The following is a 72,089-nucleotide window of genomic DNA, read 5'->3' on the forward strand; positions in this document are numbered from 1 at the left end:
TTGTACTGTGCAATACTCACCTGTTATGAGCTGTGATTGACAGGAATTCTGATAATAACCTTGTGACAAGAACTTTATTCTTTACTCTTGTTATTTGATTTGTTGTGATTAAATTTTGTAAGATTTATCATTCAATCGACGAACTTACTAAGCTTTATGAAAGCTTACTTGTGTTATTTGCCTTATTTCTTGTAGATACGTTTTGTGGATCTGGAGATCGGATCAGCTCATAGAATCACACTATCCGGGGATCATTTGATAGCTTTTGAATACATCTTTGCTTATATGGCATGTAATAGGAGAAATTGATTATGTTTGTAATGGTTCATAAGTACTTATTGGTGTTGTTGTTAATGTGCAGCATATGATGTGGTATAAATAACTAAGCGAGGTGCATACTTGATTTTATGGTATAGCATTTTGAGATAGAAAATAAGTTATTTGAATGTGCTTGTAGCTTGTGTACTTAATTAAGGAAATGAATTGTGAAAGTACTTGAAATGTGGTGTCATGGCTAACACATTGGTTAGACCTTAGGATGTCTGTTTTGGAATGTTTTGGGTGTCATTGAAATGCATTTTGAAGTCTTATAATATTGTGTTGAGAATTGATTTAGGTATCAAAGCATTTGGATGTGAATTAAGACTGTTTGGGTCATTTTTGGGTATACACGGCCTGCCACACCGCTGTGTGTCACAAACGGATAACCCACACGGGCGTGTGCCCTGAACTTGTTAGATGCAGTTTTCACACGGGCTGGCAGACGACCTACGACACAGCCATGTGACCCAACATCGAATTGAACACAGTCTAGCACACGGCCTGCGACATGGCCATGTGAGGGTATTTCGAATGCTACAAGGGCTAGCACACGACCTGCGATACGGTCATGTGGATTTATTTCGAAAGGTACACGGTTTGTCACATGGTTGGCCACACGGCCATGTTCCTACACCACACAGCCTAGGCTATGTCACACGGCTTGGCCACACGATCGTGTGACCCCTATTTTGAAAAGTTTCAATTTTTCCCAAACTTTTTGATTTGTTTCGAATTGGTCCCTGATTGTTTCTAAATTAATTTTAAGGCGTCATAGGCTCGATTTAATGATCGTAAATGTATGTATTACTCCAATTTGAATTATGATAAAATTCTGTTAATTAATTTGACAACTTGATGCTTTTCATTTTCGATTGTTCTGTAAACTACGGTAATACATCGTAACCTTAAATCCAGTGACGAAATCAGGTTATGGGTGTTACAATGAGCTCACCAAATCTGTAAAGTCACTAAAGGTGTGAGCTCTGTTAGGGAAGCCCTTACTCTACAAGTTGCTAACTTGTTGTGAAATGATAAAATTTTGACAAGATGTTTTGGTTGCTGATTAGACTAAAATCAGCCAATAGAGAGGCAAGTTGTACTGTACAAGTTCCAAGACTTTCCAAGTTGTAATTATTTAATATTATTTTAAGCATTGTTGTACATGTAAACTTGGCGTGTAGCAATCAAATTGAAGATCATAACTTGATTACTTCATTTTGATATATCTTTTGCTTGCTGTCTTAATTCATTCTTCATAAAATAACCAAACTTAAATATGCTTTTCTTCTCATTGTTTTTATCAATTTGCTTCAATAAAAGATGTTTTTAAATTGGAATTGAAGATAGTTCAAACCTAAAATGCTAACAAATCAACTCAAAATTTCAACCAAATTTATACATAGATTCTTTCAAAGAAGAAGAAGAATACATAGATAGTTTCAAATTTAGAGTTGCAAGAATGTAAGCAAATGGGAAAAAAACTTAGAAATCATTTTAACAAATGAAAGAAAAAAATTTTCCTTGAAAGTTATCGACCGTGGGGGCAAGTGGAACAAGTAACACCAACCAACCCAACTTGGTCCAATGAACTCATGTCCTCTCAAATCATAAAACTTGCTTAAGTACTTTCTCGGTGAATATGCCGACAATGGACATAGGAAAATTAAGAAACCCAAGATAGTGGCAAAATAGATTGTTTGTTTTTTAAACAATACTAACATTAAAGACAAAAAGATGTTAGTGTTGAAATAATTTAATACACATGAGAAGAAATAAACAAAAGGACACAAATAGAGACACACATGAATTTTTGTTCATTATATATGCTTTTCTTTTGACATTTCAATAATTTATAACACTTTTTATAGTAATGCCACACATTTATGAGTTTTTGAAATAACACTTTTGTTAGAGATAGTTTGGCAACTCCCGTGGAAATTTTTGGGGCTTCAAAGGGTTAAATTATTTATTTGGCTTGCCCTTCAGCAATGTTTTCTTACTAATGTGGAAAGACTGAAGAGGCGTATTAGTATGGATAGTTTTTGTGGGTTTTGTCACTATGTGTTTGAAGATGTGGCTCATGTTTTAAGAGACTATCATACAATTAGAGATATTTGGAAGCTCGTCGTCCCGACTAATAAGTTGCCCCTATTCTTATCAGAAGGTCTACTTGAGTGGCTAGTAACAAACCTACAAAAACATCACCAGATATAGTTTGGAGATGTTGATTGGCAATATTTTTTTGGTTTCACTGTGTGGTGTATATGTTGTAATCTTCTTTTATTTCAGGGTATTCCATGCAGTGCAAATGAAATTATTAAAGTCTTTTATAGTTGAGCTAAACATTATACCCTTTCTAATAAGAAGGCTACAAAAGAGGCTTCACAAATCTCTCCATCACTTTCATCTATGGACAACAATTGGGTCTACTTAAGATCAGATGACGTAGTCAAAGAGGGAATCAGTTTTGCTATGACTGGGGGAGTACTAAGAGATCAAAATGAAGAATGGATCCTAGGTTATAACAAATATCTGGGATTGTAACACCCCTAACCCGTATCCATCATCGGATTAGGGTTACGAGGCAATTCTGGACATATCAGAACATTTCGCAATCACTTCACAATCATAAGTCATACATCATCATCTCATAGTCAAACATCATCATAAATTCTGTTTCTTAGGTCAACGAGACCTTAAACATGCACTAGGAAGAGGTCGGGACTAAACCGAACACATAAAATTTTACCAAAATCTAACATTTTTCGAAGTTGCATAGGTCACACGCCTGTGTGTCTAGGCCGTGGCAAAACAAGGCATACATACTGACTTGATCACACAGCCAGTCACATGCTCGTGTGTCCAGGCCGTGTGGCACAAAATTAGGTTTGGATTAAGCCACATTTCTTCTCCTACTCATGCATATCTAATCCACATCATTTTGTACCATTTCATGCATACCTTATCCAAATCATACACATAATCATATTTTCAACCAACAAACATGCCTCAAAGCCATTCAATACATGCTTTATAAATACATAACTTGAACCATTTGCACATCACCTTAATGGTATTTGAATACCTAATAAAAAAATCGAACATTTTTCTTCATAATTCTAAACATGCGCATAATAAACCAAATAGATCATATCATATGGCTTTTTGTCCATTAGCATATACAGCATTAACAACTTCACAAAATTGTCAAGTATAACCTTGTTTCAACATTATAACCTTATGCACATTTCACCATACCAAATCAATTACATAGCATTTGAATATCTCATATAATCAATCATATTTCATTTCAAATCTGAGCATATATCAAGATATCCATTTGTATACATCTATTTTATTAACTTAAGCATATTTACATTTTAAGACAAAACAAACCATATTATACTACCTAATATCCATCTAAACATAAAACCTTATCAAAAGAGCCAAATTTCATAACCGAATATACAACCACTTTTATAACATATTTTGAAATCAAGTCTTAATCCAACAACTTGACCTTTAAATACCGAACCACAAAACAACCATGTCATAGGAGTATGAATTTATTTTACCTATCATTAGACAAATATAAATATACATCATATATCATAATTTATCTCACAAAATGACCTAAGAAATTCCCATCATTCACAAATTAATTTACAAGGCAATTTATACTTCAAAATATAGGTCATTAATAAGCCACACCAAATAGCCAAATTCACATAGCATAGCATAATCATTACATAGCAATTATAAACACATACCAACATTATTATCTAACCGAATCATTAACCATATTAACATCACTTAATCTTTTAAGCTAAATATCTCTTAATCTTTTAAGCTAAATATGCTATCTCATAACTTAACATCAAAACAATATATCACTTATAGTTATTCAAATGACCATCAAGCATACCCAAAATATAACCATCATTTTACCACATTAACAAGCCACATTATAGCACTTTTTCATGCTTCCAAAATAAGTTAACTAATAAGCCGAATATACATCTTACTACCCTTCCTCATTGCCGAATCATATAACCAACATTAGCATTATGATCAAGCCATTTTCGCATGGCTATACACATACAAATTTTAAACCAAATATATCAAAACTAGCCTATACATGCCACATAACCAAAAACTCAAAGCTTTTATTTATCGAAGCGATAACTGGATAGTGTGATGAGATCTCCTAAGACTTCCAACCCGAGTGAGTCTCCGAGACACTGTAAACATTGAAAAGGAAATAAAGTAAGCTATTAAGCTTAGTAAGCTCGTATCTTAATAAAATTATCATAACATATAATTTCAATTCAATGTCATAAGCATGATATGCTATCTCACAGGCCAAACATAATTTTTTCTCAAATTTATAACATGTTCTCATTTCAACTTACCACCATTCAATAATATAATCACTTACATAACTAAATTTAGCTTCCTCAAGTTTATTCAATTCAATTCTCATATGACATTCATTTCATAACTTCATATAGCCAAATGAGCACATTTTGGAAAATGACATATTTAAACACATATCTTTCTCGTATAAATCGCATGTCATCACTTATATTCATACTCACCTTTCATTCTCAAGATACGTATAACATTTTTAATACCTGAATCAGAATCAATAAGGATACTCGGAGAGCTCGTAAAGCTCGTACAATTCCATATCCCAGATATGGTCTTACGTGTTATCAAATATCGATGCCACTATCCCAGACAGGGTCTTACAGGAAATCATATACGATGCCAATGTCCCAAACATGGTCTTACACGTAATCTCTAATTGATGCTAATGTCCCAGACAAGGTCTTACACGATATCACATCTCGGAATCCTAATGTCATGACATTCATATCCTATACTATTCCTATGGTTCATACGGGGCTTTCGGACGTCACATCACTGTCAATACTTTCTCATATTCATATATTCTGCTTCTCAAACAATTCAATATCATAATAACATATATAACTCAATCATAATACTTTTATTTGCATAACCATTTAGCATTGAATTCAATCACATAAATAATAAACATTTATAATATAGTTTCATAACGTTTATTAACATACGAACTTACCTCGTTCGTTGAAACGACGAATTATGTTGACTAATCCGAACTTTGATTTTCTCCTCGATCTAGATCTAAATTTCACTTTTCTTGATCTAGATATATTAAAAATTAACTTATTTATTCAACCACTCATTCAATTCAACTCACAAACACACATTTAAGTACTTTTACACTTTAGCCCCTAAAGTTTCACATTTATGCACTTTAGTCCTTATTGCATAAAAACACAAATTACAACAATTTCAATTAAATCTAAGCTTGGCCAAATTCTACATACATCAATAGCAGCCCATATTTTCACTTAATCACACATTTAATCACATAATTTCCACTTTTGTCAATTTAATCCCATTTTGATATTTTTATCAAAATTTCCTTAATAAAACTTGTTTAAACAACATGAAACATTAATAATCTATCCTCAATCATCAAAATACACATATAATCATTAATGGAAACATTCATAAACTTAATCAGTTTTGAAATTGAAGGTATGGGCTAGCTAATACTCGATGTAACGGTCTCAAAAACGTAAAAATTATTAAAAATCGAGCAAAAACGGACTTACAAATAGATCATGAAGCTTGGCCGAACCTACACTTCTCCCATGGATTTTCTTTTATTCATTTTTGGTGGAAAGAATTGAAGGAGAAAGATGATAAAATGTTGTTTCTTTTATTTAATTTAACATATAATTGCCTTTTTACTTATTTAACCTTTAATAACATTAATAATTACACCAAATGTCACTCCACTAACATCCACTAACTCACAATTGGATTAATTATCACATAAGAACCTTTACTTTAATGTTCTATAGCTATTTGACATTTTTAGCTAATAGAACACAAGTTTTACGCTTTACATGATTTAGTTCTTTTTATCGAATTAACCACTCAAACGGTAAAATTTCTTTACAAAATTTTCACACGAACATTCTATCATACTGTAAACATTAATAAAATAATAAAATAATTATTTTGACCGCAGATTGTGGTCTCAAAATCATTGTTCCGACTAACCCTAAAATCAGGCTGTTACATGGATTTTTTTTTTTTTGTTATGGAGGCTGAAATGTGGGGCATCTTGGATGGTTTAACAATTCTTTTGGAGCGGAGTTATGATAGCGTGATAATTCAATCTGATAGCATGGAGACAATCTTAGCAATTCAAGTCCAAGCTGGTAATGATTCTGACTCAACCTTGATAAGAAGAATTCACTAAGTTTTGTCTAAGATAGGACATTGGGTCATTCGACATATTCCTAGGGAAGACAATGAAGAAGCCGATGGAGTAACTAAACTAATTCAAGAAAAAAGAGAAGGTCTTCAAGTATTTGAAGTTCCCCTTAGAGATTTAGTTTTACTATTATGTAATCTGTTTAGATTTTCTCTTTTCACCGAAATAAAATAATAATGATAAACCTGATCACACCTTTCTAACATAACTTTTCTAAATCAAATATTTTTCAAAACAAATGTTGATCTAACCCAATATCAAGTTCAAAGCAAGATTTCTTTATATCAAATGAAAAGTTTAGATTAAATTTTATTTAAAGTACTCAAATTTGGATTGAAAATCCCTACTCTCATATTATGGTCAAACTGGTATCAAGTATTTGTGTTTGATAATATAAAGAAGATTTCGTTATTTGATTCCTAGAAAATGCTATACGATAGATTTGAAGAAAACGAGATAGCTTTTTTTTTTGTAAGGGTAAAAGAAAGAGGAACTCAACACAAAAATTTAATTAACACTAATCATTTGTCATTTCATCGGTTCCTAATTGACAAGTAAACCAGATAATATTGTTTTGATATATATATATATATATATATATATATATATTTAAAAGAACAGACATATAATCTGAAGTTATTATGAAGATTTAATCCAAGAACATAGACAGAATCAAAAGAAATCCAAGTTCTAAATGCAAGATCTGCACATTTATCTTAGAAAAAAAAAACTAACTTTGAATTTGAAGCCAAACATAAAAAGTTCAATTTTCTTTACACTATAAAATCTCTTGCACCATAATGAAGTAACCTATGCCCAAAATTTCGCTCATTTAAGAGACTAAACTCATCATTCCCCCCTGCATGACCCATGGTTTTGGACCTTTAAATCTCCCATGGCATGAATCCAACATTACCCATTCCATCATCCTCAACAGGAGCTGGAAGGTTAAGATCAATTATAGTGGCAGTGGGCATCTCTGGTGAGTTTTGCTTGATCACCAATGTTCTATCTTCTGAACCTCCAACAAAATGGGACCTTTTATGACCACCCAAAGCTTGGCCTGACTTGAAAACCCTGAAGCAAAATGGGCACTGATGCCCCTTGTTTTTCTTTGATCCCAATCTTTTCTCAGCATTACCAGAGGAAGAGCCACGATGAGTATTTAGGGTTTTGCCATGTGATGACTTGGTCACTTTGTTATCAGTCGTTGGAACAATGAAACCATCATTCGCTAAGCTATCTTCGTTGTAGTCATTGACCTTTGTATGGTTAGCTCGATGTCCCCCAAGTGCCCGGTGGGAATCAAAGGCCTTGTTGCAAGTCAAACACTCATATTTGCTTGCTTTTGGAGCATTGTTGCAGAGAACTTCATGGTTGTAATAATCATTCTTGGGGTTTGATCTTCTCAAATCATACTTGTTCAAAGCTCTATTTGTTGCTTGGTTATTATCCTTCGGGAATTCAGTGTTCAAACTCTTGAATTTATTCAAACCCTTCCCATATTTTGAATCGAAGTCCTCAAAACCAGATGCATAAGTATCTGGTTCCACTTTCTTGGGCCCATCCCTGAAATACAAAGAACCTGAACTCTCAGAAGAAGGACCAGACTCAGCAGGTTGCAACTTGTTGTCCCTTTGTTTCTTCATCTTCAAGAACTCACCATTGTTAATAGTAATCCTCACATCAATGGAGGATGATTTGGCTTCCAAAATGACAGAGTTGTTATCTGAAGAGTCAGCAATTGAATTCAATCCTTTCTTATAACAGCCTGCAGAATCCCTTGAAAGCATCATCAAGCACATTGCCACCTCTTCCTGTTCTTGCTCAATCTCTGACACAGATGAAGAACCATTTGCCATTGAAACTGAGTTGTTAGAATAAACACCATTTGCTTTGTACCTTATTCTTTTGGATCTCCTCCTTTTACTTGGAGTTGATGATGTCTCAGTGTCTGACTGACTATCCATTATTAGCTTCTGTTTCTCACAAAAAACCCTCTCTTTCTCTGAATGGCAAGCCATGTGGCCACAAAGAGCTTTCAATGAATGGAAACACTTACCACATTCTTTGCAAATCATCTCCTTGAGCAATGAAGCACTGCCTGAATCAGAAAACCTCTTGGTCTTCTTGGGGTTCTCTCTCAGACCATAAGCTGCAGATTGGCCATCAACTTCAGTTGATTCAACTTCTGCAACTCTCTTGACGATTCTTCCATTGGAGAGAAGCTTGTTTATTGAGATCAGTTCAGCTGGTGATGATGGTGCTGCTGCCTCTGATTCACCACGATTATCATTGTTCATATGAGTCCTTATGTGACCACCTAAGGACTTCCCACATGGATACCTCTTGTTGCAAAACTTGCAAACAAACTTCTTCTCTTGCGTTTGTTCCATTTAAGATTCTAAATTTTCAAAAGGAAGATCACTGAAGAAAATAGAAAAAAAAACACCCAGTAAAAGAAACGAGATCAGTAGCTTATTTCTTACCTCCAATATTCAAACAATTTTCATGATGTTTGATATGACCAACAACACATCTTTCAATGGTGAAGAAGCAAAATCCAGATCAAGGAGGCAATGAAAACAGATCACAAAGTTTCTTGCTTTTGAACTTGAGATGTGACAGTTCCTTGGTTCAAGAATAACAAAAAAGAAACCAATCAAAAGTTCTAATGATTTTTGAATTTTTTTTTAAAAAAAATCAAAAGTAAATCAGAAAAGGAAAAAGATTAAACGAGATGGGTCGCTAACGGTGGCGATGAAGAGGCCTATAAGATGAAAATGAAATAAAAAAAGCCATGACTGTTTCTTTTCTCCTTTGTTTTTGTGTTGTGGTTGAAGGAGAATTCCATGCATGAAAGCAAAAAGATTCAAAAAAGTAAAGAAAGATAAAAGCAGCACGTGTAGTGAAGTGAGAAGCATTCGGTGATGGATTGAATGGTTAAGATTTCTGGGGTTTAATTTCATTTTTTGAGGATCTGATCTGAAGATCCCAACGAATGAGGAGTGTTAAAAGTAGCTGCTGCAACATCCAAACTATATATGCCTTTTACTTTGTCTTGCTTACAAGCTCACACAACTTAACTTGCTATTATTATCCAATCTCATTTAACATTGGAGAGCAATCCTTCCATTAAAGGGGTATTTGGCATCTCATGTGAATGTGATTTCGCAATCCTTTTTCATCCAATTTTCACTTCTTTTTATATTATTTTTATACTTCAACTTTTCAATCGTAGTCGTTACCAATATTAAAAAACATGATTTGTGCGCTCTCAACTTTTAATTTTGCATTTTATGTTTTTTTTTAAATAAAAATTATTTTTATATTTTTTTCTCAATTTTTAAAGAAACTAGATGATGTGGCACGCTGGGACCGCACCATATCATCTTTTTTAACATTGTTAATGGCCGAGGTAAAGTGACATTTAGTTGGAAACTTCAAATATTAAATTGATATAAAAATTCTTTAAATATCAAAAAGACCCTTAAATTTTTTCAAAAAAAGAAATTAAGCCCTTGCATTTTTTTACATTCAATTGAGTACTTGAACTTTTAAAAAGCATCAAAAAGGCCCTCAAACTTTTTCACAAAAGCAATTAATCCCCTGATTTTTTTTCCACTCAATTGGGTACTTGAACCACCCATAATTTTTTCAGTTAAAGCCACCACGTGTCACAACCACAACGTGACATGTAGCAAAAATGATAAAAAATAAAAATCAATAAAAATTATAAAGTTGATTAAATTTTAATAAAAAAACATTTAAAATTTATTAAAAATTAGAAAAAAATTATAAGAATTGTAAAATTTTATAAAAATCGTGATTTTTTTATAAAATACTTAGAAATATAGAAAAAATTATAATTTTTATAAAGTCGTAAGAAAATTATAAAAATGTAATGAAATATAAAATTAAAAAAAATTATAAAAATTTATTGTACTAAAAGAAGCATTTTATAATTTTTCTATAACTTTTATTGATTTTATTTTTTATCATTTTGCCACATGTCATGTTGAGGTTGTAACATGTGGTGGCTTTAACTAAAAAATTAGTAGTCGTTAACTTTAACGGTAAACGGTTAAAGTTAATTGTTAAAGGGTCTTTTTGATGCAATTTATAATTTTTTATGATTTTTATAAAATTTTAAAATATTTTATAATTTTTTTACGATTTTAATATTTTTTAAATATTTTTTTATTTTTTATTAAAATTTAATAATTTTTTTTAACTTTTATTATTTTTTTATATATTTTTTTTGTCACATGTTATGCCGTGGTTGTGACACGAGGTGGCTTTAACTGAAAAAAGTTAGGGGCAATTAACTTTAACGATCAACTATTAAAGTTAACGATCAAAGAGTCTTTGTAATGCATTTTACAGTTCAAATACCTAATTGAGTGCCAAAAAAAAGTCAGGAGCTTAATTTTTTTTTTAAATTTATGGCCTTTTTAATTTATTTTAAAAGTTCAAGTACTCAATTGAGTGCAAAAAAAAAAGGCTTAATTGCTTCTTTTTTTTAAAGTTTGAGGGGCTTTTTTATGCATTTTAAAAATTCAAGTACCCAATTAAGTATAAAAAAAAAAGGAACTTAATTACTTTTTTTGAAAAGTTTGAGAGCTTTTAATACCCTTAAGCCTAAAATTTTCATTCAACGCATTAAAAATAGTGCACATTAAGAATATTACCACAAGGTAGAACTAATGCAAAAGTTGATCATGTAACTAGGTAATTTGTGTACTTTATTGTATTTGTGTATTTTGTCATTATACAATCGACTTATTTTATTGTAGTAGAGCTCTTTCCTATAATAATAGTTTGTGCTGGATTTAAAGAAATTAAGAGATCTTGTTTATTTTTGTTTTATTCTTTGGAGTTGACCCAAAATTAGTTGAAGACTTAGGCTAGACGCGTGGCACATTCAAGAGACTCCACGTGGATAACAAAGAGCGACCCATACCCTCTATTCACCTAGTAGTCTTCAGCTAATCGGCCTCTTGGTTTAACCATCTATAAACTAATTGTTGATGTGAGGAGTACTTCCCCCCTTTGTTTAACTACCCACTCACTATAGATTGACAACTTTCTTCTTAGTGTGAACACTCCTTTCAATAAGATAGGACCCACTTAGGCATAATAATTTCGTATTGTATAAATGAATAACAAAATGGAGCCCACTGTGCACATCCTATAAATACCTTCTTAAACGATGAAAAAAATAAGAGGACCTCTCATTCGTACTCCATGATGGCAACCTTTTTTGTAACAACCTACCAATCACACCAGCAAATAAGAGGACCTCTCCTATAAATACCCTCTTAAACGATGAAAAAAATGATTTTTTTGGCACCTTGAACAACCTTTGAGCATTTACACTTTGCAACCTAGCCTCTAAAACCTTCTACATGTCCTCTTGCCTTTTTTGGCTCTCCACCTGTTAAGGTGAACCGGCCTCTTTCAAACCACCACAACCCCTTACTTGTTCTCCTCCTTGTTGTACTTTGTATCAACAATTGGTGTAATGAGCATGGATTGAACCATGACTTTCTCTTAGAACAATGCTCCTCTCAACCCAAAAAACCCAACTAACTCCACCAACCCAGTGAACTCCTTTGCATCGATGAACCCCATCAACCTCATCGCCCTTGAGCTCTATTGAAACCAAAACCATGTTGCCTCAACTCAACGCTTTACTGGTTCCTTCCAACCTTCGTTCCTATTCTCTCGACATTCTCCTACGATGCTATCAATTTCTCAACCTTTGCCACCACTTTCCCAACTCCTCACATCGTCCACATTACCACCTACCTATAACAAAGCCCCTCCTACCTCCTCTCAATTTCAGCCAATGTAACACCCCTAGCTACTGGAAAAAATCTGATTTGAAAATGGTTTTCTTGCACAATAGAAAATTAAAAATTTGAAAACAAACCTAGTTTGTGATATTTATAGCAATAAACCCTAACCGATTGATACTTGTTTTTTCGACTTAACGGATGCTCGTTGTTCTCGGCTTTCAACCAAACGATCTTCTCCGTTATTCTTGTACCATGAACTGCTTCGAGTATGGCTCGAACCAATTAAATCAAAACACAAAAATAGAAAAAGTTTTCTCTTTTTTATTTGGGGTGAAAACAGAAATTCTCTCTTCTTAACAAAAACCAGTAGAATTCTAGAAAAATATATGTAACTGTTGAGAATAAATTCTCTCTATTTTTCGACAAAGTAACAATCTCTCAAAGTTGTGTTTTATGCCCTGCCGGTGCTATCTATTTATAAGAAGAGAAGGTAAAACCCTTGTTGAGTTGTAGTGGTTTATTTCAAATAAAAAAATAACTTTATACTTAGAGTAGGATTGGGGTGGATGGCATACCCTAGTATTCCTACTAGGGTTGTCACCCATTTCATGTTATATGAGGGGTTTTGGGTCTTTCTCACATCGAGTCCAATTACGAGTACTTCTTGGACCTTTTGCCCCAGTACTCTGTAATGTGATCCAACCTGATTCGATTTTTCTATTTCTCAAAATAAAATTTAATATTTTATATTAAACAATTTTCTCATCCCTATTTTACTACCCTTAGTAAAATTTTGATGATTTTACCCCGGTAAATTTTTTGATGATTTTGCCCTGGTAAAATTTCGAGAAAATATGTTTAATATTTCATAACTCAACATGTTCACTATGACCGAATGATTTGTTTTCATTTTTTGGCTTCAAAACAAATTAAAAACATAAACTTATTCTTCTGATCATTTTTAATTAATCCTTATAGAATTGCAAATGGATCATTTCCATTTCTGTTTCTGGAAACCTACATTCATTTCCAAATGATTCAATTTTTCCATTTCGGAAAAAAAACCATAATCATTCTTGAATGTTTTCTATTTTTCTTTTCCTATTCATTATGTTTATTTCTATTCAAACTCGCAATTCATTTCTGGTTTCAACGAGCTAGTGGAAGTATCGATTGGACATATGTAATTAGGGCTCAAGTGATTTATAATTAAGTTTTGGTTTTTCTCCTATTAATTATAAACTCATTTAGTCACGAAGTCATTCCACTATAGTATCGTGATTGAGCTCTCCCTAACGACATACTATTACGGAAGCAACTCCTCAGTGCTTATCCAATGACCTTGTCATAATTGTGTTACCTTCATAGGATATTCTTGATCTCTTTGGGATAATATTCGCTTTCCCAATGTGATCCTATTTTATCTCATGAAAACCATTACATCTTCCTTCATGAAAAGTCAATCACTATCAAATAGCAATCAAGTCATTCATCATAAAGGCGAACGACCCGTGGCCACGTTTACTTTTCAACAACCATGTAATGCCAATAAGAGGATATCATTCACCCATGTCTCAGGATATGAATTCCACTTTTGTGAATGATGCTACATACTATAGAAGTCGTACGCCCAACGTACCAGCTTTTGGTTCCTTATCTATATGAACTCGGGTTTTTACTTACATCAAAGTGTACGAGTCACATATACATAGCCTACCCTCCATTTAGGATTTAGGTATGTCACACTATGAACATCACAAGTGAATAAATCCATAAACGGATTTAAAATCTATTATGCTTGGATCTTGTCCGATGTACTGTCAGTCACATCTATGTATTTATCTTTTGGGAGTCATCTGCTTCAATGTCCAAGATAAAACATCTCCCCAATTGGACTTGATAGAAGACATATTAGTCTTTCAATCGGTTTTTTCATTTCCGATTAGACTAAGGACATGTTTAAGTTTGTCTACTAATAAAAGTCATATTTTCGTATTACGATTCGACCACGTGATATCGCTTATTATTAGTTTAAATATTAGACAACCAATGAGCAACATTTGCTTTCATTTTACTTTGCGTGCAAAAACCATTTGAGGTAATTAGACGAAAAAATTACAAGTGTAATTAGACGAAATACTACACTTAGGGCACCAGATCTAACACTAGCCTGTCCAAGTCGTCGGAATTGAGCTATGGAATGCTATAGTACAAAACAAAATAGTTACCAACTTTTAACGGATAATTCAAGTCGAAAATCATTATCTACCATTATATAAGTCATTCAAAACAAATTTAAACATTTCCCAAACTTAATACGAGCTTACGTGAGCTCTAAAGTCAACTCGAGATAGGAAAAGGATGAAATTGCGAAGTTTGAAAATATAGGGCCGACATCGTGACAATATTTTCTCTACGTCGTGATGTCACCAAAATAATATGTCACATCACGACGTCGAACTACTTGATGTCTGGATGTCACAATCTGTTGGCCGACGTTGCGATGAGGGAAGATCGACGTCGGAATGCTACAATCTGTTTTTGACAAAATTTGACCATTTGATAATTGTTTCAGTTCAGATCATGAACTTGTCATTTTTCCAAATTTGACACTTAATTTTTTTTAAATATTATTTTTGTACTTGAATTTGACAGTTTTTTTCTTAATTTGGCATCTAAATTTTTTATACAATTTGGTACGTAAACTTGTCAAATATTATACAAATTACTCCAATATACTAATAATGTTGTTTTTATGAAGTAGCAAAATAATTAATGTATGACCAACAAGTGGCGGGTAACATAAAATTTCTTCGTTTTCTTTTGTATTTTAAATGTTCAATTAATTTTAGTTTTATTTATTTTAACATAATGAATTTATTTTATTTTGGGTTTTTAAAATTCTTGTTTTCTTATTCGATATCCATTAATTAAGCATAGCTGAAAGCACAATTTTTAAACACCAATTTTCTTTGATATTGACAATGTTTTTGTCAAATTGAAGACTTTGTGAAAATCATGTTATGCTTTAAGCATGCAGGTATTGTTCCTCTTGAATCATCTCAGTCCCAATGAAAAAAAGTGAGTATATTGTTTAGCAAAATAAAGGAAACTCCAAATAAATGTAATCATTCTTATCATTAATTCCATGTCATTTGCCGATTATACATTATCTATTTCTATCCCATCATAAAAGATTAACACTGCTAGTATTATGAAATATAACTTATATAACAAGTTTAGATATCAAATCGGATAAAAAATCTTAAATATCAAATTAGGAAAAAAATTTAAATTTAAGTACAAAATATATATATTAAGTCTTTCTTTTTCAATAGAATGAAAATTTTTAAAAAGAAAATAAGGAAGAATTCAACAAAATATTGCATTAAAATATTAAAATTATTATATGAAGTTAAGTCTCATGTCATTGTGCATGCTTAGTTTCTCAATTATTTTTCTTTTTCAGTCAGCAAAAGCCTCCTCCCTGACATAATTTCTGTCTTAAATCAAAATCTGAAAAAAAAATTCGACATAATTCCTCTGCAAATTGACCTTAACTATCTCAAAAATATCAAGGGAAATCTCCTAATTACATTACGAATGATAATTTTTCTGTTGAACTTTTCATAGGAAATAGTTAATGGACGTCAACAAAGATGAAGAATTTGTTTAAGAAAAAAACGAAAGAAAAAGATTGAACGTGCAGAGAAAAAAGCAGTATTTGATCTTTTGGAGAAGTAAAAGACAAACGAATCAAAAACGTCACTGATACTTGTCCTTGCTAATGGAACCTCTCTTTTTATCTTTTTTTCTCCAACTATGCTCTATGATTGTTGTTCTTGACGTATACCGTTCTTGACTCATCTCTTTCATCATTTTCCCAATCGCATAATCTTTTTTCTTTTTCCTTTTTGTTTCTGCTTTGGGTGTTTTCCAGTTGTTAATCGAACCCCAAAATGACTCCATATTAGCTTTTAACCAATTTCCATATAAGCTTACTCGCCATATTTTTATATATATAAAGTGAAAACTGTGTCTCTCCCTTTGTTTTCTCCGCGCCCTTTACGTTTTTGATCTTGTTTTCAACGTCCGCGCTTCTTTGTCCCTGTTTGTACTACAATAATAACACTCTTTTTTCGATACCCTTTGATTCATAATTTTTTTTTTAAAATTTGCAATGGCTTCAACAACTAGCACGGTTCAGTCTTTGATCACGAATTCTCGGTTTTCTTCTCTATACCTGTCCACAAACAAGGTCTTTTTGCCCAGTTGCCAGTTGCTCAAGTATCGGTTTTCACCATCTTCGAGATCCTCATGTCTGGCGTTTTCATCTTTGGGGGACAAAAAGGAAGCTTGGGTTCCTATGGGAATGTTGTCAGCGAAGCCGTTGACATTTACCGGTTGGAATCAAAACATGAGGCGGCGGTGCCAAGTTGAGTTCCCGGTAGCTTCTGCTGCTGCTGCAGATGCTGATGCTGATGGCCTTGAAACTGAGATTTCTGAAGGGTTAGTCACTTGTTTTTGTTGTTTGGTTTCCAAGAAAATCTTTCGGCTGATGACTTATTTTCTTGTTGGGACATAAAACTGCAGGCATGCAAAGCCTTCAAAGAGCTTTGCCGAGAGATTTCCTGCTCTAGTCACTGGTTTCTTCTTCTTTATGTGGTAAGCTATCCTAGAAAATCCATCCTTGTTCTTTGAAAAGCGGAAATTGTATGTATGTGCGTATGCATCTAAATGTAATTAAAATTCAGAAACCAAAATCTGGGATTTGATTAATTTTGAGTTCATACAAGGATGAATGAATGAACCATAATTTTTGCTTTTGCTCCCCATGAATTATCTGGTATTTCATGGTGGGTTCTTGACTGAAAGAGTTAAGCTCCTTCCCCTGCCTCTTATGTCCCAAAGCAATATGATAAAATGCTTCAACAAATTAAAATTGACACCCTTTTTATCTGGCTAAAATGGTGCTTTTTGTATTGATTTTCATGGTTCTCTCTCAATCTATGTATGCAGGTACTTTTTAAATGTAATCTTCAACATTCTCAACAAGAAGGTCTACAACTATTTCCCATATCCATAGTATGTATAAATGATGCGAGTTTATTGCAGTTTTTTTACGTTATGCTGTTCGGACTCTTCAGTTTTTTTCCTAAGTATCTGTATTATACACATTTTCGGATATGTGTATGGGGATGTGACCATCCAACTACAAGGACAAACTAAGAAAAAATTGAATGAATCCTTGTCAGATACATATCCATATGACACTCAACAGAGCACGAGTAACATAGCGAATTATATATGGCTTTTCAGAATTGTGAAGAGTTATTTCATATTCTCCCTTTCTGCAGTTTTGTTTCAGTTATACATCTGGTAGTTGGAGTGGCTTACTGTCTGGTTTCTTGGTCTGTTGGCCTGCCAAAAAGAGCAGTAAGCTTAGTTTTCTCAGTTCTTTGCTGTTTGATATTAGATTATATGGTGGATTTCCTCTAAAACAAACACAATTTCTTCCTATTTTACCAGCCAATAGATAAGGAGCTCTTGATTCTACTGACTCCAGTGGCTTTCTGCCATGCCCTTGGACATGTCATGTCCAATGTATCATTTGCAGCTGTTGCGGTGTCCTTCACTCACACTATTAAAGGTAAAATCATCTTTGAAAATGGCAAAAACATCAGTTATCAACCTAATTTTTCTTTAGGATTAAACATGTCTTTGCACTCAAAAGAGTTGTACTTATTTGTGGATAAACTCCAACTTGACAAGTCTCAAAGTTTATATTGGTTTAATTCTTGAAATGTTTCTAGTATCCATGTTCAACAATATTGATATAGGTACGATGATATAACCCTTCAAATACATGGAGTAACTTAATTGGTTAAACTCGAGATATACTTGTATCTAACACTCATATTTGAGATCAATTAACACTGTAGATAGACATAACTAGTGACAATTTTTTCTTTGATGCTGTTACAGCTAGTTTTGTTGCTATCTAAGCAGGAGTGTAGCTAAGAGGGGGCAGGAAGGGGCTTGGCCCCCTTACTAAATGGACTAATAGCAACTTTAGTCCCTCCCAGTTACAAAATATTTAATTTAAGCCCTATTTATATAAAATTTTTACTTTTGGCCCCCCAAAACTGAATTTTTGGTTTCGCTCGTATCTAAGTCTTACTCGGTGTGAGTGCCGAGTAAGGATATATGTTCAGTAAGATTATAATCAATCCATGTTTGAATATGTGCTGCTAACATACTGTTGTTTCAAATATTAGAAATTGTTTATAAGTAGCCTAACATCTTCAACTGTAATCTAAATTCATAATCCATACTTCCTAACTGCAATCTCATGTTCTTTTTTTCCCACAGCCTTGGAGCCATTCTTCAATGCTGCTGCTTCTCAGTTTGTTTTGGGCCATCAGATTCCACTTTCTCTTTGGCTTTCATTAGCTCCAGTTGTTATTGGTAAAGATTCTTTTTGTTTTTTTTTTCATGTGAAACAACCCTACCTCTTATTTATCTTTGCTATCTGATGTTATATTCTGCTTCACCTTTAGGAGTATCAATGGCTTCACTCACTGAACTTTCTTTCAATTGGACCGGTTTCATCAGTGCAATGATTTCAAACATTGCATTTACATACAGAAGCATATACTCAAAGAAAGCAATGGTAAGAGAAGGAACTTTCACTTCACCTTTATACATATAAACCCCGGATTCCTCGTTTTTCTTAAAATTACATATTCGTATTCAGGATGCACCTGTATTTGACGTTCGCCCCAGTTAACATAGCTTTGCCTTTATATTTGACAGACAGGGATGGATAGCACAAATGTTTATGCATATATTTCTATAATTGCCCTCTTCTTCTGTCTCCCACCTGCAATATTTGTAAGTAAATCAAAGATGAAAAAGGGTCTTCACCATGTTTTCCGCTTTGATTAAACTAATTTTATCACTAATGATTTTGGTAACATGGAGCTGATTTGAATCCAGATTGAGGGCCCTCAGCTGATGCAATATGGTTTCAGAGATGCTATTGCCAAAGTTGGCTTAATCAAGTTCTTGTCTGATCTATTTTGGATTGGAATGTTTTATCACCTCTACAATCAGGTATGTATTGCATAAAAAAATTGTAGTAGTACGAGAATGAAGGAAATAGCTGAAAATATCGGAATTCAAACCGTAAATTCGTCGAATGGTTGGAAACTAATGTCGGGTTTCGAACCGTAAATTGGTTGAATGTCATCAGGTTCATTCCTTCCTTTAGTCAGAATTTGAACCGTATAACTTAATCACATCTCTTTAAAATGATTAATTGAATCAACTAAATTAAATTCCGAGTTTAATTAGTCAACTTGTATTCCAACAAAAGGAACAAAGGGTTGATATAGTGAAGTAACACAATGAGGTGAAATGCAGCTGGCTACTAATACCTTGGAAAGGGTTGCACCACTTACACATGCAGTTGGGAACGTATTGAAGCGAGTTTTTGTAATTGGCTTCTCTATCGTCGTTTTTGGTAAGTTTTTTCCTCACATATCATATGTTTATGTTACTCCGATATACAGGTTTTCACCACGACTATAATTGTATATTTTGTATCTGTCAAGACACATATATAAAAAAACATACATAAATTTTAAAATTAGACTGACCGAATCATGGAATCAATCAATCTGATTGGTTGGACAACTAATTCATTCACACTTCTATCATATAGTTTAACAATAATAAAAAACGAATCTTTTGGCCTTTCAATTTTACAAAAAAGAAGAAGTTATTTTAGTCTTTTATTAAACTTTTCGTCTTTTCTAGCCATTGAACTTTCATTTTTATCAAATCACTCCAAAATGGATGAAAAAGTTGTTTGTTAATATTTTGATGTCATACACATTTTTAATCATTTTAGTAAATTTTAATTTTAAAAATTATTTTTATAGTTTTTGAGTTTTAAAATTAAAAAATTTGATTAAATCTTGACATATTATCCATGCGGTAATCCACGTGTATGCCACATTAGCAAAATTTAAGAACCTCATTTTTTTCTTCCATATTAGGGTGATTTGATAAAAACAAATTTTAAAATAAAAAAGGAAAAAATTAAATAGAAGGTTAAAATTAATTTTAGATTTTAAACAAAAAATTTAAAATATTTTTTATTATGTTTTGGTTCAATTTCATCTTTGGTTTTTGTAAATGTAAATTTTCTTTTTTTTCTTCTGATTTTTTATTTGTTATGATTTTTCTTAATTATGATTATTTATATTTTGAATTTACAATATGGTTGGTTGAATTAGGCTTTGCTTCTTATTACTTGGGGGTCAAAAGTGCTTTCCAAACTATAACCAAGGTTTTAAGGTTAAATAAACAACTTTTGAAGTAAAATTGCTTTTGAAAAATGTTTTGATTTAGAAAAGCATTTTTAGAGTCAACTCTTATTTGTAATTCAATGTATTTTATGCAACATTTATATATGGTATGCAATTATTTCTCTATTAAATATTATTTCAAATAAATTTATAATGGTTATATTTTAATATTTAAAATATAGTTTATATATTCAAATTAAAATATAAAAATAATTATTAATAATAACTTTAAAATATTGACAATTTATAATTTATATATCGAACTATTAACAATGAGTTATAATATTACACACACAAAAAAGTATTATAATAAATTTGTTTATATTTTTACTAAAATGTAGTAATATTAATAAATAAAAATATTATTTTTAAGATGCAAAAAAAAATTAAAACAATACCAAACACATAAATTATAAATAAAATTTTACAAAAACACATTTCAAAAACAATAAGATGTGATTGAATTATTTACTGATAATTTGATGGAATGCAGGCAATAAAATCTCCACCCAAACTGGGATTGGAACTGCAATAGCAATTGCAGGAGTGGCCATCTATTCCCTCATTAAAGCTAATATGGAAGAACAAAAAAGAGTAAGCTCTTCCCCACCCATTTTTTCTTTTTATTTCTCTGATAAAATGCGGATTTAAATTGATGATAGCCATTAATTTTACCCCTTTTGCTTTTGGACCGCTGATTATTATTTTCAGAAGGCTGCTTTAAGTGCTGCATCGTGAGAAGCTTGGATGGTGGGTTTGGGAAATGGGAAAGAATAAGACCCCAAATTTTCACATGCATTTATCTTAACAATAATCACATTTTATGATACCACCCACATTGCAAATTGTCTGTAATAATTTTATTTTTTATTTTTAATAAAAAGAGAGAACTGATTTTAAATTTGAAAAATAGAGGGACTCAATTTCTAGAAATAAAAGTATAGAGACTAAATTTTAAATTTCTAAAAAGTATAGGGAGATAATAAATTTTAACCATTAAAGTAACCAACCCAAACATGACCTACCACTATTCGCCCAACCATGTAAGGGCTAGTTTAGCAATACTTTTAAAAAGTGTTGTGGAGAACTGCTTTTGAAAAATTTGGTTTAAAATTTAAGTATTTAGCATTACTGTCAAAAAGTACTTTTCAAAAATAAAATATCCATTTTAGACATATTATTAAGTAACAAATATGCATTTAAATAATATTTAAATTAGTTAATATTATTATATTTTAGTAAAAATATAAAAATATTATAATTTGTTGTTAATATTTTAATATATGAAATATAAATTTTAAATATTTTAAACAATAAATATTAATTATTTATAAAATTTAATTAGAATATATAAACTATATTTAAATATAACTATTAAATATTTATAATTAGTATTTTAAAAAATTATTTTAATTGATAATTTTAACACATTTATAATTAAATATTAAGAAAAAATAAAAAATACAATATTATTAAAAAAGTAAAAAAAATAATTAAACACTAAAAATATTTTTAAAAAATTTTTAAAAAATTCAGCTAAAAGTAACTTATTTAGGACCATTCCTAAACCTTTACAAGTAAATGCCAAATCCCTAAAGAGCTCTGGGAATTCTAAGCCACAGAAAACTTGAGGGCCTGAGGCAATGGCCAATGGTAAACAAAGCTTTGCTTCTTTCGTTCTCTCAACTTCTGAAAACTCCTGCAATCCGAGTTACCGAGTTCCCCACCAATGGCGTCCACCTCTACTCTCCAAGCTCCATATTCTCTCTCCCTCAAACCCCAAAACGTGACCCACCTTCTTCATGGCTCGAGAGCCGCCACGACGAGAGCCAGGAGCCGAAGGAGAACGTACAGTGGGGCGGGCGTTTTTGCAGCAACAACGGGTCCAAGCAAACCCCAAAGACCTCCTCCAGGAGTCGATACCAGAATCCACTGGGATAATGAAGATGAAGGCTGGATTGGGGAGTCATCCAATTCCCGGCAAACCAAGGAGAAACTGAATCCTGAAGAAGAACAAAAGAGTCTCCTGGGTGAAAAGTTTGCTGATTTGCTCAATGACTCCTCTGATTCTCATTACCAGTGAGTCTTTTCTTCCCATTTTTCCTCCCACAAGTAGCTAAGATTCCCAGGCTTAGTATAATTGAACATATCAGAAAAATAATATGAATTCAAGAATCCAAACACTCAAGTGTGATTGATGGAATCTAAATCACAAGTTATTCGAATTGAAAATATCTAAAATCTAAATTCGAAATAACATAAGCGAGTAGTTCGAAAAGACCCTAACTCAAGATAACTCGATCCAAATATAATTTTAACTCAAATCTCCCAGAAATTTTAAAAATTGAGTCTGAGTTTAGGAGCAAATCCCCATTGGAATTTAATCCTCTACTTTAAATTACATGAATTTAGTTTCTTTGATTTAAAAATTAAATCTGAATTGATAACATTGGTAATTAGCTTCTCTTAAATATGAAGATGTATCAAATGGACTTCAATTTCCAAATCTAACAAGTAGGGCTAGAGGGATGGGACTAAATTCTTGAAAATAAAAAGTAGAGGGACTAAATATCAAAATCTTGAAAAGTACAGAAACTGGGCATAATTAAACCTAATTATGAGCTAGCAAGTTATATAATGCAGCCATTGATGGAGATCTGGAACTTAAGATTATTCTTTGAATGCTATATGTCTTAAGTCCAATAAAACAATGATCATTAATGAACAGGTTCTTAGGAGTCTCAGCAGAAGCCGATTTGGAGGAGATAAAAGCAGCTTACAGAAGGCTGTCAAAAGAGTATCATCCAGACACAACTTCGCTCCCATTAAAAGCAGCTTCGGAGAAATTCATGAAGTTAAGGGAGGTTTACAACGTTTTGAGCGACGGAGAGAGCCGCAGTTTCTATGACTGGACGCTCGCACAAGAGGCCGCCAGCCGTAAAGCCGAGAAACTGAGGATGAGATTGGATGATCCGTACCAGCAAGACGTGAGGAACTATGTACCGAAACCGGATAAGGTCGACCGCCTGGGCGGGAGGAACATGGAGCTGAACGATCAGGCTTTGTCGGCCCTCACCTTCGATGCTTTCGTCATAATCTTTGCGATTTGTTGCATCGTTTATGTGCTTGTGTTTAAAGAACCATATTACTAGATTGACTGATTCTATACGTATATGTTGGCATATGTAGCTGAGGAGTTCGGAATGGAAGATTCTGAGAATTTGTACATAATGTTCATTGAAATGAATCTATAGTTGTTAAAAGAAGAGTGTTTTCATAACTGAATTCAATCACATTACTTGTCTTTGTCATGAACAATCGATGGATATAAAATTCTCTAATGTGCAGACCAGGAGCAAAGTCAGAACAATTTTTTAAGGGGCCGAATGAAATTTTAATTTTTTATAGTCTATATATTTATAATTTTTAAATGAATAAATTAAATTTTTATAATTTTAAGGTGGTGAAAGAGTAATTTTACTTTTACAAATTTAAATTCTTTTAAAAAATTTAAAGGCCTAAATAACAATTTTACATTTTAGGGGGGCTAGGGCCCTTGTTAGTCCCGCTAGATTCGCCTCTGGTGCGGACCTTCTGTAACACCCCTAACCCGTATCCGTCGTCGGAATAGGGTTTCGGAGTATTACCAAGTAACCGTAATTAAATCATTCATTTTCAAACATTTAAAAAAAATCATAATATAATTCATCTGCATATTTCAAGCATTGCTTCAATTCACCATACCATACTATGGCTTCAAACACAAACACATGTTTACATAAATACTAAACCAACATTACACTTATAACCTCATTTACTATCCATCCACAAAATAGCTATCAACTAAACATCCTAGGTACATGTCGACACAAAAGATAAACATCACCACATTTGAGTTTGGGATCGTTGTTGGATGATAAATCGGTGATCAAAAGTGAAGTGCCTAACCTGCGCACGGAGAAACAAAACCATGCGCTGAGTAAAACTCATTGACATTTTTATAATCCAATCATTTAAGGACAAGAGAATACAAAATGCACAATTGAAATATAAACACGTATTAATGACTAAGATCACAACTATCATATGTCAACCTTTTGAATTCATACATATTAGCACATCATTGCAACATCATTTCGTGCTATACTCAAATTTGCACATGCTAACATTTTTTATTTGATTAACAATGTCCTAATTCACACAATTGCTATATAAATAGCTATTCACATATCAAATCACAATTGTTTATACGTTGGCATTAGCCATTCAATACTCAATTCATGAGTACATAACTCATGTATCTCATTTAGTCACAACATATCTCATTTTTATGTTTCAAATCTCTATCTCATTTTCAATTCGCATGCAATATTATCCAATATCAATTATAGAACCATTTTATTTAATTACCGCTATTAACATGACTCGGACTCAGACGGATACACGAATCCAACCAACACGCCAGTTTGGCACCCAGTGCCTCATCAGATAAATTCGAAATAATAACTATGCCCAACGCTATATACACTGACACCCAGTGTCTAATCAGTTAAACCGAAGCAAATTGGCACCCAGTGCCTCATCGACTCGAAGTCGAGGAAATTCTTGAACTCTTCCTATCCTATGGCATGCCATCTATATCTGACTCAACCCGATACAGTTAATAGGATTTAATTTCACATTTCAAAAACAACCAATATCCAACATAAAATTTTCATATAATCACATATACACATTAATTCAATTCAATCTATAATAATCAATATCCAACTTTCACATTAGCACATATATTCCTTTCAATTCAATAATCAATACATTCATAATTTATATATCAATTCAATCCATTTCAATCAACTATCCAAATGTTAAATACTCACCTAAAGCACTTACCATATGCATTAAATCGAATTACAACAATTAACAACTAGGTTCGGATTATAGAAATACAAACCATGAATTCTAAGCTATTTGATGTTGATTTTATCATTCCCTTTTAGTCGAGGATTCTAATACGACGTTGCTACTGAAATTAAAACAATTAAAATTCATCAATACAACACAATTCAATTTCATATTGAATATTTCAATTTTTACTCAATATTAGCCTAAATTCCAATTTAGTCTCTAAACCGATACTAATTTTTATTCTTTACATTTAATTCTATATTTTCATACAAAATTCACTTTTAAATAAATTTAACTTCCTATTTTCACTTAAACCCTAAATTTTGAATTTTTCACAATTTAGTCTCTATTACTCAAAATTTACAATTTGTTCTACAATTTAATCCTTTTCTATTTCTTGCTTAAAAATATATCAATTTAATCCCTAATACTAAAACTATTCAACATTAACAACATTTAAAATGTTAACAATTGATAAAATTTCAACATGGGTCGGGTAGCCCTAGGTACTGGAATTCCAAAAATATAAAAATTATAAGAAAAGAGACTAAATTAACTAACCAATTGACCTTTAAGCCTTAGAAACCCTAAGGCGGTGCGTTCTCCTTCTTTTCTTCTTTCTTTTCTTTCTTCTTTTTACTATACTAAATATTATTATTATTATTATTATTATTATTATTATTATTATTATTATTATTATAATGTAATATATATATACACATTTAACTTAATAATTAAGATTTCTTAATATTATAACAAAATTTTATAATATATGCCGTCCACTATATATATAGGTATAATTACTACATTGGCCCTTTAATTAATTTTTAATTTATAATTCAACTTTTAACTCAAATGCGATTTAATTCTTATACCTAATTACTTTTAATTCAAGTAAATTCACTTAACCAAAACCTAATTAATTACACAACTAACTTTGTAAATATTTATTAAAAATATTTACGAGTCCAATTTATGGAAATGGAGTCCCAAGAATATAATTTCCGACACCCTTGACTATCAGGTCGTTACACCTTTTCTCCCCATGCTTCACTCGCTCATTCAAACATACATCTGTTCTTGAGTTACTTGTTTATACTTGAAGGCTGAATTGAAATTCGAAAAAGCTTAGATAAAAGTACTAGGACAAAAAAAAAAGAAAAGATTTCAATAAAAAAAATAAACCCATATAGATTTGCTCAAGGATAGGTTATCTATTCAAATTTGAAGGCAGGCTCGAAGTTTGAGAGAGTTTAAATAAAAATATTAAAATAAACAACAGACTTAGGGTGGGTTTGGATGGGCGGTGTGGGGTGGTGCAGTTAGTTTATTTTTTGTCTCACGCTATGTTATCTAATCTCATTGCTGCCATTGTTTTTACACTAAACACAGGTTAGAGGCGAATCTAGGGGGCCGGCAGGGGCCCCGCCCCCCCTTAAATGTAAAATTGCTATTTAAGCCCCTAAATTTTTTTAAAAAATTTTAAATTAGTAAAAGTAAAATTACACTTCGGCCCCCCTAAAAATTTTTTCTAGTTTCACCTTGCCACAGGTAAACGCACCGTCATCCAAACCTACCTTTTAATTAAGAAAAAAAATTAAACCTATTTAAAATATTTGTTGGGTTTGGACTCTAATATTAAAAGCTTGAATTTAGCTCAACTTAAAAGTTTAAATAATCAAGATATCATTTATGTCCTTTTTACGATTCATAAAAACTAATCTTTTCGGGAATTTTTGGTTCCCAATAATGTATCTCCAAGATTCAAACTTGTATTATCCCATTAAAGCATCGACGAAGCTAGAAAATTTTTTCTGGGACGGAATTAAATTGTATATTTTTTTATGATAGTAAAAATACAATTTCACCATTTTAATAATTTATATATTTATAATTTTTAAAGAATTAAATAAAAAATTTATCATTTGGGAGGCCAAAGTGTAATTTTACATCAATTATAAAAGAGGTTAAATGAAAAATTTTCTATTTTAAGAGGGTCGAGGCCCCTACTAGTCCCCTAACTCTGCCTCTACATGATAGTATAATGTGCCTTTACTACAATACCCAACGTGTATATATATGTATATATCAGTTATAATACATTTTTTCCGTTTATATGATATGAAAAGTTAAATATATTATAATATAATGTAAATTATTTGTGTTGAAAAGTTTAAAATATGAAAAATATATGTGACGAAAGGAAGCATCATTAAATCAAACAATACATAATTAAATGTAAAAGAGTCCAATATAAACATGATTTAGCACGCCAGATCATAAGATACTTGTGTCAGCTTGAGTTATAAATTAATGGGCTAAGTCCATGCATGTGGCATTTAGCTGTATACTTGTGCGGTGGGTCTTAATTTGGCCAAACATGTAATTTTGAATACGATAATGAAAACGACACCAAATTAATATAATACATTCAACACATGATGTAATATAAATGTTTTGCGTATGTTTTGATGTCCCTTTCTCAAAGCAACCACAAAACATCAAATTTCATTCCCTTACCAAAGTCTTGTGCTGCCCTTTGGCTCACACCAATCACCTAACCACATCTCCCACTTTGCGTCCATAAAATGAAGGACTTAAATTATGATATTCATTTTAAGTATAATACCAGAAAGTAAAACAAGCAACACCCACGGACACGGTGGAAGCTGCGACAGCGCATCTAGAAAAAGATCTAAAAGAACATAAAGGGTCCTGAACCCAATGATAGGACAAGTTTGGGCTAAACAAAAAAAAGGGCTTTTGCTCAGCTTCCCAGAAAATAAAAACATACATGCAATGAAATAGACTTTTGTCTAGGGTGTTTTTTAAGACATAGTATATTTGCCGTAATAAAGAAACCCAGATTCCCTAGAATTTGAATATCATCTGTCAGCACCACCCACCGTCATCCTTTTGTTTTTTCTTATTGTTTTCTGAAATCTACATCTCTTTTTCTTTCTTTCTTCTGATCTGCTCTCTTTGATTTCAATCAAGTTCAGCCATGGCTCCTTTAGTTTGTCTAGTGCTTTTCTTAGCCATGACTGGCCATTCAAGTAAGTTCCTTGCTCTCTCTCTCTTTTTCTTTTCTTTGGGTTGAATGCAAAGAATAAGAAAAGCCCATTTTTTTTTTCACTAGGAAATCTTTCGATCTTCATTGTAATTTTTTTTATAAAAAAAGGGGTTTTTTTTTTTTTTTTGTATTTTGGTTTGCAGGTGCGACTTATTGTTTATGTAATGATGGAGTGGGGGATCAAGCTCTTCAAACGACCCTGGATTATGCATGTGGAAATGGAGCTGATTGTTCTGCAATTCAACAAAATGGTGCTTGCTATAATCCCAACACTGTTAAAGATCACTGCAATTATGCTGTCAATAGTTATTTTCAAAACAAAGGTCAAGTTACAGGAAGCTGTGATTTTGCTGGCACTGCTTCAGTTAGTGCCAACCCTCCTACAAGTAAAACTCCCTTTCTTTTACCAAAATTTTCTTTCTTTTTTTCCCAAGTTAATTGTTTTTAAAAATAATTTCTTTGTTGTTTTTGTAGATATTCCCTCCACTTGCACCTATCCATCAAGGTATGGTTATTAGATCTCAACATTTTCAACTTCTTGACCATGCAGCATGCACTGAGATCTCAAAATACATGGTTCATTCTTTTTTAAGCACCCATTATGTTCAATATATTAAAAGTTTTTTGTTGCTAAATGTTATGCAGTAGCACAGGCACAACCCCGGCCACCACTCCAACAACTGCCGGGACTCCAACGAGTTTAGGCGGTGGCACAGGTACCGCCTTTAGCCCAACAGGAACAACAACAGGCATCAACGAGCCAAATCATGCTGTTGCTCTCTTCACAAGCATTAACAACATTTTGTTCACGTTTTTCATCACCCTTTGGATTGTAATGCAGGGCTGTCTTTGATGTAAAGGAGAGTTGTATATTAGATTTTGGCATATAAATAAAATATAATTGACATTGTTGGGTTTAGAGATATATGAGCTAGAGTCAAACCCTTCTCTAGGTCCCTTTCTTTTTGTGTGAAAAAATGCTTTGGACTTTGATTCCCTTTTGATTAGATAAACTTGGGTGTCTACTTTTTAGTTTCTTCTGTCCGTATATATGTAGATAGAGAGTGGTGCTGTTTTGGTCGAATTGGTGGATACCGATATATACCATGTCTTAAGCACGGGGTTGAATTACATAAATTCGAATTCCAAGTAGACATGTCCATGGGTCGGGCCGGGCTCGAAAAAATTTTCGGCCCGCCTCTTAGGCCCGGGCCCGGCCCAACCCGAAATATGGGCTTGAAATTTTGTCCAGGCTCGGCCCGGAAAAAATATCATAAGCCCGAGCCCGGCCCGGCCCATTTTTAAAATAAACATTAAAAAATTATTTTAAAAATAAAAAAATAAAAAAATATTTTAAAAGTATTTTAAAATTAAAATTAAAAAATAAAAATAAAAAAATATATTTATTATATTCGGGCCGGGCCGGGCCAAAAAGTGGTGCCGAGGCCGCCCGTTTTTTAAACGGGCCTCGTTTTTTGCCCAAGCCCATATTTGGGCCTATATTTTTACCGAATCCTCCCATATTTCATGGTCGTCGGGTCAGGCCGGCCGCCGACCCATGGACGAGTCTAATTCTAAGTGAATATTAAGCGCGTTTGATAAAAAGCGAAAAAAAAAAAAAGAATTTCGTTGGTTCATGGACTGTAAATGAACCGAGTTTAAACCAGTGGATTTTTTCATGTTCGTCAAGAAATTTAAAATTTTATTTGTTTTCGTTTGTTTATTTAAAATTATGTGTGTTTATATTTGTTTATTTACGATACACGAACAATATTCATAATTAATAAATAAATAAATAAATAATAAATATTATTTTTAGGTATAAAATAGTCAAATATAAATATTAGTAATTATATTATAAATTAAAAAGCATACAAGTCATAATATTTTTATTTATATATATTAATAGAACAATAAACAAGCTTTATGTTACATCAAAAAATTTAAATTAACTTATCAAATTCTCTGTCTTTTGACACACTTTTTCTCTATCTTTTGACACGATTTTTCTTCTAGACTATCTCCTATTTTATTTTCTTTAATTTTTCTATTATGGGTAACCTGCTTGTCTTTTTCCGTAGGAAGAAAATGGAGGATTCAATTGTAGGTCTTTCACTGGATGATGAATAGGAAGAAATCATTCAACTGGAGGTGGAAGAGACTAGTCAAGAGATCTCGTATGTGAATTGTTTAGTAGGAGTATTTCTTACTTCCAGTGTTGTGCATTTTCAAGCAATGCGATCGACTTTGGCAAGTGTTTGACGTCCAATAGGGGGTGTTTCAATCTCAGGTCTGGGAAGGGAGAGATATTTATTTCGTTTTTATTATGAAGTGGATGTGGAGAGAGTTATGAAGAATAGACCATGGAATTTTAATTCTCATTTACTAATTCTAAATCGATTAAAGATGGGAGAGGATCCTTTCACTGTTCAATTACATTGGGTGGATTTTTGGCTACTAATACATGACATACCTCTTGGTTTTATGGCAGATACTATTGCTCATCAGTTGGGAAATTTTATTAGGGAATTTATTGAGTATGACACTACTGCAACTCAACTGGGATATAAACGCATCATGAGAATTAGGGTGAGGGTGGATGTTAGAAAGCCTCTTAAGAGAAAGAAGAGGATTGCGTTGAAAAATGGTGAATCAGTTTATGTTCATTTTGAGTACGAAAAATTGACTCTATTTTTCTTTCTATGTGGCAAATTAGGATATGGTGAAAGTTTTTGCCCGATTAGAGCTATTCAGCCACAGTCAGAATATGTCTTTAATTGGGATATTTCTCTGCGTGCTCAACCAAGGAAGAATCTGTCATGGAAGAGAAATGGTTAGTGGAAGACGATGGGGGAAACCTTCTATTTTTGGCAACACGATGTCAACGGGGGAAAAAAGGAATGTGGGGATTCTGAAATCAAATTCAGTGAATAAATGGGAGAATTGGGGTTCTATCCCAAAAGATTCTATTTCTGTAAAAGATAAAGGAAAGTCTACTTTTGCTCTAGGCCCATTAAAACTTAGGGAAATTGATCAACATCATGATGGATTTGAAGAGGAAATGGTAGCCCATGAGGAAGTGAGTAGTCCAATAACGCATAGTCCAATAACGCATAGTGATGGACTTAAACGACCCCGCGTACAATTTATTGTTTTACGAGTTTTTGGAAATGATGATTCGAATGAAACTTTTGATACTTCATTACAGGTAAAAAATACTAAAAGATCGGTAGGCCTTGCTAAGTAGGCCAACCGGGAGCAATGAAACTCTTGAGTTGGAATGTGTGGGGTTTAGGGAGGCCTCGAATTACTAATAGCCTCAGGCGTAAGTGTGGTTTTCCTAATGGAATAGATGTTGATTCGGATGGAAGAAGTGGGGGTTTATCTTTAGGTTGGAACAGTGATTGTAAGATTACTCTTCGATCTTTTTCACGAAGGCACATCAATGTTATGATTGATGAGGACTTGGAGGGGAAAACTTAGAGATGTACGGGGTTCTACAAAGTGCCAGAGGAGACTATGTGTGAAGCATCTTGGAACTTGTTACGAACATTGAATGACTCCCTACATATTTCTTGGGTTGTTATAGGGGATTTCAATGAAATTGCTTTTTCAACTAAAAAGAAAGGCAGGCTTCCAAGGAGGGAAAGGCAAATGTGTAGATTTTGGGACGTCATGGAAGATTGTTCTCTCACTGATCTTGGTTATAGTGGGCAATGGTTCACTTGGGAAAAAGGTCGTACAATAATTAATAATATTTGGGAACGCCTAAATAGAGGTAATGCGAATTCGACTTGGTGGGATTTATTTCTGAATTTTAAGTTATCTTATTTGTCACATGCATTTTTAAATTATTGTCCTTTGTTGCCTAATTCAAATTTTGGAAATCAACGTCTAAAGCAGTGGCATTTTAGATTTGAAGCAATGTGGCTTTTAGAGGAATCGTGTGAAATAGAGGTTAGTAGGATTTGGGCTAATAGTTTGGGTGATGTTCCAAGTAAAATAAAGGCGGTGGGAGTGGGCCTTGAGAAATGGTTCTAAAAAATTAAAAAGCAGAAGTCTTTAACGAGGAAAGATTTGGAACAACAGTTGTTTAAATTGAATGAAGCTATTCCCACGGATGAAATATTGGGAGAAATTGTGGAGATTAAACTAGCGCTTAACATAGAGGTTGATAGTGAGGAGCTTTATTGGGAGCAGAGAGCCAGAGCGAATTGGCTGAAAAATGAGGATAGAAACACAATTTTTTTTCATCAATCGGCAACGGATTGTTGACGAGGAAATAGGGTGGAGGAGTTGGTGGGTGGTGCGGGTAATATTCATGAGAGCGATGCTGATTTATTAGCGTTGGCCATAGATTATTTTAATAACTTATTACATCGAAAGGTGTTGGAAATCCAAATTCTATTTTGGAAGGTGTCGAGCCATGTATATCTCAATTGATAAACGATGATCTTGAGAGGGAATTTGCTTATGAAGAGGTGTGTTTGGATTTAAAAACTATGAGCCCTTTAAAAGCATCTAGGGAGGACGGTTTAGGGGCGATTTTTATCAAAGGTTTTGGCATATTGTGGGTAAAGAGGTGGCAGATTTTTGCATTGAGACGTTGCATGGGCTTTATAACATGGCTGAAATAAACAGTATAAGAATTATCTTAATCCCCAAGGTTAGTTCTCCTCATTTCATGACTCATTTTAGGCCTATTATTCTTTGTAATATTTTATATAAAATTATTTCAAAGATGCTTGCGAATAGGCTTCAAAAGGTCTTTCATATTTGCATTGATGAAGCACAAAGTGCTTTTATTCCAGGAAGACTTATTACTGATAACATCATAGCAGCATATGAAATTTTGCACTCAATAAAGAGAAAACGGGTAGGGAGAGATGGATCATTTACCTTAAAACTTGACATGAGTAAGGCATATGACGGGGTTGAATGGTTTTTTGTGCAAGTTATGCTTCAAAGGATAGGTTTCTTGGATCAGTGGGTTGAGAAAGTCATGCGTTGTGCGACCTCGGTCTCTTATTCTATGGTTATGAATGGGGAGGTAGGTAATTCGTTTCTCCTGTCAAGGGGTCTTCATCAAGGGGACCATATTAGTCCTTATTTATTTCTTATTTGTGGAGAAGGTTTGTCTGCTCTTCTTCAAATGGCAGCTACAATGGGTGTTCTTAATGGTTTTCGTATAAATAGGCATACTCCTCGGGTTACCCACTTGTTTTTCGCCTATGATAGCTTTATTTTTGGAGATGCAATAATTGATGGGGTTAAAGCGCTTAAAGAAAATTTAGAGGTTTATACCCAGAGTTCGGGTCAAGAAATTAATTTCGACAAGTCTAGGGTCTTCTTCAGCCCAAATGTCAATTAGAATAAAAAAGATGAGGTGTGTCAAATTTTGAGGGTTAATTGTAGCATTAATTCGGAATAATATCTCAATTTTCCAGCAATGGTGGGGTGTAATAAGAAGCGAGCTTTTAAGGAGCTTAAAGAGAGGTTAATCAAGAAGGTATCTAGTTGGAGCTTGAGATAACTTTCTATGGGTAGGAGGGAGGTTCTTATTAGAGCTGTGCTTCTGGCTATTCCTTTGTATGCTATGAATTGTTTCTTACTATCGTCGTCTGTTTGCAAATAACTGGAAGCTGTCATAGTTCGTTTGTGGTGGCAAAAGAAAGCTAGAAGAAAAGATCTTCATTGGTGTTCGTGGAAAGAGTTGTTTGTGCCAAAAAAGGAGGGGGATGGGGTTTCAAGACTTGTCCAAGTTCAATATTGCACTACTAGCGAAGTAGGGCTGATGTCTAATGGAAAACCCAGGTTCGCTAGCAGTGCGTTTACTTAGAGCAAAATATTTTAATGGATCAAATTTCATAGAGGCTTCTCTAGGAGCGAATCCATCGCTTGTATGAAAAAGTATCTGGTGTGCAAAAGGACTTTTAGTCTTTGTTTTGAACTGGAGGATTGGATTTGGAACATCTGTGTCAATATGGCAAGATTATTGGTTGCCAGGGAAAGATCAACGACTTATTTCTACAGGCAGGGTGGCTGGAATGGAATGTGTGTTTGATTTGATTTTGCAGAATCCTAATCGATGGAATAAAGACCTCATTTATTCAACCTTTACAGTGGAAGAAGTTGATCAAATTGTGAGTCTTCCTCTTCCTATTACTAATCAATCTGATAAAGTAGTTTGGTCTAACGAAAACTCAGGCATCTACTCTATGAAAAGCGAATATAAGATGCTATTGGATCCCTCAAATGTGAATTTAAATGAGCAAAAGCTATTCAAGCAAATATGGAGCTTAATGTGTCCTTCAAAAATTCGCATCTTAATATGAAAATTTGCAAAAAAATTATGTACCTACTTATTAAAACTTACATTTTAGGAGATTGATCACTGATAACAAATGTTCGCATTGCCGACAACTTTGTGAATCCTCTACCCATATTGTTCGTGATTGTTTGTTTGCTGCACAAGTTTGGTTCAAATTAAATTTTTAGTGGCCAAGTTCATTAGAAAATTCAAATTTTAATGAGTGGTTGAACTGGCTTTTGGAGAATTCAGCCAGTAACAGAAAAGATGAGATTGCTAGTACAATTTGGGCACTTTGGTTTTCTCGAAACAAATATGTCCATGAGAAAAAGATGCAAAGTACAGAAGAAGTTGTTACCTTCATTAGGGGTTTTGGTATGGAATATTGGGGTAGCACATTGACTTTGAAACATCCTAAACCGCGATCCATGGTAAAATGGATTCCCCCTCCGCAAGGGTGGGTGAAAATTAATGTCGATGCGAGACTTTCTGTTGCAAAAGAAAAACATGCAGTTTCAGGTTTCATCATAAGAAATAAGGAAGGCTTTATAATGGGTTCGAGGTTTAAAGGGCATAACCTGGTTCGATCGGTGGTGATTGCTGAAGCAATTGCAGTACTGTATGGGCTCCAATTTGCACTGGATCTGGGATTCACAAACGTCATTCTTGAGAGTGATTCAAAGTTGGTTATTCAGAACATACAACAAACAAGCGAAGATTACTCGGAATCCAGACCATTCACTTGGGATGCCAAGAATTTGGCGAGGAATTTTTCTTATTGTCGATTTCAATTCGTTGCGCGAGAAGGAAATGGGGTAGCGCATGCAATGGCTGTTGAAGGTTTGAGAACTGATGAGGATTCGTTCTGGGTTGAAGACGCACCATTGAAAGTCTTGGAAGTGGCTGATTCTGATCGACAATTCAGTCGACCACCATAATTCCTTTTCTGTGAAGTCGATTGGGTTGAGAAACTTGGTAATCTAGTTGTTTGTCTCAACTTGCTTCCTCTTCTGGTTGACTATTTGCTGGAATTTGGAAGAGTTAGCCGTTTATTCTTTGGGGATTTCAGATTTGCAAAGAACTTGGAAGACTGTAGAAATGAGAAGACAATTTCTTGTTTTGGGGCCTGTTGCTTTTTTGGTTTTCTATTTTTTGTTTTCCTGTTATTTGGTTTTTCCTTTCGTTTTTTCCTTTGGGGTTGTTGTAAACTTCTCTGATTTAGTCTTTTAGGCCCAAGTATTAAATGAACTTTATTTAAAAAAAAACAAGCTTTATACAAATATAAATAAATTTATTCATAAACATAAATAAATTAAATAAACTTTTTCTGTGTTCAACTCGTCTAATAAATGAAACTGAAAACGAGAAAATCAAATTATTTATAAACTATTCATCCCAAACACTTTTGATTTACAGTCTTACAGCATGTTTGGTTGGGGGGAATAGGGATGCATTCCCCCTATTCCCTGGGCCCACCACCAAACATACGTTTGGTTAGGTGTAATCAGATTACGCCTTATTCCCTCCCTCTCTATTACCGACATCGGCCGTAATAGCCACTTTGAGTTTGAAGCGGGTAGTAGGAATCCCCATCAATTCCCAATTTTATTTTCTATTTTCGCCTCATCCTCTCCCAACGTTTCCCAATTTTTCTCTTCCAGATTTCTACTTCCTCTTACGTGCAGTGCGCTTCTTTTCTTCTCACATTTCTTTTCTTTTCTCCATTTTCTTTTCTCCGATTTCTACTTCTTCTTCTAAATTTTTCCCTGTTTTTCTTTTCTTTTCTTTTCAGTAAAATCGATTTTGATTTTGTTTTGCTTTTCTCTTCTCTGCGAGAGTGAGCCAAAACAAAATAAAGCACCTTTGCATGAGTTAAAACAAGGAATAAATACCCCATTTTCCTCCCCGTCTCTGTCCATTAATTAGAAATTTGGGGTCTTTTATTAGAACTTAGAAATATAAGATCTTGGGGTATAGTTGGAATCGGGATCATGGATTTGGAATTCTTGCAATCTATGGATATTGATTCTTGTTGGTGTAGTAGAGTGCTTTAGCCATTGTTGTTGGTCTTTGTTTATCTGTTTGCCTTTTCGTCCTGAATTTCTCTTTCAAAACTTCTTTTAAATGGTTTTTTAATTAATAAAAAAAACTATTTTGTTATTCTATTTTGTTTACTCTACTTTGCATGCCTGTTTCTCTTTCTTGGGTTATAAGTTCAATTTTGAATGCAAGGTTCTAATAGGATTTGGGGTTGGTGAAACTGGGTTTTTTTTATCCGATCATATGTATATTTGATTGATATTTAATCCTCTTGTCCTGAATTGGGGAATCTTGCAACTTATTTTTTAATTTGAGTTTAAATTCCATTGTTATTATTAGTTTTGCAGTTTAAGGGTCTTTAATTGTGTTTTTTTATTTGGTGATTTTGTTATATTCTTTTAACTATGGATTTGAAAATTGGTGAGGAAGATAATGGTATCAAGGCACCAAAGAAACAAGATGGACTAGAATGAGGTGGAAATTCAAAGATGAAGGGCAATGGAAGCATTAGTGGCAAAGACATGATCTTTAGAGCGGATCAAATTGATTTAAAAAGCTTAGACATGCAATTGGAGAAGCACTGAGCGAGTTTGGTCTAGGAACATTGAGAAACAAAGGCCGGTGAGGAATGGGAGATTGATTTGGCTAAGTTGGATTTAAGGAATGTTATAGCTCATGGCACCTATGGACTGTTTATCGTGCCACTTATGATAATCAAGATGTTGCGTAAATTTTAGATTCCATATAAATATATATACTTGTATTATCTATGTTAGTTCTTAAGCTTTGTAACTTGTTTGCTTGATGCGACTTTAAAAATTATGCTTTGAGTTACGTTAAAATTATGACTCTCTTCTATGGCTTGGTCGCTAGGAACTGAGCAGATGAGGAAGTAGAAAATGAAGCGGATGAAAGGTTTAGCTTCTTTTACCTTTTTTGTATTGTATTTACATCTCCATTTCATTGCCCTTATTTTTATATTTAATCGCCCTTATCTTGAATATTTTCTTTTTATATATATTTGATGGTTTGAAATTATTTATATCAAATGATGTTAAGAAGTTTTTAATTACTTGGAAATTTGATGGGCATGATCTGCTTGAATAATTTTTCTTGAAGTACCCATGTCCAGCACTTGTGTCCGACATGTGGATATGGAGTTATTACCTCTAAAGATCCTCCAAATACATGGGAAACCTTAGAAAGGCTTAACCATATCATATACATACCTGTATCCAACACTCACACCCAAGTCCGAGTAACATAGGTATGAAACATGACAGTTGGATTAAGCGGATATATATATATATTCGTGTATGTGCTACATCGACACCATCTTGACTTTATAGCTCAATTCACATGTTTTCATTGCCTTAGACCTTGTCATGCTGCTTCTAGCAACAAAGTGCAACTTTATTATCTATGTTTAGATAATTATACATAGAATGTATAAGTTTAGATTATTATACATAGAATGTCCTAATAAAGATATCAAGAATTTCACACTACACTTTATGCACAAATATGAGTGTTGGTTATCTAATTGAGCATTGAAATGCATAGCTATTTATGGTCACTTGCACTTGTTTTCCCTCCATTTGAGGTTTGCATTTTCTTTGAGACCATAATGTAGTTAGAAGCAATAAAAAACAATCATTGTCTTTTCTGCAACTTCGTAATCCTTTGGTTGAAACTCATGAACTATTTAGAGATGTGAAACTGTCAAGTTGTATACTGGTTAGAATTTGATGCATGTCGTGTGTGTATGTATTGTTTGATTGTATAATTTGGAAAGAGTGAAAATGTAGCTATGCCATGTTCTATATTCTTCTTATTTCAGGGCTATAGATTTAAGCAATTAATTGAACTTAATTTTAAAGCACAAGTTACAAACATAACTGGTAGGCATGTCGTGCAATCCTGATAGCCAAAGCCTAGTGGGTTGTGTCTCAATTGATTTGTCTTTATTGAGAAAACAAATGAAAATTTATTTCATGAGAATATTAATATATGATTTGAGAGATGTACTACTAGGTTTGATATATTAATCTGAAACTACAAATTTCGGGATAAGAAAATCCATAAATTTGAATGTGTTCTGCTTTTGATGTTGTCAATATTTCTATCGAAGCAAATGTTCTATCATCCACTTTAATTCTAGTTTATTCTTGTGCTTTTCCTTTGCTACATGGAACTTAAGTAGGTTACAATAATTTTAATAGGTACATTGTGAAGTAATAGCCACAAATTTAACTTGTGGGACCTTTCCTATTTGATTTCTTATGAGCTACTAACTCATTCAACTTCTTTCTACATTAGGTCGTTGTTGAGTTCATGGTGATCTCGTTGCCAAGAGGGATACCAAGGCAGCACCACCAAAGAAGGAGAAAGGTTTTGGTTCAGATTTGCTCAATTTGTTGGCCGTTCCGAACCGCAAATCTGAGACGACAAGATGTGTGTGTGTGTGTGTTTTTTTTTTATGCAGTTCCATTACTTTGTAAATTATTTGTGAGATTGGTGAGCTTTTCGCAAAGTTCAAAATCTGATTGCTTGCAAGTGTTTTGATTCAAGAGAAGTAAAAACCTACAATTGTAAATCTTTTGGCATCTATTCTATAGCTTCCAAATTCTACTTTTAGTATAAATTTTGCTTCTAAATGCATCAGTTCTATGTATTGTTGTTGTACAAAGGAACTGACTGAGGCATGAAAAACATGTGAACAGTTGGAATAGAATTTAGCCATCAAGAATAAATATACATAAAAAAGGGAATAAATTCTTTTAAAGAATTTATATTTAATAATAATTATTTTAAATTATATAAGTTAAATTATTTATATGTTAATTTATCTTATATATCATTTACTATTATTTTATTTATAATATTTTAATTGTATACTATAAATTATTAGCATTTTAATCGTATACTATAAATTCTTCATTACTATATTTATCTCTATGCTATTAATTAGTCACGAAATATTAATTATACATCATATATTATTAGGTTATAGTTACACGAGAGTTCTTTAATTTTTGCTAGGTAAATACACATTCAAACTTTAGATTAAATTATATATTTTATTAAATTATATTTAATAATAATTATTTTAAATTATATTTTATAGTATTATATATTATGATTTGAGTAAATTCATATAAGAATATTGATTATTAAGAATTTTATTAAATTATATATTTTAATTATAATATATTTAATAATAATTATGTTCAAATATGATTAAATTATTTATTATTGATATTAATAATCTTATTAAAATTTAAATAACAATAACAATAATCATTTACCAAAACAAATTTATGTTAAGGGTATTCTAGTCATTTTAGTTTTTTCCATTATGCTATTACACCTTTATTCCATTCAACCAAACACAAGAATACTATTACGCTTCTATTCCATTACATTCAACCAAACAATTGATTTGCTATTACACCTCTATTCCATTACTCCTCTATTACATTACGCCTCTATTCCAATACAGCGAACCAAACGTGCTGTTATGGTTTAGTTTCGCAAGCAATGCCTGACGAACTACATTATCAATTACAAGTGCATCGAGAAAAGTGAGATGAAAATAAGCGTTAGAAAAATAATTTATTATTTTATATTATATAAAATTTGAAATACTCATATATTTTATAAATTATTAATAGAAAAGAATTTTAATTTTTTTAAGGTTTAATACACATATCACCTTTGAGGTATATCTACCTTTTCAATTTTGATATTTAAATTTTTTAGCTTAAATATGTATTTAAAATATCATTCCGTTATAGGTTTGGAAAATTTCATTAGTTGTCATTCAATAATTAGTAAGTTTTATTTGTCACCAATTATGGAAAGTTACAAAATGACCGTCCAACTATTTAATTTTAGTTTTTTGGTCACCAACCGTTAAATGACTAACGGAAAGATGATATGGTGGCTTTTAAATTTGATATAATAGTAACTTTAACCCTAAAATTTATTCATTGTGCAATTTAGTCTTGATTCTAAAAAATTAATCCTCAACATTTACACATTATGTAATTTGGTCCTTTTGTAGTTTTTTTCTTTGTGACCTTTTCACCTAAAAAGTTAAAAAATTATCACTAAATTTGATAAAAAATACGAAAATAGAAACACCAAAAAGTTCATGATAATAATTTTCATATATTCTCATTCTTTTAAAATTAACCCTTAATATCACAAAGAAAAGCAAAATTATAAACAAGATCAAATTACACAACGTGTAAATGTTGAGTGTTAAAGTTACTAAACTGTTGGAAAATATAGTTATAAAAAAAATGGAAGTAAAAGAGAGAAGGTTTACTTAAAGTGACAGTAGAGACAACGTTGTTGTGGTTGTCAGTGGCAGTAGGGTGGTCTGTGGTGTTATTCTAGTAGGTAGGCTCATTAAAAACGATGATGTCATAGTTCGTCATCGTCGTCATTGGATTCCCTCTTCTAAAAAGAGGACTCAAATGTTGATGATGCCACCATTGAAATCTTCATGTTGCAAATAAACAAAAATAAAAAATTTTGGACTAATTATAAAAAGGTCCCTAGCTTTAGTAAAAAAATGAAAAGATGTCATGTCAACAATTTGTTAGTGGATTAACGAAATTTTTAATGATAGTGATTAATTTGAACAATTATTTTAATTAGAGTGACCAAAATAAACTTTATTTTATATTATATAAAATTTGAAATACTCATATATTTTATATTGTGATAATGACTTATTTGACCCTTGAACTTTACAAAAAAGTCATTTTAGCCTTTCATTTAATTTTTTTGTCTTTTTGACTTTTGAACTTGTATTATTTGTCAAATCACCACGAAATAATGAAAAATTAATATTTATTAATTTTGTTGACGTTAGCAAATAAGGGCCAAAAGCTATTTTCATAAAATTGAGAAAAGAACTCTCTAGTCTCTTTTAAATTTAAAATTAAGTAAGTTGATTCTGTAAAAAATCTAAACAATTTAATCGTTATTAATTTCGAAAATTAGGTAAGGATAATCATCTTCCCTTAAAAAATGTTAGCTGGAAAAAAGTGAAAAAAATAAAACCTTATTTCCACATGTTGAGTTCCTCTTCGTCCCTGTAATTTTAATTTAAAATCTTATTTCCAACCTAATAAAAAATACACATAAAATTACATTCCTACCCCATTGACCCGTTTACCTGCCACCTAAACCCATTTAATTAAACCAACAGTATCGAAAAAAAAAGAAGAAAACGCCAAATTTTTTTTTTAAAAGAAAAAAGAGAGAGGAAAAGAGCGAAACTAAGAACCCTCATTGTGAAATAGTTCAGTCTCTACCATTGGAACCCCAAAGACAAATATCGAGGATGACATAACAATCTACAAAGCTAAACCTTTGGTTAGACAGCCTTGCAAATGAAAATTTCCTACCAACTGTTTGGTAGGTATTTTTTACTCTTATCCTCAGTATGATGCAGTTGGGTATTCCTTGAGTCTCCTCTGAGCAGCTATAGCAGTAGCCATGGAAGGAGGTAGGTGTCTTAGGCTTCTTTTGCATCACCAATTAATACTGCGATGGAATCTTAAGGTATAATATATTTTTATTGGAGTTTTGAGTGTTTGAAACACTAATGATGAGGCACGTTTGTAAAATCTTACCTCAACGAAACTCTAATTTTCAATGAAAAAAGAAGCAATCCTAATTAAATTATTATTTTTTTACAATTTTAACTTTTTATCTAATATATATTTGTATTGCTGATGTTTTTAAAAAAAAATAGTAGTTATGTATTATCATTATAAAATTAATATTAATTAATTAAAAATAAACATTTTAATAAATACATTTTATTAAATGAATTTATAAATTCACATATTTTTAATAATTTCGTAAAAATAAAATAATTTAAAAAACTTCTATCATATATTATTTCTAATCTAATGTAAGTTTTTTATTTTCACCTCATCGCTACATTTACGTTTAAATCTAAACACATACCTCATCGCTATAATATCCAATCTCACCACTACAGTAACTAATCTCATTACCACTGTTGTTTTTAAGCTTATCGAAAGTATACATACAGCCTATTCAAATTAAGCATTACACTTTCAGTTTCGGTTCTATCTTCATCTGTTTTTGATACTCTAGATGACATCTAGGCTCTGTTTAACTGTAATTTTGAAAAGCAAATTTTAACTTAAAAAGCACTTTTGACTTTAAAGTTAAATAAATTCCATTTGTTTAAAAATTGTAACTTAATGAGAAACACTTTTGTTCAAATGGAAAAATTAAAAATTTTAATTTTTTGAGCCAAAACCACTTTTGATTGGTAATTTACTTTTCATCTTCCATTTTTCTCTCCCAACAACGTCTTGTTCATTTTCTCTTTCAAAGCTCATTCTCTAGTTCTCCTTCTCTTTTAATTTTTTTTTATTTTTCTATTTTTTTCAATGTTTTTGCTTCTCCCTTTTTTCCTACTCTCCTAATCCCATCTTCTCATTTAAACTCACTATTTAATTCCATTTCAGGTTAGGCTATTTTTGGTTGCTCCAAATATGTTAACTTTCTCGTTTCACCTTTAATTTTCTTGGGTTTTCTATTTGGTTGCTGTGTTTGATATATAGATTTTTGTTTACTGGATTTTTTTATTTACAAATTCTTAGCTCATCAGTTTTCTTATCTACAAATCTCAGGTTAGCTTCTTTTTGTGTTATAGTTTGTTGGGTTTATATATATACCATTTTTAACTGCAATTTGTTCTCTCATGGAGAATACTGGGAGTTTTAGATTGGTTTTTGGGATTTCATTTCTCTTTTGTTTACTTAATCTTTCAGGGGGATTCAACCCTGTAAATAACTAATAAATGACTCACTTGTTGAACCAAGTAGAAGAAATCAAAACCCTTTGGAACACCAAGAATTGGCAGACATTGTAAAACTAAAAAATTGATCAAGGCTGAACACTTGAACTTCATTTCCTTTTCCTCTTTTCCCTTTGTCTCAACTAATTAAAGTTTGAAGAGTTTTGAGAATGATATCACGTTGATAAGCTGTTTTTGTAAGTACAAATGGAAGGCTTATGGAGGAGGAATCGGAAGCCAGATATGCTAAAGTTCAAAATGCTTATGTATTTGATGTTTTCCAAATAACTGCAATCTGGTAGCTCAATTACATGTTCATATTAATTCCATTTTTTTATAATTGTTTCCTTGTTTGGTATGTTTTTAATACTACTATTTTAATTTAAGTCTCTTATGTTTTATCCTATTAGAAAATATGGCTGAATGGTTGGAACAATTAAAATATTAATGCATTTATTCCATGACAGAAAATATAAGTCTTAAGTGTTTACATTACCTGCAAAACCAAGCAAGATGGGATATGGCTTATAGTCTTGTGTTAAACATAACAGACAAATTTACATCCAAAGCCACTCACTGTTTTGTATGAGCTTGAATAAATTCAAAGGACAATCAAGATTCATGTATCATAATAATTGTAGCAACTATAAAAAGTGAACTACGGAATTATTCATTGTAATTCACAAACTCTTTTATGATGTTATTCATGGAATCAAGGAATTACAATGAATGAAACATAAGAGGTATGCCTTTACATTAGCAACTATATTAAGGAGTGCATACAATGAGAACTTCTGAAATGCAGCAGTGATTGGCAGTCGCACGAAGTGAAACCTCTAGGATCCCTATTGCCATCCTCTGTAAAAGTTGTTAGTTAAAAGTTATTTGGAAACAAAATGCTATATAATAATCGATTTACTACTTGCACCATGTGTAGAAGTACTATTAAGCTTGCAACTAAATGTTTTTACATACTCATAGCCTCATACTTCAGTAAAACTGCATTACCGTAGCTTAGGTTTTTCACTGAACAAAATGGCTTAAAAAATGCAAAAAAAATATCTTAAGTCTCCACCATAATTGGAACAATCATGTTATCTTTAATTGTTAAAAGTTTCAAACATGTAAAAAATATACTTATCTGACATTTGTTTATTGTGTAATATTATGTAATAATGATCATTTTTATGTACATTTTGGGCACCGGTATAAAAGTTTTCCAATATCGAGAAAGATTTTAAGGGTTTGGAGCAACAATAAGTCGATACTTTATAATTATGCTTGAGAAAATTTCAAGGATGACCATTAATTTAATTGCACCCAAACAGGTCTTTTCGAATTAAGCATTGCTTTTCAAATTTGAGGGGGACTAAAGAGGTCTTTTTACCTATAATTTTATATATATTTTTAATAATTTCTAATTTTATAAAAATAGTTTTTTTTGAATTTAAAAAATTAATTGTTGATGTGACATATATGTAGAACCCACGTGTATGTTATGTCAAAAAGTTAACAAATATTAAATTTTCTAAACATTTTGAAGTGATTTCATAAACAAAGTAAATTTAAATGCTAAAAGAGGTGAAAACTTAAATAAATGGTTAAAATAAATTTTTTGTAAAGTTGGAGGCCAAATAAGCCATTATACCTTTTATATTTTATAAATTTTAAATAGAAATGGATATTAATTTTTAAGGTTTAATTCATGATTTTGCCTTTGAAGTATATTTATTTTCTCACTTTGGTATCTAAACTTTTTTTTAATCTCAATTAGGTAATGAAGTATCATTTTGTCATAGTTTTGGGTAAACTAAATCGGTAATCACCAAACTATTAGAAAGTTTCTTTTTGGTAACCTAATTATGGAAAGTTATAAGATGGTCACCCGACTATTCAATTTTTATTTTTTGTCATCTCTTGTTAAATGACTAATGGAAAGATAATATGATGAATTTTAAATTTGACATAATAGCAACTTTAACCCTCAAGATTTATACATTGTGCATTTTAGTCTTGTTTCTAAAAATTTAACCCTTAACATTTACACATTGTGTAATTTGGTCTTTCTTGTAGTTTTGATTTTCTATACATATAGATGACCTTTTCACCTAAAAGCTAAAAAAATTATAAGCTAAATTTGATCGAAAATATACCAAAAATGGAAACACTCAAAAATTAAGATAATAATTTTAATATTTTCTCATTCTTTTAGAATTAACATTAACAAGAAAAGCAAAACTACAAAAAGAACTAAACTCTATTTTCCTTCTATTTTGAATATTTTTCAAGTCAGTGAGAGAAAGTTTCAATTCTTAAGTTTCTTGCTATTTTGGGGCTAGATTCTTGATGGAATTAAGTTTAGCATGGATTGAGATGGATAGAAATCAAGTTAGAACATATATTGGGTGAGAATTGCTTAAGTTGCCATTGTTAAGTGCCATAGATGTTTTAGTGAGAGAGAGGTTGAGCTGGTGTTGTTGGTGGTTTTTAGACATCTGAAGTTCCTAATATTGTTTTTAAGATTAGATTTTAGATTTGATTAAGTTAGATTGATGTTCTCTTAAGTTTTTGATAGAAGCAGGAAAACTATCGTTATATCGAATTGCATATCATTATTAGTTTTAGAAGGTTTTAATTCTTGGTAGATGTTTCTCTAACTTTATCTTATTACTCCGATTGATTGTTGTAGCCAAGGACATGGCTGAAACATCAAAGGCCAAGGGAAAAGAAAAATTTATTAAAACTTGATGGTTTGGTTTGTGCTATCTTTAACTAAATTCCTAGTATAATTTCTTTGCATGATTTAGTTTAGGATGTTACCGTTGATGTTATATTGTTATGTAACTTGATTGGATGTGTCATGTTTATAAGTTGAATAATTACTTAGGGCCGCCCAATGGCACTATTGGCCAAATTGGGTCTCAAAATAAGAAAAAAGAGGCATTTACACTTATTAAATCAAAATTCTAAAAACTACGAAAATCTACATAAATGTCACTATTTTGCTCGAAAATAAGCTCCTCAAGTATATTGGGAAAGCTTAATTTGCCATATCAAATTACGACAGATCAGATCTTTCAACTCCTCAAACCTTTGTAAAGAAACACAAACATGATTAGTGGCTCTCGAATTAGTGACCTAGTGGTCTATTGAATCTTCCACTAAACAAGCTTCTACCATAAAGTGTTCTATACCTTTTTCATTGGTGGCTAGGTACTCCTCTCTCTCTTTACAGTTCACCTTGAAGTGTCTTTTCTTACTGCAGAAGAAGCATTTAGACTTAGATGAGTTTTTAGGCTTTCTAGTTCTCTTCCTTTCCACTTATGGTGGCCTAGAGACCTTAGCCTTGCCTTACCTTTGTTAGCACGCTATCTTTTCCCTTTTGAGGAAAAAGTGATAACTACATTTACTTCTACTCTTCAGACTAGTTGGCTGCCTTTCAACATCAACTTATAGAATTGTAACTCCTTCATAAATTGTGTAAGTGTCAGGTTCTTGTTGCCAATGTTATATGAGGCCTGAAAGCCAACAACATCCTTGGACAAGCTCTTCAACACCATCTCAATTTGAGTGTTCTGGTCCAAATTGACCTAATATTTCGCGGCTTTGGCAAAGTATCCCACAAGAGTTATCTATGGTCTTTGATCAGAATGTCAGGCTTTTGTTGCGTATTCATCAAGTTAGTTATAGCAGATTGTCGTGCCAAGACAACTTGGCCTCCGAACATGTCTTCTAGCTTATCTAGAATCGTTTTGGTAGTCTTACAGCTCTCCAGTTGTTTATATAGGGTGCTGGTCACGCTTGCCAGCATATAACAACGAGCTATCTCATCAGACTCCTCTCAGCATTTTCTAGCTTCAACTTGAGTGGCTAGATGACACTTATTATCAAGAAATTATTTTAAGTTTCTCACAGCTCAGGACAATTATCAGGTTCCATTTTCATTCCTTATAGTTGTTTCCGTTTAATTTATTTTTAGTGAGTTTGTTTAATAAGGGAGAATGTGCCATTTTCGAAGTGAAAATAAAAAACATTCATTCATTAATATCTTTGTATTAAGAAAATGTTTGAAAATATTTTGTAACAATACATTATGTATTAAGATGATGCATGCATCTTACGTTAAACCTTGAAAACATTTGTAAGTCGTTGCAACGATAATTCCTACAACCATTAAATCAAGCCACCATAGGGTGATCATGATCAACTAGTAATAATATGGATTTCCATCCAATTAGTACATGAACCTAATTCCTTAAAAATTCACACGTACTAATAATTGTGTAACTATTTACCATCATTCTAACTTAAGTAGAGCTCCGTGGGGAGTTACTTAATTGAAAGATCTTGAGTGTATAATCATCAACTCTACACCTATCGCATCATGCACCAAAAACGAGTCATCATGGGACAAATCTCACCGAGTAGTATGCTGTGACTAGTTGTCCTATTTGAAGATAAAACTTCTTGAAATATCACATCATAGTAACTACTGTGAAGGTTGATCCAACTATCATACAAACACAAGAGAGTTTTACTTACTTTTAGGCAATCTCCTTAGTAAGGTCTACATGACAATCCTACCGTGGGGTAGTTAAATTGCCATGCCATCACAAGAGACAATTGATGGAGGTCGTAGGTCTTGTTTAGAGACCTTCTCCCACTCAATATTTTAAAAAACATGCAAGGTTTTTAATGTACGGTTTCAATCATGAATGATCAATATATGCATGACAAGTACATGTGGCATTTTTTCCTAAAGTATATGCCATGCTTATCATATATATGCATGAACATACATTTGCACATATAAATATCATCATGCTTATATTATAAATTTAAAAGCATAAAATTTAAATAACTCTGACCACCCAAACTTTCCATTATTCTATCCTAGAAAAAATAAAAATTGCAAAATTACAAAATTCACCCCAAAGCATACTTTAGGTCTTCAATTTTGCCACAATGGACTTTTGAACGACACTGGTTTAGGTTTCTTTCGTCGTCTTCTTTCTGTCATGGTTTTTGTGTCATTGTCACTACTCGACCACCGACAACCTCTTATTGTTAGATCACTATCGGTTTCGTGTCGGTTTGGATAGATCAGGTTTTGATTACCTCTAGACGTGTGAACGTTTAGACTGGAAATGCTACAGAAAAAATATATAAAATTAAGCAACGGTATCCGCAAGTATACGGGTCAAATTGTAATATAGAAGAATGTTACAACGAAACACTACAGAAAGTATTCTAAGGATTGTACCCAATGGAGGTTGAATTAAAATTAAATTAGTTTTCTACACTAATAGGTCTAACTAGTATTAATTTAAAATTATATTACAAAAAACCAAAATTAAAATTGATCAACTAAAATAACATAAATTATCTAAAATGAAAACAACCAAATAACAATCAAAATTAATTCCAATTAACTAGACAAAAGATTAACTCACATCAGTGCTCCTAATTAACTTCAAAACTTGGGTTTTACCGAGTTAACTATTAATTAACTAGTTATTACCTCTTGACCTGTAACTTATTAACTAACCAACCACTACAAGCTTACCCATCTGCCTCACTTTCTTGACAGGGATAACTTATGATTTACTCGGTAAACTTATCTCTCAATCTTGTTTATCCTAAATTACTTCCGAGGGTTGTCACTTCCTAGGGTTTAATCACACATAATTTAAACCAACTAACTCTCGTTAATCTCCCTAAGGAAACTAACCACTGGTGGATCTAGATGCAATAGTTCCTAAACTCATATTTAACATACACAACAATAAATTAAACAAAAGAAGGGAATAAGAAAATAAATCCGTTTTGATGTAGATTTGTGCATGAAAGTGAGATTTCCTTTAACAGTTGCGAAGATAATTCCGATTGCGATTAGAAACCATAAATAAATAAATAAAAACTATTAAATTGAAAGCTTGGATCAAAATTGAATCCAACTTAAACAAGAACAAAAATTATTTAGAGGACTAAATTGAAAGAAAATAAAAACCTAAAACTAATTGGTCACTTGGCCAAGCCTCCTGAAATGAGGCTAAACATGTCTATTTATAGAGTTTATGCTCTGACCTAATTAGGGTTGATTAGCAGCCCAAAAATCTGATTACATTACATTGTGTGGGCTAAAATACGTATAATTAAAATTTCAAATCATCACCCGATGTCGCGGCACTTCCTTTCGAATGGAAATGATTTGGCTTCGATCTCCGGTGTTGCGACACCACTCCTCGGTGTCGCAACATTGCAATCGTCCTTCGTGGTCTTAGCTCAAAAATAGTGTCCTACACACTAAATGAAGTCGTTAAATCATCCCTAGGCTCGTAGTGGCCCATAAGGTCGTGACATTACTCAAAATTGCGTAAAAATGCTTATTTTGCATAAATTAAACCTAATATGCTAATTAATGAAAATGATATAAAAGCATATAAAAACACTAGAAAACAAACTCGTTAAGTACTGGAAAGACCTTAAGTCTCAATCGGTCTCGATGCGTCTCGGTTCTCCGAGTTTCATCGAAAAATTATTACAAAATTCCCACGTCCATTTCTGGTACACATATTTTATTCTAAATAAACAATAAAAATAAAATAAACCCTCTGTAGAGATGATAGTCCACGATTTAAAATATACATGCTCGAGTAATAATAAATTACAATTAATTTTCTAGGAATCATAACTTTGGCAAAATTACTTTATCATCCATAACAATAAAATAATTACATACATTCATTCACATACATTTACTTAAACATGCATACAATTACAAGAATGTCACATCTTATCAAATATAATCATACGTGAAGAATAGAGAGAATTTCGGTCTCAGTTTATACTATAAACATAGTAAAACTTGGCGCTCTAATACCAATTGTTGGAAAAAATCCAATTCGAAAATAGTTTTATTACATAGTGAAAAATAAAAATTTTAAAAACTAACATTGTTTATGATATTTATATCAATAAACCCCAGACCGAATTCACACATGTGTTTTCGAATAGACGGGTCCTTGTTGTTCCCAGCTTTCAATCAAACGATCTTCTCCACTATTCTCATATCACGAATTGTTTTGAGTGTGGGCTCAAATGATTTGAATCAAAACACAGAACTAGAAATGGTAAAAGAATTGTAGAGGTATAACCCTTGTTTAATTGTAGAGGTTTATTTCAACTAGAAAAAGAAACTCCTAGTCTATCTAGGAGTATAGGGGCCAACAACCCTAATTAATATTATTAGGGTTTGTCGCCCACCCCTTTTAACATGAGGCATTTTTAGGCCTCTCCCATACCGAGTCTAGTTACAAGTACTTCCCGGGTTTTTAACCCAATACTTTATAATTTGATCCAATCTAATATTTGTTTTTCTATTTCTCAAAATAAACATCTCAATATATTTCCAATTCAATAGTCTTCTCAAACCAATTTTAATTCCATTAAAATCATGATGACTTTACCGTAAAAGAATCTTTATGAAAATATATCTAATATTTCTACATTCAACTATTCACCATGACCAAATGAAATATTTCCATTTTCGAACTTCATTTAATTCGAAAAACATAAATTCATTTTTAGGTCATTTTCATTGTGGAGGAAACCACATTCATTTCCAAATGATTCGATTTCTCCATTTTCATTTCATTTTGGAGAAAACCATAATTATTTCCAAATATTTTCTATTTCTCTATTTTCACCATTTCTGTTCATTTCTGTTCATTTGATTCAACATGCAATTCATTTCTAGTTTCAACAAGCTAGTGGAGGGACCAATTGGACATATGCAATTAAGGGTCATATGATTTATAATTAAGTTTCACCTTTTCGCCTATTAACTATAAACTCATTTAGTCACGAAGTCATTCCACTATAGTATCGTGACTAAGCTCTCCCCAATGGCATACCATTACGAAAGAAACTCAATCAATGCTTGTCCAAGGACCATGTCATAAGTGTTCTTAATCTCTTTAGGATAATATTCGTTCTCCTAATATGATCCTATTTTATCTCATGGTAATCATTACATCTTCCTTCATGAAAAGTCAATTACTATCATATAGTAATTAAATCATTCATCACAAAGACGAACAACCATGTAATGCCAATGACAACATCTCCCAAATTGGACTTGATAGATGACATATTAGTCTTTCAATCGGTTTTCTTATTTCCAATTAGACTAAGGACATTTTTAGGTTCATCTACTAATATAAGTTGTCTTTCCGTATTATGATCCGACAACATAATACAACTTAATATTAGTTTAAACATTAGACAACTAGTGAGCAAAATTTTCTTTTATTTTTCTTTGTGTGTAAAAACCATATGATGAAAATTATAAAAGTATGTAATTGATTAATTTGTTTTATTAATCAATCTATTAAAAAATATAAATGTACATAGACAAAAATACTACACTTAGGGTACCAGATCCAACACAAAAATAATGTCAAACAACTCAAACATTCTATTCAATCCTTAAACAAGCATCCAATACATATTACCAACTAAACCTAACAATTCAAATGACATTTCATATCATCATTTAACCATTTAAGCACCATCACCTACTCATGCCATAACATCTTGAAATATATCATTCTCTTTTTTAGTTCATGCATTTATACACATTTCACATATCAATATCAATGGCCATAGATCTTTAAGTGATCTAAGTCAAATACACTCCAAAATACAAGTTCAAACAATATGCCAACATGTGCCATTTCAAATAAGCTTCAACCATTGCCAATTACTATTTTTAACCTATTCAATTCCATCCCATTTGAGATATCTATAATTATAAGTCATCACACCTATATACTCAACAACATGTATAATTTAAGTCACCAATTCAATATGATAAGTAAAGGTTAAAGCAAACTTGCCATAAGTAAGCATATTCACATGCTAGGTTGTACTATAAGACACCTTATATACATGTCACAATCTTTGACTCAAAATGATCAAAAGCTACCAATTTAGTGATAAGATAGTGTGAGTTTCAGGATCATCCGACTTTACATGTTCGGCAAGGTAAGGATTTATAAGGAAAAGGGAAAAAGAATGGGGTAAGCATATAAAATGCTTAGTAAGTTAATATGAAATTTACATTACTTACCTTAATCAATTCAACAAGCTAAATTATTAATCACATTGGCATTCGATATGGATTTCCTTGACATACATTGAAGCAACTAATACATATCATCATATACAACCAAATAGGTTAGTTAATTTGCATATAAAGATCATTTAGTAAGAAATCATATACCACATCTCAAATTGAATGCATGTAGAATCTATGTCCAAAACATTTCAAGATTTCCACTTCCATTAGATTAAAGTTTCGTCCGAAGGAACTATAGTAAAACGAACTCGGATGCAAGGGGATCTTTTACTTACACAAGCTGGCATAGATTAGGGTTGCTTACACAAGCTGACATTTTAACAAAATTGCTCACACAAGCTAACATCATATCAAGGTTACTAGTCCAAGCTAAACCAACGATACATATAACCCTAGAATCTATAACAAATTCTAGATCTCATAATATCATGTAAATCCCTGATCAATTACATGTATAAGCCTAATGGCATGTCATACGTATCCTAATCTTTTCCTAAGTTCACATGGGCCCCGTTGTCGTATACATGTCATTAACAAACCTTGTTTACATATTTCATTTCAAGCCCTTTAAGCATTCAAGATTCATATTGGTACTCTGTACCTATTCGTAATAACCAATATTTCATGCTTTTCAATTCAATCCATTTGAAGCCAAATATGCTAAATTCACCAATTCCACTTAAACCTAAACATATAAATGAAATAAATAAAATTCAACATAACATCAAATAAAATAGTAAGTTCTATATGAACTTACCTAGAAAAAACAACAAACAAGTTGAAACTTTAGGGGCTTATTTACAATTTTTGGTTTTCCCCAATTATCTCTTGTTTGATCCAATTCCGGATCTATACAATTATTCAATTCATTACATCGATATTTAACATTTATACATTATATCATGCTATGGATGAACCTATGAAATTTCATTTTTGATACCCTAAAGTTTTTCATTCTATTCAATATACTCCCTAAAATTGAAATATCCATAACTTTCAATTTTGAGCTTCGGTTTTAGGACTGATTTCAATTACATCCCTAGGGACCCTCTACCATTTATTATTACTGAAATTTTACATAAATTAACATTTTATTCACTTTAGTTCTTATGAAAAACATAACAATTAAACTTCACAATCTAGTCTTTTCTCACATCTAAGCTTAAAATCTATCAATTTAACACCAATTTCTTCAATAAATCAACAATGGAAACTTTCAAAAACCTTAATAGTTTTGCAAATTCGTACATGGGTTAGCTAAATCAAGCTCTCATGACCTCAAAAACATAAAAAAATTACAAGAAAAAGGACTTAATTTCAATAACCAAGTCATAGCTAAAAGCTTGAAACCCTCAAGACATTTTCTTTTTTTTTCTATGAATATTCAGTCATGGAAGGAGAAGATGAAAGCTTTTTTTCTCTTTCCTTCCGCTTGTTATAATATTTATACCTTAATTAAACTAAGATTAATTAAAATTAATCTTACTTAATTAACATACTAATGATATTTTATTGTTTAATCCACCAACATCTACTAACATATATTCCAAAATGGTTAAGTTGTCATTTTGGACCTTTGGTCAATTGCGATTTGAGTCCTAAACCTTTGGCCAATTAAAAACTTATAGCGATGAGACTTTTACAATTTAGTCACTAGACCTATATTAAATAATTAATAGGAAAAATTGAAGGAACAAGCTTTAATATTAATTTATAAATAACTCCATATATATTCTAATTTAATATTTATGGGCTCAGTTTATGAAAATTGGGTTCAAAAATTGTCTTTTTCAGCACCACTAAAAATCGGGCTGTTACATTTCAAATCTATTGCATACATTCAATTTCAAAGTCAAATATCAACCAATTAATATACAACTTATGCTAATCTTCAATTCATATAACAATATGTATATGCTACAAGATACACTAAGTATGTCAAATGAATCAACTAAACATATTACTTCAATAAAAAAACTAATTGAACATATCATACTAATATCTTTAACATTCGCATTTCTTTTTAATTTAACACATTCAATCAAGTTTGCATTTCATTTCCGAATCAAAAAAGATTCAATCATTATTTTTTTGTATCAACCCACAGACTCGTTTAACCAGTTCACATGATCTTTCATACGCAATCAGTAATCATATATCACAAATATGTACTTGTCGTGAAAGTTTATTCTATAAGTATTAATTCTATTTTCCGGAATAACGATTCGGTCGATTTCTGTTGAGAGAGATTTTTCTTTCACACTGAAAGTAAAGAAAACTATTTATGGTTCTACGTTTGATTTGAAGCGTTTGAGCCCACACTTGAAGTAGTTCGTGGTACGAGAATAGTGGATAAGGTTGTTCGATTGAAAGCCGGGAATGACAAGGATTCGTCTAGCTGAAAAGATAGGTGCGATTTTGGTAAAGGGTTTATATGCTATAAATATCACAAAATTACTCAGGTTTCAAAATTTTTATTTTCCGCTATGCAAAAAAACCATTTTCGAACTAGATTTTTTCCAACAGTAACCAATAATCCAATTTCATTATAAGTCAATTCACATTCTATCAATCTCAATATATCATCAATTCATTATTTCATAAATTCATATATATGTTTCAGCTCAATTTCATACATAATATCATAAATCATAAGTTATGCTACTCTTTATTCTATTCAATTTAGTCCTCTGTCTCAATAATTAATCAAAATCATATCAATTCAATTCAATTAACTATTTTCAACTCACCTCAGTATCATACCAAGCAAAACGTCATGTATATGCAATAAATAGATTAATTCAAATTATAGATATACAAACTAAAAAATCGAGTTATTCATCGTCGGCTCTTGCCTTTCCTATCTCGACGGCCCTGCGTCGTCTTTAGCTATGAATAATAATCTAAAAATACAAAATATCAAATTCTATATCAAATCACAATCAATTACAAAGTCACACAAATTTTACAATTTATTCAATTTAGTTCCTAAATTCAGGACGAGCATAACTTTCGATCTAGACCTTCAGATTAAAATTTGATTTCACATATATTCATTAGGGACCTTCTATTTTCTATTCTTACTAAAATTTGATAACAAATTTTCATTTTATTCAATTTGGTCTCTAATGTACGAAACTAACAAATAAGCTTTACAATTTAGTCTTTTTCTTAAACTAAGCTTAATTTCTATCAATTTCACACTTAATTCTTTAAGAAATAAAAAATGAAAACTTTTTAACCTTTAGTGGTTTTACAAATTGGTACATGATCTAGCTAAATCAAGCTCTCATAACCTCAAATCTATAAAAAAATTACAAGAAAATGACTAGAAAGTCATACTTAAATCATAGATTGAATGCTTGAGGGATTTGAAGCTTTTCTTAGGTTTTTATTTTAATGGTGGACGGTAGGAGAAGTGAGAAGGGATGAATTCCTACTAAGTTTACCTTTTATGCTAAAATTAATCTTGATTAGTTTAATTTAACTTAAGGCCCATTTTTTTGCATGTAAAATGATACTTGAAAAATGATTTCTGGAGAATGAGTTAGTGATTCGCATAATTTCTTCAAAATCCTAATACATGAAATCATTTCTTCAAAATCCTAAAAACACACTCAATAGTGATTCGCAATGATGAATGGCGAATATTAAAGAGTTCCTTTACATTTTATTGCCCTTGATCACAAAAATATTTTAAATGATATATGACACCACGATATGGAGTAATATATCCATTTCGGATGCCATACCCAACATCAGCAAGATAATATTTACTTGCAATTTACAAAACATAATTATTACTAATAAATTAAAAGCTTAATTGAACTATTTTGTATAATTAATGTTAATTCTTACCTTCCAGAATTCTAAATCCTCTTGGGCATGCAAGTGCATCACTTAAAACATGAGAGTCATGTGCACTACCTTTCCAACCAACTAGAATGTAGGAAAATTTTAAATCAAATGTAATGACAGTTAATACATTTTGTGTCGTCCCCCCTTTACAACTACTAAGTATAGATACAAGTTATTTCCTATTCAAAGGCATAACTTGGAGTTTTGTAGAGATAATAAAAATAACAATAAGAGCAGCGGTAGTAAGAACAAAACAATAAAAAAATTATTATGTTGAATACATGCCATTAGCAAAATAAATAAATAAACAAAAATTTTTGGATAGACTCGTTACATTAAAATTTCAAGTGCAAAGTCTACTTGTTTAAATCCTATTATGATTTGCAAAATACATGCCAAAAGCTTATACATGCGACGGGTATATCAATAGCTAAAAGAGAAAGATGATTTTGTAGGGTGGAAATAAGTACCTTAACAAATTTTAAGTTAGTCAAAGAGCCTCACAATATAGAGGTGTCATAAGTAAGTGTTTTCCTTTAATCTTTTAATCCTTTCTGTTGTACATGCTTTCTCACAAAACAAGTTTGTCTTTAAATAATCTTTACATTGTAACTAAAAAAGCTTTTCTTTTTTTAGAAATGGAAGTTTTAATCTAAAAAAAAGCTTCATTTTTATTTGTTATTGATTTTATTGTGCTTACCACTCAGACATAGATGGATGGGAAGATATGAAGCCCATCTAAGGGACAATGGTTTGAAGAAGGAAGGACAGAACAAGAAAGGAAGACAAGGTTTTTGGAAATTTTATAACTACTTTTTACACAGTTTTCAATTGAAAAGCCTTTATAGAGAATAATGATTACATATAAAATGAGATTAAAAAAAATAGGGATAAAAAAACTGTTGTAATAACTAAACCCAAGAATTCTTCACAATATAATCTTTGTTTTCCATTGTTAATTTAAATCACTTCAACTCAAACAAACTACCAAAAACACTCCACAAGAAAAAAATCATCACAAATATTAGAATTTAGAAGGCCTGTTTATTTTCATCAATGAAACATTTTATTAAACACTTTCTAAGTTGAACCCACTCCTTACAAAACACAAAAGAATCCCAAATAATAATAAGACCTCCAAAATTGCCATTTGAAGATTGACCAATCAATTCTTTATTATTAGAGGGCCATAAAAAAATTATTAGCTAATCAACACAATTTTCATTCTTGGACTCCTGAATAATGAAAAATTGTACTTTCAACTCAGTAACCAATTGCTTAACCTTTCTTTTCTTTATACTCGATCCTAAGCCTATTAAGTTCTTAGATAAAATGCAAACCTTATTCAATATGCAAAACTTTAGTACACCAATAAAGGCAGACTTGGAACAAAGATAATAGAAGAAAATATCAATAAATTGAATAAGAAACCAGCTAAGTTAAGCAAAGAAACCAAGCCGACTGATCTGTCATAATTCGATGTAGCAGACTAAACTAGTTTTCGCATTTGAGGAGCTTGAATACAAGTACTTTTGTTAGATTTTGGTTAAGTTTTCATTACTGTATTTAAATTCAATAAATTGTGTAATTTGAGTCTTTTATTGACCTTAGGCATTGAATAAGACATAAGGGTAAGCTAATATGCTTTGTGAGTGCGCAAGAGACCATTAGAAGATGTGCTAACTCGATACTGGTTGCTGTGTTGCAACACAGAGAGATGGATGTCATAACATAGGGAGCAAAATAGAAGCATTTCAAGACATCCTTAGACTGTGTCACGACACACCCCTGAAGATGAGTATACTACTTTCGATGTTGTGACATAGGACCTAGTGTGTTGCTATAGCGACTCTGCACGGGAACTAATTATGAGCTAGGGGCGTTTTGGCCTGCACAATCAAACATTAAGCACGAGAGCGGTAGCTGACCTAGGTTTAAGGATGACAGTCACTCTAATTTTATAAATAGGCTGATTTAACACATGTTAGGGACAACTTTCACATTGTATAATTTTCTTCTTAGCTTTAGTATTTAGTTTTCTCTTTTCTTAGGCTTTAGGATTATTTTTAGTTTTGTTATTTTGCTTTTGTTGAGAGATCCTATCTATGGAACTCAATCAATTCTGTGTGGATTCTACATTACCTTCAATACGATTCAAGCTTCTTCTAAACTTTATTTTCTTGATTCAATATTCATGTCTATTTTCTATATCAAGTTTATCATGTTTATTAGATTTATGAGGAACTAATCCTTTTACGAGGTATTAGCGTGGACGTATGATTAATTAATTGTTTTGTAGGGTTCTCTTAACGGATCAACTGTTTGGGAGAGGAAGAACATAAACCCTAGGCTTAATGACTAGTCTAATGAATAAGGAATCCAGAGCTACAGTTAATTATGATTATCGAAGTGAGCAAGTCACCCATACTCAGATTTGATTAAGTTTCCATAGCAAATCTTCCATGTTTTTCTATTTATATTATTTTATTTCTTTAGTTATCAAAACCTGACCGGAACAGATTGACCCGAATTTGAAGCGATACATTAGCCACCGAAGTGACTCTCTAGCACAAAACCATCCCAAAATACACCCCAACCTTATAAAACCCTAGTTCTAAGTAATAATTATGTAATCTTATTGCGGAAGCGATTTGTGAACCATTTTAAAACTATTTTAAAGGATTTAAACCTAAGGGTATTTTAGTCATTTTACCACTTAAAGCCAAATGATCCTGATTTTAATTCTAAATGATTACCAACTTCCTTTTAATCAATTTTGGGAAACTCCTAAAATTCATTTTAATTAACCATTTTCCTTAATCCATTTACTAATTAAGGTTATATTAGCTAAGTTTTATTACTTTAATCATATATATACAATTTTAATTAATCTAATTACAACTAATAAACAACATGTATTCATAATTTAAACATTCAAAAGCATGCTTAACAAACAACAATTAAATCACATAATGAAATTACCTTAACCACAAAGCTATCTACTCCTTGACAAGCTACAATTAGAATGTATTAGTGAAAAATTCATGCTTCAATCACCATGTTTTCAATCACCATGATATCACTTAGCAACATACCATAATCCACACAACATTTAACGATAAAATCAATCATTAAAAAAAAACAAGTATAACATCTCAAAATTAAAATCCAAATAAAAGTCTCAAATGTCCATTACAAGTATATCAAATTATCCCAATTGAGTGCCACAATGCCCTCTAATGTTTCTAAAGAAGAGTCATTAATCTATACTACCAAATAGCCTTAGACTTGGACCAGTCTTCCCTTGCTCCTCAACTCCCTAAAGCCGGAAAAAAAAAACTCTGCACAAAGTTGTGAGGGTGTGGGCTGGAAAAGCTCAGTGAGTGGCCATAAAATCAATAAGTAAATCACACCAAAAAAATACCTAAACCAAGGCAAATCATGTACCAAATTTCGAGTATATGAATCATAGTTTCAATTATATTTTCATGCTCAGTTATAACATTCAATTGACTAAAATTTCCAGCAACAATGCAATATCATAACATCATAATTCCATATGTTATTCCACGAGTAAAAATCACATTTATTATGGCATATGGAAACTTAATTTAATTAACAAACAAACACCTATATTGGCAAATGACATCCATGGAAAAATATAAACATGTGATCATGCATTAAAGAAACGGATCTTCGATCTTCCAAATATCGAACACAATACTCTGGTTGAGTGGGGCGTAGCCACACACTCCCTTTATCGCCTTGAAATCACCAACAATTGAGTGGAGAAAAAGGCTCACAACTCCCTTATCCACTCTAACAAAATTAGTACTCCTAGATCCATATGCTCACAAATAACACATATAGTGGTGAATACTCACTAATCTTATGCCATGCCATCTATATCCAATGGATCCACCATGCAATGTTGCCAATATAACCAATCATACAGGGCATAAAAACTGATACTGAAGCACTTAGATCATGATATAAAAATTCAATTTAAATCATGTCACTTAGCAATTTTAGTACCAACATAAATAAGCACAATAAGTGTCTTTTTCCATGGATCTAAAACCAATCATATAACCATCATCAAGTGCTCTAATATACGGTAACCCATGCTCCAATTATTATTTAATACAATCCAAATCAATCATACCAAACACACAATTCACAATTTCCATAAATCATTTACGAATATGCTTATATAAAATTAAAATCAATTTTAATAATCTAAACCATTTGAGATACAATTGAATCATTAGAAACACAATTCAAAACCTCAATTTAGAATTTAAATAGGCATGTTTACCAATTTCCTTGAAAAACTTACTTTCACTCTTTGCTTCTCAAGCCAAAGTGTATCAAGTAGCTATGTTTGGACCTCGATTCTGATTAACAATGGGCTCTCCTCATTGTGGAGCTTAAACAGAGATAAAATACATGTTACAAGTTATTATTAACAACAAGAAAATTGAAAAAATCATGAACTACACGGATCCACTACACCAAAATAGGCTTTTAGCGGCGTTTTTATCGAGCATTTGTGGTGCTTTAAGGAAAACGCCGCTAAAAATAAGCATTAGCGGTGTTTTCCAGAAAGCGCCGCAAAAACCCTAAACCCAACGATGCCGTTTTCTGAGCTTTCGGGGCTTTAGCGGCATTTTTGGGGAAGCGCTGCTAATGCTCAGGGCTTTAGCAGCGTTTTTGGGGAAGCGCCGCTAATGCTCAGGTCTTTAGCGGCGTTTTTTGGAAAGCGTCGCTAATGCTCAGGGATTTAGCGACGTTTCTATGAAAGGGCCGCTAATGCTCTGGGCTTTAGCGGCGTTTTTGGGAAAGTACCGCTAATGGTCAGGCTTTTAGCGGCATTTTTGGGAAAGCGCTGCTAATGCTCGGGGCTTTAGCGGCGTTTTTGATAAAGCGCCGCAGCGTTTTTGATAAAGCGCCACTAATGCTCAAGATTTAAAATAATTTAAAATATTTGTTAAAAATGGAAAAATTAAAATACTATTATTTAAAATAATTTTAAAGTTTTTTGGGTACATTATTGATTCTTTTAATGTATGTATTAAATAATTTCTTATATAATCGTAAAAGAGATAGTATTAATTATAAAATATTGAATTAATTATCACTAGAGTTTAGGGTTTTGGTTTAGGGTATATTGTTTAGAGTTTAAGGTTTAGGTGTTACCATTTTAAGGTTTATGGATTATGGGTTTAGGGTTATGGTTTATTAGTTTGATATTTTGAAATTAAAAAAACTTCATTTGATAGACATATAACAAAGAAATATTGACAAAAAAAATTGTAATAGAATAATTAAATTCATTGAAATAAAAATAAGGGTAAACTACACCCAATGTCACTATACTATTAGTGAATTTACATTTTGATCACTCAACTGCAAAAAGTTACAAAATAGCCACTAGAGTATTAAGTTTTTTCCTTTATAAAGTCTGGCTAGTGAGTTCCAAGTAATGATTTGATAATTAGTATGGTGGATCTATACCCATTGTCAAGTAGAAGAATATACCTTAGATCCAAGTAGAAGAATATCCAAATTTTAAGGTTTAGGGATTATGTGTTTAGGGATTATGGATTATGGTTTAAGGGTTGAGGTTTAAGATTCAGGGGTTAGGGGTTAAGGGTTAGGGGTCTAGGGGTTAAGGTTTATGTTTTATGATTTAGGGTTTAAGAGACAGGGGTTAAGGGTTTAGGGTTTAGATTAATTGGTGTTTTTAATTTATATATTAAATATTTTCTAATATAATTGTAAAAGAGATAATATTAATTTTAATATATTAAAATTATGATTATAATTTAAATTATTTAAGAGGTAATAGATAATTTTTATATATATTAAATGGTTTAGGATTTAAGGTTTACTTTAGATTTGTTAAATGATGAAATTTTATATAATTAATTAATGCTTTTATATTAAAAATATTTAATCTAAACCATTTGATATATTTAAATATTAGATTTAAAAAATAAATAAAAATGTAACAAATTGATACGGATAGGTAGCTATCTATTTTGGATATATAGGACCAAATTATAGCAAATAAATTAAAATGAAATACAAAACTAAAATCATTCCACATTGAACATCTAGCAAAATAGTTATAATTTAGTTAGGAAGAAATATCTCTAATAAAATGGAGATTAGATCGAAATGAATAATATAAAATCATGATTAACGTCTCAATCTTTAATAGAAATTTGATATGTGAGAGATTAATTGCTTACATTGGATAATTATAACTTAATAATTAATTACAACCATTTAATCATTTTTTTCTTATTAAAATATACTATATTTATTTTGAGAGTACTTGATTTTTTTATAAAAATTTAATTTATAAAAAAATAATAAATATTTTATAAAATCACTTAACTAATAATTTTTAACAGACAAAATAAAGGATTTTTAGCAGAGCAAAACAACGTCGTTTTGTTCAAAATGAAATAATTTTTTTGCGGCGTTTTTATGAAAAACGCCGCAAAAGGTAAGAAATAGAGGCGTTTTTACAAAAAACGCCAAAAAATAATTTTACTTAGAAAATGGCGCCATTTATAAATTTTTCCCCCTGAAATCTTTCCCCCCTGAAATCCCTAATTTCCCCCCTTGAAACTCCCAACTTTACAAACACACCGTTCTTTAAAACTTTTAACTCCATGCCCATTGCCATTTTTTCTTCTTCCCTATATATATATATATTTTTCTGATGAGACTCTTAATCTTTACATACAACAGGTCTCTTAGTCCCTATATATTTTTTTCTGATATTATATGTATATATATATGGAGTAGCAAAGTTTTGATTTATTATGGTATGGGGGTTTTGATTTGTTTTCTAATGGGAAAAGAAAATGATAATTGACAGGAACTTTGTGGTACTAGGAGGAGAGGAGGGGTTCCAAATGCTCGTTGATGCCTTGGTTTGGGATTCAGATGCCTTACGTTGTTGCATATTGCATCATGTTCCTTCAACTGGCCATGCTTGTGTTTGGGAATCATGGATCACTTAATCTCCTGGGAATGTTAAAATCAGAAGTAACTAATATTTCTCATCCATTTTCTAAGCATTTTCAGCTGTGTGTTTTTTTTTTTTCGTTTCTATTATAAATCTTACAGGCAAAGAAGGTATTAAACTGGGACGTGTTTTTCAAGAAGACTGTCAAATATGTTGGAGAGCCAATGGCCCACTTGGAATCCATTGCTTCCTCTGTGGTATTTCTTCTTCCCCGGTGCTGCTCTTTGTAAATCAAAGTTAATAAAGATTTACTTAGATTTCTTCGTTTTCGTTGATTATATCTTTGAACGCAGATTCATAATTAAATATCTTCGTTTTCGTTGATTATATCGTTGAAGAGCAGCTGAAGAAAAGCCTGTCTTCTATTCAAATAAATGGAGGTGAAACTTTAAATGTGCAGCACAATAAGAGCTCTGCTTCTGTTCAAATAAATGGAGGTGAAACTGTAAATGTTGGAGTGGAGGTAGCTAATTCGGAAGTAGAATACATTGAATCTGAGAACTTGAGTGATCTAGAAGATGTTGATACATGTCTTAAGGTATAATTTACTTTCAGTTTACACTTCAATTTCTAATATTTGGTGTACTGTTTGCTGATTTGCATATATACCTATTTCAGAAGCTCTTACCTGGACTTGACTCTAAAGATTGGATTCTGATTGTTGAAACACTCAATAATGTTTGTCGATTATTAGTATTCCATAAGGAAAGAATGCATTGTATGCTGTAAGTCTCCAATTCTTACTTGGTTATCTGACTAGAAAGACTAGAGAATCGGGTGTCTTAGATTTAATTTGACTAGTGCATTCTGTTCCTCTTTTTAATGTGCAGGGGTGATTTGATCCCTCTTGTAGTTAAGTCCTTGAAGAATCCTAGGTATTATAAAGATACTCACTGAACATTTATAATTTACCATTATGGTGGGGGATTTTTACTGCAAACAAATGGTCAAAATTTAAAGAAGATTGCATGAAAACCATATGGCAATGAGTAGACTGTGAGAGATCCTATAAGAGTGTGAGAGAAGGATTCATTTTTGTGATAAGGCAATAAAGAGAGTAGGTCCAAAGCTAGAAAAAGAAAAAAAATGATGAGTAATTATTTCACTAATATACTCAACTCATTAATGATTATTTTGATGTATAATATTTTATAACTTGTTTTTTTTCCTTATTTTATAGGATTTGATAGATGTCCTGTCGTATTTTATGAATTTTCTTTTTTTTATTCATTTGATTTTATCAGGGTGTTGAGGGAATTAAAGCATATGGAGTTGACAAATTGATACAATTAGCTGCATCCCAACTAAGCGACCAGCTCTCAGAGTCACAGAAGGCTGCTCGAACCCTTCTTTTGGAGCTGCAAACTGTATATGAGAAGTCCCACAGTCTCTCAACTGTAGGACCTGAGAATCCAGAGATGGGCTCTTGGGAGAACTTTTGTCTGTCAAAGCTCTCTCCTTTAAGTGCACAAGCAGTGCTTCGTGTGACAACAAACATCGCTCGAGAAGGTCTTGTTATTGGTTCCTAACGGTGAGTTTTATATCGACCATATATGAGTTTGTAGCAAGTAATGTCTTCTTTTTAATTTTGGCCACAAATATATGAGCTTTAGTGAGCAGAGTCTGCAGTCACCTATTATTGTTTTGGCTTTGGTTTTGTCCTTTTTCCTCGTAAATTCTCTTGAATCATCGTCTCCCATCTTGGTTAAGAAATTAGTCAGATTGGAATTGAAATCGAATTAATGATATTCTTTGCATATGGATCCTGAAAATAGTATACATTTGCTTCAGCTTTCCTTCTATTTTTTTTTGCGCTTAATCTTATAGCTGAATGTTCTATCCTATATGTTACATAATACCGTGTATACATGCTCTGAACTGATGACATATAATGGTGTTATTGTTTGCTAGTCTAATTTATTAAATCTTCACTATCTATTTTTTATATATATTTAGAAATGAGGTATGATGTTTTAATTATATGACAAGAAGTTTTAATTTTTTAATATACTTGTATTATATATAGATATAGATATAGATATATGTATGTATGTATCTAATATACCCATGCTAAATCTGGGTAACGTGTCTAAGAGTTTGGGTTTAGTTTAGAAGTCTTTATCATATGTTCACATCTTTTTAACATCTTTAACGTGTCTAACGATATAAATATATATGTATGTATGTATCTAATATATATATTATTTTTAACATTTCTCTTGTTTACCAAGTTTGTTGGTTTATCTGATCATTTGGTTTTGCATCCTTTAGATATTGAAGGTGTAGCAGAGGATTCAATCTCTTCAAGCTGGAAAAGCCAAGGCTTAGCACTTCTTCAAGTGGAATGTTATTTAATGTTGCATTCCATGGGTCTTTTATCTTAGTCAGAACTTGAATTTGGTGTTATTGAAATAGGGTTTTGTAGCTACCTTGTGTACTAGCTTCTTTAACCATGATTGTTAATTATTACGTGTTTTGTAGCTTCTTTTATAATTGGCCGAGTTAATATAGATCAGATGAACTGTGAGGTAGATTGCTGATTTATTTAAACATAATATTTGAATTCTAAATTTAAATTCATTAATTTTTATATTTAGTTTTAAAGTTAAAATTTTAATAGAAAAATTAATTTAATTAATATTTTTTATCCTTAAAATGTATATAGTTTAAAGTTTAAGTTTCAAAAATAAAACATAATATAATATTTATCATAGAAATAAATATTATTTAATTAAAATATATTTTTAAAGGTCATGTTCTTTAGCGGCGTTTGTGAGAAAAGCGTCGCTAAAGGTCTTATTCTTTAGCGGCGTTTGTCGAAAAAGTGCTGCTAAAGGTCTTGTTTTTTTAGCGGCGTTTGTTGAAAAATTGCTGCTAAAGGTCTTGTTCTTTAGCGGCGTTTGTGGAAAAAAGCGCCGCTAAAGGTCTTGTTCTCTAGCGGCGTTTGTGGGAAAGCGCCGCTAAAGGTCTTGTTCTATAACGGCTTTTTTGGGAAAAGCGCCGCTAAAGGTCTTGTTCTTTAGCGGCGTTTATTTCTAAAAACGCTGTAAAAGTTAGCGGCGTTGTCAATAGCGGCATTGTTTGCGGCGCTAATAGAAGCGCCGCAAATACTTTTAAAATGCTAAAAACCTGTTTTGGTGTAGTGATCTAAAATGCCTCTCTAATCTACCTTACCGAAAACTCATGGTATAGCCAAAACAGAAAATTCAGCCACTAAATGTAACACCCCTTACCCGAGACCGTTGCCAGAGTCGAGCATGAGGCATTACTTAACTTAAAAGTTCGGGGCATAAAAATTTACTTTTAAAAGTTATTTCACTATTCATAATAAGGCTGTCCACCTGCGCAGCAGTCACTAAATCAATTATAACTCGAGCTACGAAACTCAAAATTTAGACCGTAAATTTTCCCTGAAACTAGACTCATATATGTTTTTACCATAAATTTTTTAGAATTTTTGGTTTGGCCAATCAGTACAGTTTATTAGTTAAAGTCTCCCCTGTTTCACTGATCAACTGTCCTGACGTCTCGTCACTAAAATTCAATTATCTCATTGTACAGACTTCATATAGTGTTCTCACTTATTTCTACAGAACATAGACTCAATAAGGAACCTATAAATATAAATTATAACTCATAAATATTTTTTTACAATTTTTAATGATTTTCCAAAGTCAAAAAAGGGGATTCCGAAAACCACTTTGACCTTGTCTAACTAAAATGAAAATTTCTCAGAATACACAATTCCTTTGTCTACACCGTTATTTTTCTATGAAAATATACTCAATAATATTTGATTCTATATATCATCCACCCTATAATTCATTTTCTACTATCCTTGGTGATTTTTCAAAATCACGTCACTACCGCTGTCTCAAAACTAATTCACTACCAATTTTTACTTTTTCGTGATTTCTATGCATAATTTATCACCTAGACATTTATAACAACAAACACCTTCATACTTAGCCATTTTAATAACTATTCATCATCAAATATTTACATATCATCTTTTGGTCATATATTAAGAATATACAATCGAAATGACCAAGTCCCTATACATGCCATAGCTCAAAACATTTATTGTCTTAAAATACCGAGTTGTGGTGGTTGATAGTGTGAACGCTCTCCGACGTCTTCAAGATCCCGACTATGCTTGATAATACTATATGAAAGAAAAAAATAAAAGAAATAAGCATAAAGCTTAGTAAGTTTACAAGTAAATAAATAACAACATTTATCATAAACAATTATATTCATAAATTTTTATTAAGCATTAAGATCTTTACTTTCTTCTTTACTTACTCTCTTACTCGTTTACTTACTTGCTTGCTTAACTTACTCATTCATTGCTGAAATTTCTTTTCTCAACTGATAACTGAGATACTCTTAATCTTATTAACTTACCTGAACTTGTCTATTAGGCTTTTACCTGAACTTTCATGTAACATCGTCTATTTATTAGCCCGTTGAATCACTTGGAATACTAAGGATACTCGGGTTTCCTGTCTCTATATAACATGCCAAAGCTATGTCCCAGACATAGTCTTACATGGGATGTTTCTTGTATTGCCAATGCCATATCCCAGATATGGTCTTACATGAGAGTTCTCATATAGGTGCCCATGTCATGTCCCAGACATGGTCTTACGGGGGACCTCTCATCTTGGTGCCAACGCCATGTCCCAGACATGGTCTTACATGGGACCTCTCATATCGGTGCCAACGCCATGTCCCAGACATGGTCTTACATGGGACCTCTCATCTCGGTGCCAATGCCATGTCCCAGACATGGTCTTACATGGGATCTCTTTACCCAAATGTCATGACAGTTGTATCCAATACATTCCTCATGTTTCAACGGGGCCTTTTAACACTGATTCTCTGTCATCTCATACTTGAGTTAACATTAGATATTGTCATGAAATAAATATATAATTGCTGAAAAATAACAGCATTAATAATTATTATCAAAATATTGCATTTATTTACAGTAAACTTACCTCAGAACAAAATATGATCAAATCTAGCACCTTAGTCCTCAACCTTTTTCTTTCCCCGGTCTAACTCTGAATTTTGTTCTTCTTGATCTATAATAGAAAATTTATCTTATTTAATACTCATATTCATCAAAACAGTCATTAACTCGAACTTTGACAAAATTATGTTTTTACCCCTAAACTTTTGCATATTTACACTTTTGTCCCAAAGCTCGGAAATTAAACTTCATCCCTTATTCTTATGTTTTATGACATGCTGAACATTTTTTCCTTCTATGGTAACATCAAATTCTCACTCTAACATTTACTTATGAACATTAGGTATTTTTACCGATTATGTCGTTTTACTCGTTTTCACTTAAATCACTTAGCAAAAGTTGTTTAACATAATTTAAAGCTTCATATTCTACCATAAAACATAAAAATAAACACATTTCACATATGGGTATTTTTCCAAATATGAACCCTAGGTTAAATTATTGCTAGAATAAGCTAAATCAAGTTACCGGGACTCCAAAAACGTAAAGAACATTAAAAGCGGGAATAGAACAGACTTATAATCGAGCTTGGAAGCTTGAAAAACCCTAGCCATGGTTTACCCTTGTGAAATTCGGCCATGGGGTTGAAGATGGACAAAAATTGGCTTTTAATTTTGTTTTTAATTCATTTTAATAACTAAATGACCAAAATTCCCTTAATGAAAAACTTTGGAAACATGCCTAACCATATCTATTTTTGTCTACCAAATTAACCAATGGTCTAATTATCATATAAGGACCTCCAATTTAAAATTTCATAACAATTGGACACCTCTAACATGTAGACCTCAACTTTTGCACTTTTTACAATTTAGTCCTTTTGACTAAATTGAGTGCCCAAACGTCGAAATTTTCGAACGAAATTTTTACGAAATCATTTTGTGAAATTTTATACCATAAAAATATAATAAAATAAATTTTTTTCCTCATCGGGTTTGTGGTCCCGAAACCACTGTTCCGACTAGGCCTAAAATCAAGATGTTACACTAAATGACCTTCTTTGCACCAAAAACCATTTCTAAACATCGTTTCTAATCTATCAACACAAAACCTAAGCATTAATTTCATCAAACAAACAGTTTCATAATTTTCGAGAAAATCAACTCATATTCTTAGTTAAAAATAGATTTGTCAAAATTGATCAATCAAACAAGTTTAATTTTTTATTTTTTTGATCAAAAACCTCTTAATAAACATGATTTGAGCTTAGATATCCATTTAAAATTGGATTCCAACTCAAAACCATGAATTCACCATTGATGAATTTCATGTTCAAGAGAGAAAAGATCAAGATTTGAAAAACCTTTTTAATCGATTTAAATTGAAAATAATGATTAAAAATAACTTTAAAATGAATTTAGAGTTGAGAAATTACCTTCAATCGATCCAGAATCATCAATATTGAATATTGGATCAAGATCATTGAAGAACTCAGATGAGTTTTTTTCCCAACTTTGAAAATCTTTTCTGGAGAATTTGGAGAAAATAAGAGATGAGATCTTATCTTTGATATGTGGAATTCGAAAAAGAAAAAGAAAAAGGAGAGAAAACACTTAGAAATCGGGTGAAAAATGTGTGTGAAGTGAGGGGGTTGCAGTGTTTTTTAGCTAAAGAACCCCCACCCGATTTTCAAAAATTGGAGAAATTGCCATCAGGCCACTCCCTCAATTCTTTCGTTTTACCAAGTAATCCTTTCCTTCCAAAATTCCGAAAGTATGAGTAATTTTCCATAAAACCACTCAAACATTTCCCTTGTTTTGCAAAATGGTCCAATTTTAATTATTTTTCAATTATAATTTGACCCAAAATATTTATTTTACCCAAAAATTATTTAAAACTATAAAATTAAGAAAAATATTTTTATTTTCCAGACTATTATTTCCTGATTTTTTAAATGAAATTAAGCTAACTAAACTAATAGAAAAATTACTAATAACCTCGATTAACTCTTAATTTTTTACTCAAAACCCGGTAAACTTACCCGGAACTACTAGACCTATTTCTAGGGCCTTACAAATATAATTTACTTAAAGTACTAATTAGTTTTATTTATGCTTAGGTTAGGATTAATCTAGTGCTTGCGTCCTTTGGGTACAATCCTCGGTGTATTAACCTACTTCATTGTAACTATATTACAACCTGACCCATACACTTGTGGACGTGGTTTCTAACATATTTTGTGCAAGATTCCTACTCTGGACGTTGTTATGTCCGAAGGCGGTCAAGTTGTTGGCATCGTTGTCGGAGAGATAACGTTACTAAATTGATTTTAATTTTTTTCATTTTAATAGAATAATTAGGAAATTTCTAAATTATAGCTACGGTTTTATTTTCTTATTTTTACTAACTTCTTTATTCTCTTTGGGTTTAGTGTATGAATCGTAGTAGGGGAACACCTATAGAGCCAATCATAGATCTATAAAGAATAATTCGTAGGAATCGTCGATAGCAACAACAACAGTAGCGACAACAGATGCAGAACCAACCACCTGCTGCAGGTAATTTACCACCACGAGACAATCTATTGTTTGATGAAGTTAATAATAACCTAGAAGATCTACCACCACCACAACTACACGTAAATATGGCACGTAATGAAATAAATCTAAGAGAACATGCACTACCAAAACTGGACATGTTTCAGGGAGTGCTATTTCGGCCAATAATTTCAAGATCAAACCAACAATAATCCAAAACAACTTGCAGTTCAAAGGCACAATGACGGAGGACCCAAATTAGTATTTAAAACGATTCCTTTAACTTTGTGATACTTTTAAATATAATGGGGTCACCGATGATGCTATTCGTCTTCGGTTGTTCCCCTTCTCCTTAATAGATAATGCTTTCTCTTGATTAGATTCGTAGGCACCAAGATCTATTATGACATGGGATGAACTTGCAGGAAAATTCTTATAGATGTTATTCTCTATTAGCAAAACAGTCTAACTAAAGAGAGAGATTGCAACGTTAAAACAATTGGAAGGAGAA

At 31.9% G+C, this 72,089-nt stretch overlaps 5 protein-coding genes across 8 annotated transcripts; 4 read left to right on the forward strand and 1 right to left on the reverse strand.

Annotated features, from left to right (window-relative positions):
* Window positions 1-7,542: 7,542 nt before the first annotated feature.
* On the reverse strand, window positions 7,543-9,054 carry LOC105771371 (uncharacterized). The gene has a single exon (XM_012592811.2). It carries the CDS (start codon window positions 9,052-9,054, stop codon window positions 7,543-7,545), a length of 1,512 nt encoding a protein of 503 aa, XP_012448265.1.
* Window positions 9,055-16,156: 7,102 nt separating this feature from the next.
* On the forward strand, window positions 16,157-21,744 carry LOC105771372 (triose phosphate/phosphate translocator, chloroplastic). Its single transcript, XM_012592812.2, has 12 exons — window positions 16,157-16,968; window positions 17,053-17,124; window positions 17,479-17,544; window positions 17,817-17,895; window positions 17,989-18,109; window positions 18,832-18,927; window positions 19,020-19,132; window positions 19,276-19,353; window positions 19,459-19,575; window positions 19,885-19,984; window positions 21,328-21,428; window positions 21,546-21,744. The coding sequence occupies exons 1-12, from the start codon at window positions 16,640-16,642 to the stop codon at window positions 21,570-21,572; spliced, it is 1,299 nt and encodes a 432-aa protein (XP_012448266.1). The 5' UTR covers window positions 16,157-16,639; the 3' UTR covers window positions 21,573-21,744.
* A 663-nt stretch (window positions 21,745-22,407) lies between these two features.
* Window positions 22,408-24,100, forward strand: LOC105771373 (NAD(P)H-quinone oxidoreductase subunit T, chloroplastic). The gene is made up of 2 exons (XM_012592813.2): window positions 22,408-22,913; window positions 23,563-24,100. The coding sequence occupies exons 1-2, from the start codon at window positions 22,564-22,566 to the stop codon at window positions 23,984-23,986; spliced, it is 774 nt and encodes a 257-aa protein (XP_012448267.1). The 5' UTR covers window positions 22,408-22,563; the 3' UTR covers window positions 23,987-24,100.
* Window positions 24,101-28,394: 4,294 nt separating this feature from the next.
* Window positions 28,395-29,737, forward strand: LOC105771375 (PLASMODESMATA CALLOSE-BINDING PROTEIN 3). Its single transcript, XM_012592819.2, has 4 exons — window positions 28,395-28,795; window positions 28,956-29,198; window positions 29,287-29,317; window positions 29,458-29,737. Exons 1-4 carry the CDS (start codon window positions 28,744-28,746, stop codon window positions 29,663-29,665), a joined length of 534 nt encoding a protein of 177 aa, XP_012448273.1. The 5' UTR covers window positions 28,395-28,743; the 3' UTR covers window positions 29,666-29,737.
* A 33,903-nt stretch (window positions 29,738-63,640) lies between these two features.
* Window positions 63,641-66,653, forward strand: LOC105771374 (uncharacterized). Of its 4 annotated transcripts, XM_052630895.1 has the most exons (7): window positions 63,641-63,783; window positions 63,914-64,083; window positions 64,165-64,260; window positions 64,407-64,601; window positions 64,682-64,788; window positions 64,894-64,938; window positions 65,308-65,491. In XM_052630895.1, exons 2-7 carry the CDS (start codon window positions 63,961-63,963, stop codon window positions 65,345-65,347), a joined length of 606 nt encoding a protein of 201 aa, XP_052486855.1. In that variant the 5' UTR covers window positions 63,641-63,783; window positions 63,914-63,960; the 3' UTR covers window positions 65,348-65,491. The 4 variants fall into 4 exon arrangements, with proteins under 4 accessions (XP_052486855.1, XP_052486854.1, XP_052486856.1 ...); XM_052630894.1 differs by lacking the exons at window positions 64,682-64,788; window positions 64,894-64,938 and adding an exon at window positions 66,335-66,653 and having other exon boundaries at window positions 65,308-65,594; XM_052630896.1 differs by lacking the exon at window positions 64,894-64,938.
* Window positions 66,654-72,089: the final 5,436 nt, after the last annotated feature.

This window comes from Gossypium raimondii, chromosome 5 (genome assembly GCF_025698545.1).
Source record: "Gossypium raimondii isolate GPD5lz chromosome 5, ASM2569854v1, whole genome shotgun sequence".
Lineage (NCBI taxonomy): Eukaryota > Viridiplantae > Streptophyta > Magnoliopsida > Malvales > Malvaceae > Gossypium > Gossypium raimondii.

Bases quoted from the DNA above. Each gene is read 5' to 3' on its own strand.
- LOC105771374 (XM_052630894.1), top strand. From the start codon at position 63,961: ATGCCTTGGTTTGGGATTCAGATGCCTTACGTTGTTGCATATTGCATC. The intron at 64,084-64,164 runs GTAACTAATATT...TAAATCTTACAG, and splicing joins TGGGAATGTTAAAATCAGAA to GCAAAGAAGGTATTAAACTG. The intron at 64,261-64,406 runs GTATTTCTTCTT...GTTGAAGAGCAG, and splicing joins AATCCATTGCTTCCTCTGTG to CTGAAGAAAAGCCTGTCTTC.
- LOC105771373 (XM_012592813.2), top strand. From the start codon at position 22,564: ATGGCGTCCACCTCTACTCTCCAAGCTCCATATTCTCTCTCCCTCAAA. The intron at 22,914-23,562 runs GTGAGTCTTTTC...ATTAATGAACAG, and splicing joins TCCTCTGATTCTCATTACCA to GTTCTTAGGAGTCTCAGCAG.
- LOC105771375 (XM_012592819.2), top strand. From the start codon at position 28,744: ATGGCTCCTTTAGTTTGTCTAGTGCTTTTCTTAGCCATGACTGGCCAT. The intron at 28,796-28,955 runs GTAAGTTCCTTG...TTTGGTTTGCAG, and splicing joins AGCCATGACTGGCCATTCAA to GTGCGACTTATTGTTTATGT. The intron at 29,199-29,286 runs GTAAAACTCCCT...TTGTTTTTGTAG, and splicing joins TAGTGCCAACCCTCCTACAA to ATATTCCCTCCACTTGCACC.
- LOC105771372 (XM_012592812.2), top strand. From the start codon at position 16,640: ATGGCTTCAACAACTAGCACGGTTCAGTCTTTGATCACGAATTCTCGG. The intron at 18,110-18,831 runs GTAAAATCATCT...TTTTTCCCACAG, and splicing joins CTTCACTCACACTATTAAAG to CCTTGGAGCCATTCTTCAAT. The intron at 18,928-19,019 runs GTAAAGATTCTT...CTTCACCTTTAG, and splicing joins ATTAGCTCCAGTTGTTATTG to GAGTATCAATGGCTTCACTC.
- LOC105771371 (XM_012592811.2), bottom strand. From the start codon at position 9,054: ATGGAACAAACGCAAGAGAAGAAGTTTGTTTGCAAGTTTTGCAACAAG.